Source organism: Ananas comosus, linkage group 11, assembly GCF_001540865.1.
Source record: "Ananas comosus cultivar F153 linkage group 11, ASM154086v1, whole genome shotgun sequence".
In the NCBI taxonomy this organism is placed as follows: Eukaryota; Viridiplantae; Streptophyta; class Magnoliopsida; order Poales; family Bromeliaceae; genus Ananas; species Ananas comosus.
Window position 1 is genome coordinate 11,624,638 of NC_033631.1, and position 70,357 is coordinate 11,694,994.

The 70,357-nt window shown below is 36.5% G+C and overlaps 9 protein-coding genes across 12 annotated transcripts in view; 7 read left to right on the forward strand and 2 right to left on the reverse strand.

The window, feature by feature from the left end:
- LOC109717349 (alpha,alpha-trehalose-phosphate synthase [UDP-forming] 1) lies at window positions 1,683-10,760 on the forward strand. Its single transcript, XM_020243092.1, has 18 exons — window positions 1,683-2,014; window positions 2,670-3,272; window positions 4,141-4,238; window positions 4,344-4,732; window positions 5,124-5,238; window positions 5,513-5,614; window positions 7,143-7,293; window positions 7,499-7,587; window positions 7,792-7,840; window positions 7,935-8,035; window positions 8,358-8,545; window positions 8,709-8,826; window positions 8,932-9,111; window positions 9,190-9,312; window positions 9,392-9,479; window positions 9,571-9,701; window positions 9,840-9,938; window positions 10,112-10,760. Exons 2-18 carry the CDS (start codon window positions 2,711-2,713, stop codon window positions 10,529-10,531), a joined length of 3,003 nt encoding a protein of 1,000 aa, XP_020098681.1. The 5' UTR covers window positions 1,683-2,014; window positions 2,670-2,710; the 3' UTR covers window positions 10,532-10,760.
- LOC109716981 (subtilisin-like protease SBT5.6) lies at window positions 14,350-22,427 on the forward strand. Of its 2 annotated transcripts, XM_020242615.1 has the most exons (10): window positions 14,350-14,509; window positions 14,636-14,730; window positions 14,834-14,931; window positions 15,609-15,779; window positions 16,567-16,678; window positions 19,422-19,989; window positions 20,417-20,517; window positions 20,787-21,144; window positions 21,230-21,443; window positions 21,716-22,423. In XM_020242615.1, exons 1-10 carry the CDS (start codon window positions 14,417-14,419, stop codon window positions 22,234-22,236), a joined length of 2,331 nt encoding a protein of 776 aa, XP_020098204.1. In that variant the 5' UTR covers window positions 14,350-14,416; the 3' UTR covers window positions 22,237-22,423. The 2 variants fall into 2 exon arrangements, with proteins under 2 accessions (XP_020098204.1, XP_020098205.1); XM_020242616.1 differs by lacking the exon at window positions 14,350-14,509 and having other exon boundaries at window positions 14,834-14,947; window positions 21,716-22,427.
- On the forward strand, window positions 22,985-25,497 carry LOC109717707. 2 transcript variants are annotated; one of them, XM_020243581.1, is made up of 2 exons: window positions 22,985-23,356; window positions 24,854-25,497. In XM_020243581.1, exon 2 carries the CDS (start codon window positions 24,927-24,929, stop codon window positions 25,293-25,295), a length of 369 nt encoding a protein of 122 aa, XP_020099170.1. In that variant the 5' UTR covers window positions 22,985-23,356; window positions 24,854-24,926; the 3' UTR covers window positions 25,296-25,497. The 2 variants fall into 2 exon arrangements, with proteins under 2 accessions (XP_020099170.1, XP_020099171.1); XM_020243582.1 differs by lacking the exon at window positions 22,985-23,356 and adding an exon at window positions 24,307-24,624.
- On the forward strand, window positions 35,516-36,371 carry LOC109717739. The gene has a single exon (XM_020243627.1). The coding sequence runs from the start codon at window positions 35,657-35,659 to the stop codon at window positions 36,041-36,043; it is 387 nt and encodes a 128-aa protein (XP_020099216.1). The 5' UTR covers window positions 35,516-35,656; the 3' UTR covers window positions 36,044-36,371.
- LOC109717755 (probable galacturonosyltransferase 15) lies at window positions 38,083-42,821 on the reverse strand. Of its 2 annotated transcripts, none has more exons than XM_020243650.1 (6): window positions 42,466-42,817; window positions 42,345-42,391; window positions 40,900-41,079; window positions 39,842-40,405; window positions 38,814-39,122; window positions 38,083-38,718 (listed from the first exon to the last, which is right to left on the reverse strand). In XM_020243650.1, exons 1-6 carry the CDS (start codon window positions 42,611-42,613, stop codon window positions 38,440-38,442), a joined length of 1,527 nt encoding a protein of 508 aa, XP_020099239.1. In that variant the 5' UTR covers window positions 42,614-42,817; the 3' UTR covers window positions 38,083-38,439. The 2 variants fall into 2 exon arrangements, with proteins under 2 accessions (XP_020099239.1, XP_020099240.1); XM_020243651.1 differs by having other exon boundaries at window positions 38,579-38,718; window positions 38,810-39,122; window positions 42,466-42,821.
- LOC109717184 (early nodulin-like protein 1) lies at window positions 51,684-52,768 on the forward strand. The gene is made up of 3 exons (XM_020242857.1): window positions 51,684-51,933; window positions 52,016-52,300; window positions 52,375-52,768. Exons 1-3 carry the CDS (start codon window positions 51,747-51,749, stop codon window positions 52,629-52,631), a joined length of 729 nt encoding a protein of 242 aa, XP_020098446.1. The 5' UTR covers window positions 51,684-51,746; the 3' UTR covers window positions 52,632-52,768.
- Window positions 55,680-56,063, forward strand: LOC109717185 (protein RALF-like 22). Its single transcript, XM_020242858.1, has one exon. The coding sequence runs from the start codon at window positions 55,680-55,682 to the stop codon at window positions 56,061-56,063; it is 384 nt and encodes a 127-aa protein (XP_020098447.1).
- LOC109717009 (VQ motif-containing protein 4-like) lies at window positions 62,019-63,412 on the forward strand. The gene has a single exon (XM_020242650.1). It carries the CDS (start codon window positions 62,433-62,435, stop codon window positions 63,192-63,194), a length of 762 nt encoding a protein of 253 aa, XP_020098239.1. The 5' UTR covers window positions 62,019-62,432; the 3' UTR covers window positions 63,195-63,412.
- The window catches only part of LOC109716899 (putative RNA-binding protein YlmH), a 4,484-nt gene continuing 830 nt past the window's right edge, over window positions 66,704-70,357 (reverse strand). The window contains exons 3-10 of the mRNA XM_020242511.1: window positions 70,180-70,311; window positions 70,008-70,081; window positions 69,833-69,938; window positions 69,650-69,718; window positions 68,492-68,556; window positions 68,286-68,384; window positions 67,395-67,494; window positions 66,704-67,066 (exon numbers count right to left, since the gene is read on the reverse strand). Coding sequence (XP_020098100.1) covers window positions 67,004-67,066; window positions 67,395-67,494; window positions 68,286-68,384; window positions 68,492-68,556; window positions 69,650-69,718; window positions 69,833-69,938; window positions 70,008-70,081; window positions 70,180-70,311 — 708 coding nt within the window. The 3' untranslated portion in view covers window positions 66,704-67,003. The remainder of the gene's footprint in view (window positions 67,067-67,394; window positions 67,495-68,285; window positions 68,385-68,491; window positions 68,557-69,649; window positions 69,719-69,832; window positions 69,939-70,007; window positions 70,082-70,179; window positions 70,312-70,357) is intronic.

Genomic DNA, 70,357 nt, shown 5'->3' on the forward strand with positions numbered 1-70,357 from the left:
AGTGGATGTAAAATATTAAAAATTTTATTTACTGATAGTTTAAATTATATGTTGCTTATTCATGATAAGAGAGAACTTAACAAGTACTATGGAACCTACATTATATATGCGTCGAACACTCGATATCCGAAAAGGAAAATGGCCCGAGAGAGCTCATCATATATAATGGAGAATAATGGGTAATGGTGTGCACAATCATTCAAAATAAGTAAGAATAGAATCTAAATAATGGGAATTTGTGTCATTAAGAGCCCGTTTGAATGAGAATATATTAATGTATCAATTTATCCGGTAATAATTTGTACGAAATAAGAATTTTTCTTTTTGTGATTACTATTTAAAATTATTTCTATTATCTGTTCAAAGTTTTGGCAGCTTTCAATGATTAGAATATATATAATGTATCCTACCTTGACTCTAAGAAATTTATATAAATTAAGAAACAGCTACAACACTCTAAATTCTTGGTAATACATATTACATTCAGCAAATAACATTCCATCCATCCATTATAAGATGAGCAAACACAAAAAGAAAAAAGAAAAAAGAAAAATATTTACATTGTTCTCAGTCATGACTAAATCTTTCATTATCCTACTCAGTAAGATTAGCTTATACAAACACTATACGACAGCATGTCCGCTAAAAAGAAAAAACCTTTGCTTCTGAAAATGGACATAGTATTATTTGCGTAGCAACAAAATGTTAATGAAACAAGCAAGACCCTCGTGTTTACTCACCTCTTTTTTTTTATATTTATTAATACATCGATTGAGCAGTCCAAGATTGTTACCAGCCCCCACGAGGATCTCATGGAATGGGCCCACTCACTCTCCCCCCGCATAGAAATTTCTATGCGGTAAATCTCGCATAGAAATCGACCCCTATTGAAAAACCAAGTGCACTCGTATTATTATTATCATTTTCAAATTTAAATTTAATTTTAGATAATTGTATGATTTATAATTAACTAACGGAATTGGGGTCGCACCCAAACGGGCTCGAGAGAGCACGATTGGGTGCCTATTTAGGGCTACAAATCACAGCATCCCATTAGATTAAGTTGCCTTTTATGGTGCGCTCGGCCCGTTCGCTGAACCACGCCACTGAGCCTCTTTTGCATTCTATTTTCAGGTGGTTTATTTTGGAGTACAGCTAATATCACTTTCTTTTCTTCAAAAAAAAAAAAAATATATAATATATCAAATTTAATTATCAAAACAGTACAGCTTAAGTTTTAGTGTACACAGGGGGGAGAGAGAAGAGCCTTATTCCCACCGACTTGCCTTATCCTCACGCCAAAAGTCGAGAGCGGGACAGTGTCGCGGCCTCGGTGCGCTGTGGAGTGAATAACAAAGAAATGTTCGATGGAGGGCTTGGGACTAAGCAGCGCCTAATATATCAGGCGGTTGGCACCTGCATGTGGACTGTAGTGACTCCTGATGAGAGAGCTATAAGAGAAGACGACAGCATGGGAGAGGGAAGCGCTTTTGAAGAAGCACTTTAGCGCAACCGGAGGAGGGCGACGGGGAAGAAGAAATGCAGAAGCGGTAAGGCTTCTTCTTCTTCTTCTTCTCTTCTTCTCTTCTTCATCACTTCGCGGATTATCTACGACTGATTATTTTCAATTATTCTTGTTTTATTTTTTTTTTTGGGGGGGGGGGGGGGTTAATTCTATATTTCTATCCGTTACGGAACTCCCGAAAAAATCGGTTGCGGGGGCCAGAGCGGTGGGGGCGCTAACGTGCGCCGTCCCCACCATCACCGCGACCCGAGCTCACCCCGGAGAGGGAAAAAAAACGGAGAAGAGGGGCGCTCTCTCTCTCGCGCGCGCGCTTCTCCCGAGTGTTCTAGAATTTCTACATATATTTATACGAGATTATAAATTTAGTTATTATTATTTCCATTATATTTATTAATATTATATATTTATATATCTGGAGATAAATGTGGCCATAAATGTGTGGATGGATCCGTACACTTCTTGCATGGCCGACCATCGATCCGAATTTAGGTGATCACCCATCTCCTTCTCCATTCCAACCCTAATCATTTTTTTTTTCTTAATTTTTTTTTTCTTTTTTTACGTTCTACTATTTTATCTTCTTCTTTTCTCTCTCTCTCTCTTTTTTTTTTTTTTTTTTTTTTTTNTTTTTTTTTTTTTTTTTATTTGATGATTCCTTGGGTTCTTTAATGGGAAATTGGTGGTGTGGGGCGATCGATGGTGGTCTCGGGTGGTCCGAGCGGCGAATCCGTATGGCGTTTGTGTGATCGCCGTTCGTGCATGTCGCCTGGAGATCGCCTCGGAAACGCACTTTTTCCTCATAACTCTTCTTCTTATTATCATCATCATCATCATCATCATCATTCATGCGAGAGAAAAAAGCGCAAGAGAGAGAGAGAGAGAGAGAGAGAGAGAGAGAGAGAGAGAGAGAGGGACCACTCCTTATTTATTTATTTATTTATTTATTTTTACCTCTTTCATGTTTTCTTTTTTCTTTTCTTTTTTTTAAATCTCGCCCCCACCACCACTCCCTCAGTAACCAACCCCATCCTCTTCCTCGTTTCTTACAAAATCTACTCCACACCACTCCGCTCCGCAGAGCGGAATGCATTTGCTGCTTCCAATTATTCTTATTTTTTCTTTCGCTGTCTCTGGCTGAGCGCAGAGTGGCTTTTGCCGCGGCGGGTCGGGTAATCCGTCGAACACATGAGCTTCAGCGAGAATCACAAATACAACGGCGGCCGCAGCGCGTCGTCGCGGTTGGAGCGGCTGTTGTGGGATAGAGAGCTCCGGAGGTCCAGCAGGCCTTCTCATCAGCAAGAAGAACCCAATTATACCAGCACTGCTGACAATAATAATATCAGCAGCAGCAGCAGCAGCAGCAGCAACAGCAACAGCAACAACAACTACAACAATAATCATGGTAACAGCAATGGCAGCGTTTGTTGCGATGACGGTGGCACTAATGCCGATATAGATGCCGGCGTAGAAATCGGCCCCGCCGAGTTTGCGATGCCGAGCGGATGCGGCGCGAGTAGGGGAGCAGGCTCCGACAGCGCCGCGGTCGCCGGTGAGGTTACGATCGGAATGCCGTCCTCCTCGGGCGCGGCGCGGAGCTGGAGGGACGGTTTCAGGATGGGCGGCTCGCGAGGCATGAAGCAGCGGCTGCTCGTGGTGGCCAATAGGCTGCCGGTTTCTGCGGTGAGGCGCGGCGAGGACTCGTGGTCTCTGGAGATCAGTGCAGGTGGATTGGTCAGCGCCCTTCTTGGTACGTGCCTTTCTTTCTTTCCTTCTTTCTTTGGGAGAACTTTTTTTCCAGTTTCCTCTGCTTTTAATTTAATGTAAAAAATGTGGTGTTGTTTGTTAAGTGACTGGCTCTCTAGGTGATGTTCACGTAGATTCGGGTTAGCGTCGTATCCGGATGCTTGCCTGGTGCCTTACTGTCGGAGATCGGGCCACCGGTTGTCGTTGTTCGCTCTCGAATTTGTTTTGAGATCGGGAAATTCTAGTGTAAGAGTGGTATTCATTGGATTCTGAGATGAGTCTGATCGGAGAAAAGAAAAAGGTTGAATTGCTGGATTTAATCGGCGTTTGGGGTATCTTTGCATGCTTGTATAGTAGAAGGATTTTAAACAAATTAAATTAGGTGAAGGTGCCTATTTTTTATGTTATTGTCGTCACACGTATCATGGTCTTCTTGAGCTCCAAGTGCATCAATCTGCTTCGAGACCACGTTTCACGGTCTTCTTGAGCTCCAAGTGCATCAATCTGCTTCAGTCCCGCACCATTATTTTAGTAGCTGGTGATGTAGAACGGTGCATTTTGCGTGTCCCGGAAGCTTCGTAAGTGATCTGGTTGAACCATTCCACATGAAAAGGACACATGCTTCTAATAATTTATCCACATAACCAGAATATCTGATGGACAAAAGTGGTTTATGATTTACAAAATTTAAGATATTTTTTCTATTGAAGCTATAGAATTCTTAGATCTATATTTGTTATTTTCACATGCTGAGTAGAGGGACTCTCTGTACTGCCACCGATCACTGCTGTCGACAAGTGCTTGTGAAGTTAAAAGCAGCAAATGCATAAGATTGTTTTTATTTTGATTTGATTATTTGTTTTTTGTCACAGGTGTGAAAGATGTAGATGCTAAATGGATAGGATGGGCCGGTGTAAATGTACCAGATGAAGTTGGGCAGAGAGCGCTGACAAGGGCACTAGCTGAGAAGGTATGTCGAAATTTCAGTGCTTTTCTCTTGTATTATTACCTCATTTCCATACTTAGTTCACGTAGCTCTATAGAGTCCTAAAATTTTCTTCCTCTGTGAAAACAGAGATGCATTCCAGTTTTTCTTGACGAGGAGATTGTACACCAATACTACAATGGCTACTGCAACAATATCTTGTGGCCACTTTTTCACTATCTCGGCCTCCCACAAGAAGACCGGCTTGCTACTACTCGAAGCTTTCAATCTCAGTTCGATGCATATAAGCGTGCGAACCAGATGTTTGCTGACGTCGTGAGCCAGCACTATCAAGAGGGTGATGTCGTATGGTGCCACGATTATCACCTCATGTTTCTTCCCAAATGCCTCAAGGAGTATAACAGCAAGATGAAAGTCGGCTGGTTTCTGCACACACCATTCCCTTCATCGGAAATTCATAGAACCCTTCCTTCTCGATCGGAGTTACTTAGATCTGTCCTTGCCGCTGATTTAGTTGGGTGAGAACTCTAATTTTCATCTGTCAGGCCGCATTGTGGATATAGCATATTACATCTGAATATAATGCATATAGAAAGTTTCATTTGTCAAAGTATTGTTGTGAAATTCTCCTCATACTATGCATGTTGCTGATATCTCTGGCTCTGATGCCTTCCCCAAGATTTGCCCACAATTGTTCAGAACGTTTGCTGGTGATATGATTTTCTCTATTGGTTGAATAAACTTCTACTTAACTAATTTTAAAACATTCTGCTTAGATTCAATCTGGGCATCTACTTTGAATGCTTTGTTTTTTTTTTTTTTTTTCTCTGAGGGAAAAATATAGTTTTATCTCTTTCTAGTTGTCTTTCTATCAGTTGCTTTACTATGACTAGTAATTTCATGCATCAGTTTCCATACATATGATTATGCAAGGCACTTTGTTAGTGCCTGCACCAGAATTCTTGGGCTTGAGGGCACACCAGAAGGGGTAGAAGATCAAGGAAAACTGACGAGGGTGGCAGCGGTATGACGTATCTTGTCGTTCTTATTATTTTATTGCATCGTATGGATCGACACTTCTGTATGTATGCATTGTATCACGTTAGTTTCCAAAATTGCGTAATCTATATCAGTAAGTCTTCAAAAAATGTATCACAATGGTTTTCAACATTGGCCATGCGAGCATTTGTGTAATTACCTAATCTGTTCATATATCAAATCATTCTCCTTTTTGGGTAATCCTTTTCTGGTCTTTATGTCGATGGTTCTTACACACTTTGCCCTCCTAAACTTTCCAGTTTCCTATTGGAATAGACTCAGAGAGGTTTAAGCGAGCGCTTGATCATCCAACAGTTAAAGAGCGCATCAAAGAACTGAAGCAGCGGTTTGAGGGCCGAAAGGTAAAAAGAAAAAAATCATCTTAAGCAAGCTCCTTGTTTTTGTGCTGTTCACTGTAGATGTTAAATTTCTTAGTTTCTCATAGATATATTTTTCATTCTTAGAAGAGTAACCTGAGGCTTTGGCTCTGTTTTACCATTTCAGCCTTTTACTCCTTACTCCATCTGTTCTAACCATAAATAACCCCTCTCTTTCAATTGCGGCTAACCCAAATTACATCTCTTTTCTTAATCATAATTGATATTCTATACTTGTTTACTATCTTCCTTGGATCCAGATATATTTTTTTAGACAGCATTCATGCTATTATAATCATAACTGATTTGGCAATTTGTATGATATATACCTAGTATTGCCAAACTTATTTAATTTCTATTACTTGATCTTGTTGCCATTCGTCTTCATGAAGTTGAAAGGATACTTTCTTATTACTAGTCATAGACAGCTCTGAATTATATAGAAAATGTCAAATATCATTTACGTTGTACTATCTTGGTATATGACAACCATGAGTACACCTTATCATATACTTCTATTTATTATTGTTATGTTTCTCTTCTGATAACATCCACGATCTGAGGGTGCTTTTTTTTTTTTTTTGCTTGTTGTTGATTCTAAAACTTCTGGACTTCACTCATTTGATTTGTATAATCTCCGTGGCAAGAAGATAAAGGAAAATGAATTCTTACCGTCTCCAGTCCTTTTAACTAAATTGGTGGTAACATTCAAACAAGCTGTACTGATGAATTGGTTTGTCAGCTATGGAGTTTTTAGATTGTGTAGATCACTAACAACAACCTAGAGTTGGATCCTCTGTTTAGGAGCAGGATTATTTATATTGTAATGTGCACTGAGAGTTGTGATTCCTGTCAAGAGAATATGAAATTAATATGTAAGTATGTGCACATATAATCATACTTGTGCTTATATCATTAAGATATTGACTAAGAATTGCATACTTGGCGCTAAAAAGATCTTCGTGCACTTTTTACGTGTTTGTTGATTATCAAGACCGTTGTTGTACTTGTAGGAGGAAGGAAAAGGAAGAGGCAATTGACTTCCGTGTTTGTACAATTGACATAACTGTATTCGTCACAGATTTCGGCTATGATTATGCTAACATCAATAACCTGGTAGGCAAGGCATATATCATTTCAACTATGATGATATCTGCTACTGTTATGATTGTTTAAAGCCTTACAGTACTCTTCTGTTCTGGTGAATACAATGATAGATTGTTTTGGGTGGAGATTATGCCTTTTATAGCTTCTCTCTCTCTTATGGGGAATTTATGAAGAAAAATCCTTGGAGGGTCTATCTTTCTTGAACATTTCACAATTATAATTCTATTTGGAGAGTTTCTGGTCTTTTCTAGACGTCGCGACATTAATTAATTTCTAGTTAATTCACTTTACTTTGACATACTTTGGGAGCAGGTGTTTTTTTTACTAGTGGTCCTTGCACTATTTCTACAGAGTGCTGCTTACTATTTTTCTTGCATTCTTGTTAATTTCTTTTTCTGAATGGTAGGTAATGCTGGGTGTCGATCGTCTTGATATGATTAAAGGGATACCACAAAAAATTTTGGCCTTTGAGAAGTTCCTCGAGGAAAACCCATTGTGGCGTGATAAAGTAGTCTTGCTTCAGATTGCCGTGCCAACAAGAACTGATGTACCTGAATGTATGCTTCCTTGTTCTATTGTTATGCTAAGTAGTCTTCCTTAGTTAAGGTTGTCTAACTAGCTGTTTTTTTCTTTTGAGTACAAAATATGTCTATCACTGTGACAGTATTAACTAAACTTTTCCTGTTGTTTACTTTATCAAAAAAAGCAGAATGTCAAAGAAATCTTCATTTTATTCTTATTTTCCTCCTTTTTGGTGAACAGATCAAAAGCTTACCAGTCAGGTGCATGAGATTGTTGGACGTATTAATGGCCGGTTTGGAACATTAACAGCAGTTCCCATACATCATCTGGTATGTCTTGATGGCAATCTCCATATTTTTGCTACTGTTGGCCTCAATATAGCTTGACTTTAGTACTGCTTGTTTGTTGTGTCTTTGACTAGATCTTTCTCTTTTCCTGCGCGTGGAACATTCTTTGTATTTCATGGTCTGCTCTTGAGTTTTTGTATTTATAGTAGATGTAAATTTTCTCAAAGTATGTTAAATGTGTCACAGGATCGATCACTGGATTTTTATGGTTTATGTGCTCTCTATGCTGTAACCGGTGATTTGCTTTTCTCCAAACTTCTGCTTCTTTCTTCTTCTTCACTATGATACATTTTGGTAGAACATAATTTTAATACTCTTTTCTTATGTAGATGTGGCTCTTGTAACATCGCTGAGAGATGGGATGAATCTTGTCAGCTATGAGTTTGTGGCTTGCCAAGGTGAAAAGAAAGGGGTTCTTATTTTAAGTGAGGTAATTACATCAGACCATTGTTTATTTGCTCTGTTTCTTTCATATACTTGTGTACTTATTTTATTCCCTGCGAAACCTAGTCAAAGGTTTTCAAGCTATGCGAGTGTCATTAGGTATAACAATCGACTCGACATTTGTGTTGAAAAAGCCATTCGAGGCTTGCCCTCTGTGCCCTATGGGCGTTGGCGGGAGACTTGTTCATCGGAATACCCTTTTATATCTTTTAATAGTAGCCGAAGAGGGCTATCCAACCTTAAATTATTCTATTCCACGGCAAACTTCGTAAGATTTGATTCGATCTTATTGTTGCTTTTATTTCTAGTTTGCTGGAGCTGCACAATCTCTTGGAGCTGGTGCCCTCCTAGTAAACCCTTGGAATATAACCGAAGTTGCTGCCTCTATCTGCTATGCTTTGGAAATGTCTTCTGATGAGAGAGAAAAACGGCATAGACATAACTATGCTCATGTGACTACGCACACCGCCCAAGATTGGGCTGAAACTTTTGTAAGGTAAGAAATCTCATTCCATAACTTTTGTAAGGTAAGAAATCTATTTGCTGTTTGATCTGATGGTGGTCGTCGGTTCATTAAACTTCTAGGGCTTTGTTAATTCTTATCACAACGAGTAAGATCAAACTTAAAATTACTCTTGCCATATTCTCCTTTTGTGTAGCGAACTAAATGACACTGTCGTCGAAGCTCAGCTTAGGACAAGACAAGTTCCGCCTTTGCTTCACACTGACACGGCAATAGAACGATATCTGCGGTCCAAGAACCGACTGCTCATATTGGTAATTGTCCACACCATGTTGTAACTCTTTGTATTCTGGTAGAAGACAACTGCAAATTATAATATCTTTGTTTGTTTGATACTTTTTTATTTTACCATCCTGTAGGGTTTCAATGCAACATTGACTGAACCGGTTGAATCATCTGGAATAAGAGGTGGTGACCAAATTAAGGAGATGGAGCTCAAACTGCATCCCGAATTGAAAGGACCTTTGGCGACTCTTTGTGATGATCCACAGACAACTGTTGTTGTACTTAGTGGAAGTGACAGAAGTGTCCTGGATGATGTACTGTTCCTTCAAACTGTTCTCTGTTTTCCTTTCTGAAGTGATACCACTAATTGCATTAATTTTCTACTTCTGCAGAATTTTGGAGAATTCAATATGTGGTTGGCTGCAGAAAATGGGATGTTTTTACGCCTGACTAGCGGAGAATGGATGACAACAATGCCAGAGCATCTAAACATGGACTGGGTTGACAGTGTAAAGGTACTTAAAATGGTTGATTTTTGAATCTAATACCTTATTTTGATGTACTAACTTTGTGATTTCAACTGAACTTTTCCAGCATGTTTTTGAGTATTTTACTGAGAGAACACCCAGGTCCCATTTTGAACACCGTGAAACCTCACTTGTATGGAACTACAAGTACGCAGGTAAGGTTTTTTGTTCACGTATCTTTTTTATTGCCTTTAGTTAACGCCTTTGCCTGCCACCATCTTTTACGAATTTTTTTTTCCACTGCAGACGTTGAATTTGGTAGACTTCAAGCAAGAGATATGCTACAGCACTTATGGACAGGTCCAATATCCAATGCAGCCGTTGATGTCGTCCAAGGTAGCCGGTCAGTCGAGGTTCGATCTGTGGGGGTTACCAAGGTTTGTGATATGTTTTCCATTTTTTCTTTTTTTTTTTTTGCAGAAGATGAATAAATGCGTCAGATCTTTGTAGCGGACAAGGCTGCAAATGCAATTTATTAAGGTCTTTTAATTTATACTGTTTGTTTATCTCCGCAGGGTGCTGCAATTGATCGTATTTTGGGAGAAATTGTCCATAGTAAAAGCATGATCACCCCAATTGACTATGTTTTATGTGTTGGTCACTTCCTGGCAAAGGTAATAAGTTTGTGTTCTTATTTGCTTGCTATTTTTGAGATTAGTAGCAAGTAACATGAAACAGATGGACCAACTCTTGCATGTCGCAATCATGGTAACGGTTCCCAGATTGTTTTCCTGGCAAAGGTGATGATTCTATGTCCTTCATCTAATAGCGGTATTGATGGTTTCAGGATGAAGATATCTACACCTTCTTCGAGCCGGAGCTCCCATCTGAGCCGTTAAATGCTGCAAAAGCAAAAGCATCCGACGGTTGCAGGCCGACTCTCGACCGCAGGACCTCAGGGAGATCATCAAACAGTCGGAACAACTCGAGAAATTCGCAGTCGCGAACTCAGAGGTCGCAGTCCGGGTCGGAAAGGCGGAACTCGTTCAATCATAACTCTCAGCGATCTCCTCAGGAAACCGTGTCGTGGCGCGAGGGTTCTTCCGTGCTGGATCTCAAGGGCGAGAATTATTTCTCCTGCGCTGTGGGGAGGAAACGTTCCAATGCGAGGCACCTGCTCAACTCGTCGGACGAAGTTGTTTGCTTTCTCAAGAAACTGGCAGAGGTGGCGGGCCATTGCTACGGTGCCGGTAATCAGCCTGGTTAGAGTTCTGTTTCTGGTGAAAGGTGGGTTAGATTTATTCCGCTCGAATTCCTGCTCGGCGTTGTAAAAATGTGTATAATTCTACCCCGTGAAAATGCTATCCCCCGTGTGAGCACTCAGTGGTAGCTAAAGAAGTATTATTTGGGACAGTATATATTTCGGTTTGCGATTCGATCTTTGCTGTTTCTTGTTCTATTTAAATTTGTTCTATTTATTGAAATTTGTTTTGTTCTGTGTGTTCTTCTGTTGAGACGCTTTGCATGTGTCAATGTTTATCAGTCTATGCGCCGCTTCCTGGGGAGTGCTGGTGCATTTGGATTTTGTTCATGTGGGCCTGAATTGTAGCTGATCTATGCAAAGCCCTCAACCCAAAGCACAACCGCATGTCTGCCATTAATTAACTACAAATACGTAAGACTAAAAAAAAATAATAATACCAAATTTAAATTGTTCATAAAAATTCAAAATCTATAATTCTGTAACACTCATGTCGGATGAAAAAAGGATTTTGATTGAAAATGTATAAGGTCTAATTAATTAAAAACAAATAATGTCAAATTTAAATTATTCACAAAAAATCAGAATTCATAACTCTGTAGCACGCATTCTAGCAATAATACATTGTTGGACCCTTAACCACCGATACAAAATTTTTAAGCTCAGTTGTTATTATTATTGTTATTATTATGTCCTATCTTGAGTTTGGTTTGATATAATTGGTGTTAGATTTCTATAAAGGGCGTGTTATAAAAGGTGATAAGTTTGGTTGATGTAACTGGTGTTAAATTTTTTATAAAGAGTGGAAACATCACTTTATTAAGTCAAGGATAACGATTATTTTTTGTGTAAGTAGTAATAGGCTTGATGGTTGGTATTCGAGATTTCAAATTCTAAAATTAATTATTTTATATTTTTAGCTAAGTTTAAAAAAAGAAATTAAGTCAAATTATCCACATGCAATCGGTGATCTCAAATTCGAACATTTTTATTTTCCTCGGAATGTCCCCAAGAGTCGTCTCTTGTGTAAGGATCCAAACAATCAATGTCAAATTAATGTCAAATTATTTAAATCAAATTTAAATTATTTCCAATGGAAGTGTTGCTTCGGGCTTCGGGCATAGCACACTCTTTTATTGAAAATTCCTCTTATAATTTGCTTTTGCAGAAACTGAAACTTCAAATTGATGTACCAGACTGTTAAAACTATTAACGTTGAGTAACTTAGATTTTCAACGTAGAAGAGTTTTAAATTTTATGATCTTATTTTTAGGGATTTCACGTTTTTCGTCAATTGAAAAATTGAGCGCTTTCATAGAAAAAGGACTACATCTTTCATACCAAATTTTCTGGGCACGAGCAATCCTGCTGCTACTGCTGATGAGTGGTGAGAGCAATCCCATAGACGCAAACCAACCTTGGTTTTGCATCAATCTATGACGACCTAATCCGCTAGTGCCCAAACCACCGGCCCAGAATATTTAAGTCCAATTATTATACAGACTATCTAAATTCAGATCACAGATGACTCCCACCAAATCCATAGTGTAGTACTTTGTCCCGTATAGCATTTAGCTCTAACACTTCTAGCAGGTATTCAGCTCTAACACCAATTGTAACGACCTGACCGCTAGCGATAATAACTTGTTGAATCCAAATCCCTAGCGCAAAATACTTAAGTCTAGTTAGTATTATTAGTGTGTGAGGTCTCATGTATTCTAAGTGAAATTATTTTTCTATCAGATATGAGACTATTGGGGTGTTACAGATTGAAGCTTTAAAAGCGTGCACAATGCAGGACAAAAAGCCAAAGCAAATCAAGATAGCAACAACAGGAGTTGAATGTGGGATGCTTTAAGAGACGTGCGAAGAGGTGAGCTTGGTGGTGCTGCAAATGTTTCCTTGCCTCGAAGGGCACTGCCAAATTGGATGATGGTCCATATATATATATGCACACAATCAAGCACTCAACTCCAAAAAAAAAAAAGAAAAAAAAGAAAGAAAAAAAAGAAAACAAGAAAGAGAGATCGGTGAAAACGGTAGTATAACGAGTTCATCATCATGAACTTTATATATATATATATATAATTAACCTAACTGACCCATATCATCTATTTTATGAGCGCGTCGAATGTTGTGAGTATAGCAGTATAAATGACCTCACAATCATAACAACCAAGAGATTCGAGTGAAAGGTTTGTTGTCACATTTATACTAATTAATTATAGTAATATTCCATGCTTTACAGTATTTCGAGTCATATATGATTAGCTTTATTCGTGCGCAAAGTTTTAATACTATTGACCTAGTTAGATTTTATATGTAGGCATGTAGCAATGAAAAGTGAGATGTGTCATGCATAAGATGGTCTTCAACCATATTAGTTATTTAGGGCTACATGGCCAAACGTCCGTTTGGTATCGATGACGATATAACATTCTATTAGACAGAAAATATCGAAGGTAAAAATATATTATATCGTAACAAGATCACTGTAATTTACACAATTTGGTAACATAATTTCACGAAAACAGATGGAATATTTTATCATTGTACTTTCACACATGCGTAAAGCATGATTCCCACAATTTCAAACTGATCTTTATTCACGGTGAATTTATAAATGAGCTCTTGCTAGTTGATTCAGAACAACTTTGTCTTCTTCTTCTTCTTTTGTACATGAATAAGAAGTTGTTGCTGTAGACGTGAATTTCTTTTCACAATCAAATTGGATATAAATTTGACATATAAGCGTAGTGGGAGTCACCATCAGGTCTAAAATGAAACATTGTGCGTAACTTCAGCGTGCGCCTCTTTGGTCCTATGTGTATGTTCACCTCCTAGTAGTATGGATTTATGAGAAGGACCAATTAATTTCCTATGTTTTTTTTTAATTTTATTCTAGTTTTATTTTAATTTATTTTATTTGAAATGAGGTTATACCACATTCAGAGGGCATAGTAAGATTCCCTAGAAGTTATTGCAGCATTTCTTTACCAATTTTAGAACGGAATATTACCCCATTTTAAGGGAATGGTTGCTAAGTAAATATAGAGAAAGAGAGTTCCATGAATCTCACGAATTAATTCTTTCATTTAGTGACATACTGAATATGTATTTGATCAATCTGCTGTTCAACTTTTACATAAAAAGAATCCATTGGAAAATTTGCTTGATTATCAACTGTCTCTAACGCGAGCGACAAAAGGTATATCTGAGGTTCCGAATTCGAAACCTAATTACTTCACATTTTCAGATAAATTCATTCCTAAAAAAAGAAATGGAGAAAACAAATAGCATTGTACCTTTCTCTCCCCAAAAAAGTAAAATGTTTGGTTTGAACTCATTGCCAAAGAAAAGAGACTTCTAATATTAGATGTATTATAGAATTCTAATTTTTAGTCAGTATGAAATTAATATTCTTAATAATAAGATATACTATAAAAAAAAATAAAATATAATAAATGAATCAGTATTAATTGTATGCATGATAGAAACTAGATAATTCAATGTTCTTAAAGTGCATATTCATATGGAATATCATTTACTACAAGGTGAACAATATTAGTGACTTATCAACTGTACAATTTTATAAAAATAGCAATCCTAGCTAACTTATTACTCTAATTACATCCTAAAAAAAAAAAATCTTCAAGCATGAACAAAAAAAGATTCTCTTCCTCATTTGATGGAAAAAGAAAACTATGTACAAAGGCAATCTCATCAAACTGTGCACACCTTTCAACTTCTACTGTACTTTTCGGTCCCCACTAGCTATGTATATATATGTGTGTGTGTGTGTGTGTGTGTGTGTGTGTGTGTGTATGTATGTATATATAATAGTAGCATAGCAAAGAGGAGCAAAGAGGAGTAACAAGCACACAATAGAAGATGAGAAAAGCATCACCATTAACACCCACTCTTCTTCTTTTCTTTCTCCTCCGACTCATCCCAAGTTCTCTCTCTCACAACAAACAAGGACAGGTTTGTTAATTACATACCCTTTTAATTGTTACTTTAAACTATTCATTCATTTTCTAAGTTATCTTATTAATTGTTTAAAAGAGAACAAAAAGTTATTCATTAGGAGTTAAGTTTTTGATCGAGCAGGTTTATATAGTATACTTGGGAGAACACAGTGGAGCCAAAAACACTGAAGAAATCCTGGAGGACCACCATTCACTTCTCTTCTCTGTCAAAAACAGGTGCATATTAATTAATTGTATCATCTATAATTAATATTTTTTATGATTTTTTTAGTTCCTAGCTAAATTAATTAAGTTCTTAATGGATCTGTTTATTATTTAGTGAGGAGGAAGCACGGCAATCTCTTTTATATAGCTACAAGAACAGCATCAATGGATTCGCCGCAGTGCTCTCTGATGAAGAAGCTGCGGCGCTATCGGGTACAGTTCAGATTAAGTAAACTCTCACCACTAAAAATTCATACTTTTTAAATAACAAATATTATTGTAATTGATAACTATTAGTTGCAATAATATTTTTTTTACAAAAATCATAGCTACAAATCTGGTGGTAATAAATGAACAAATATATAATATAATTTCTATTACTACAGCAAGTAGGAGTATGGTAATTATGGTTCGAACTTGAAGACTTGTGTTTGGACATCGCGTGAAACAACCGTTTTTACTCTAAAAGCTTTAATTACAATAAAGAATGTTTTAATCATTTATATACAACTCATTGGAATTATAGCCTACTGGTGGGTTATTTGGGAGACTAGAAACGGAGCGATTTTTCAGATGGTTCAGAAGGACTCACTACGTGGAATTCACAAGATCAAATAGCTGATGACTCAGTGGGGGAATCTCTAACCAGTAGAGAGACCTTGCTTACAGTAGATTAAATAGAACAAGGGTTTTTTTTTTTTAACCCTGTCTTGGTTTTCCGCCACCCTTGAGGTCTTGCTGTCTCATCCATGTAGCTTAATTCACCTTCTGAATGAATAAACCGAGTAGCGTGCTACCTTTCTCCTAAAAAGAAAACAAATATATCATTTACATTTGTGTTTTTTGGGCAATTTTTTATTATTATTATTATTATTTTTTTGATGGAATAGCTATGGGGGAAGTGGTGTCTACATTTCCAAGCAAAGGGAGGTGGTCACCACACACTACAAGGTCATGGGAGTTCATCGGGCACGAAGAAGGATTGAAAGGTCAAGAGATTGATTCGCTACGATCCAAAGCAAAGGATGGGAAAGATGTTATCATTGGCATGTTGGATTCTGGTTAGAGTACTCCCATTGCCAATATCTTTTTCACATGTTGCAATCTCAGTTAATTATCTTGTTTTCTACTACTGATGTTCTATTAATTTTTGGGTTAATTAATTGCATTATTTGTAGCTCCCAACCTTCTATAAAAATTTCAATTTCCAGCAGCTTCTTTCAAAACAAGTCGTAATGGCTGCTAAACTTTTTTTTTTTCTTTTTTTTCTCTTTTTTTTTTTCCTTTGAGAAAATGATGGCGAACTGTCTGTTTCGTTTACTAAGCGTTATGAACTTAGCAATAAGGATGAGACAGCCTGGGCGGCTAAACTTTTATAATTATAATAGATTGATTGATTTGTTATTTAACATTAATTTTTTAAAAGAAGGGTCATTTTAATAGAAAATATATTTTGAGATGAGAAAAAATTTTCTGACATCAACTTTCTTACCAAAAAAATGTTTAATTACTTTATACATCACTATTTCTATCAATAAACTAAACATCAAATAATGGGACAGATAAATTAATTTGACACATTAGCAAGAGTTTAGAAAACATGAATTAGTTCACTTTTAAAGAATAGAGGCTAAAGTAAAACTTTGATAACTTTTTTTTTTCCCCCTGAACATGTAGTGTTAGGCTTAGTTCCCAACAGTTTATTGAACAAAGAATTAAGGTAAAAGAGTCCAGGTACAAAAATGTAGTGAAATCAACTCTTTTTATTATGTTTTAAGCAAAATAATATAGTTGTCTATTATATTAAATTCGTTAATTTTGTTTGGTTAATTTTGTTTGCTTTCATAGGTATTTGGCCCGAGTCCAAAAGCTTTAGTGATGAAGGAATGGGACCAATTCCTAAACAATGGAAAGGGATTTGTCAAGAAGGAGACTCATTTAACTCTTCAAATTGCAACAAGTTAGTAAATATAACCCCATTTCTTTAATTTTCTCTCTCACTATATATTCTATGCTTTTTATTTGAAAAGTCCCTTACTATATATTCTATCTCATTATCATGAAAAGTATGATTGTTTGTGGTCTCAATTTTTAGCTCTGGGATGCTTTAGTCAGGAGGTTGGTTTCATATATAGATTCATTATGCTGTTATTGGTCACTCAAAAAATCGATCTGATAGAAAATAATTGAGAAATCACATAATATGATGGATTTGCATTTAAGCCACGCAAAATAATGGTCAAACGCAATAAACAAAATCAACCAGAGGTCAGCTAGTTACTAACCGGCATATATAAGAATATATAGCTTTTTGGAACGAACTTATTCTAGATTGGAAAAACTTCAAAAAACCCTCCTGTGGTTTCGTAGTTTCTCACTTTGCCCCCCTGTGGTTTAAAATATATCAATTTGTTCCCCTGCGGTTTCCTTTTTCTCTTTTTCTTATCAATTTCATTATATTTTTTTTTAAAATCAGTGATAAAGTTAATTTAAAGGGTACTAAAGTGAATATTTGATAAATCTAGATGGGTATCTGAAATTTTTTTTATATAATTTAATGAAATATTAACGAAAAAGCTACCGAAAAGATAAAAACGAAACCACAGAGGGGCAATTTGATATATTTTAAACCACAGAGGGGCAAAGTGAGAAACTACGAAACCACAGGTGGGTTTTTTGAAGTTTTTCCTTCCAAATTTAAGCCTGCGTGTATGATTAGAAATAAAAAAATTTAATGATATATACTAGTATCTTACTTTTATACATATCTTTGACATCCGAAAATATTTTTTTTTTCGTTTTTTTTTTTTTTGAGAAATAGGTAGCAAGCTAAATATACTTTTTTTTATTATATATTGTTGGAATTCTTGTAGAGGATGCATATGCAAAACCATTTCTAATTGATAACTACTAAAATATCTTCTTCTTGATATAGTCCCAAGAACATTCAAGAGCAATACAATGACTTGATGTACATGAGACCTTGTTTCTTGGCCCTCATTTAAGAGAGGCTCATGTACTCGAAGCCCCACATCTCACTGTTNTTTTTTTTTTTTTTTTTTGTCCCTGTCCTCTGAATTTTGCAGCCTCCAAAATATTCTTTCTTGCACCAATCGTATTTGCGCATTCATGCACCATACATCTATCTAATCTCTATCTCGCAATCTCATCTAACGTATTAGCGTCAGCAACCGTAAATACAGTAGTATCATAGCAGGTTACTGATTCGGCTCTCTGCGTGTCTATACACTTAGAGAAGTAAAGTGACATACAGCTCCTTAATTTTCTATCGATCTAGAGTGCAAGTATGAAATGCGATGAACGACAGATGCGCCGGGTGCGGGCAACAACTTAACAATGTTGCTGGGACTGTCCTGCAACTTGGCACGTCCAAACAAAGTCGACTGACTCAGCTCGACCTGTTGTGATGTCTGGCTCGGCTTCTTCACCCGGTGGGTGACAAAAACCCATGCACGGGATCTCGTGACCTCCTCCTCACATTACTGCTACCCATGCTGCAAACGTAATTTGTCTGCTTCTCAAAGAGCTAGGCTTTGTTCTTCAAAATAAATAAATATTATCTCAAATTAACCCTATTGTATATATATTTTGACATGCCCCACTTTTTATTTTTTTGAGAGAGAAAAATAGCACCCTACCTATTTCATTCATTCAGCAAATAAAATTAACTATATAGACGTGTCCCACTCTTGAAACATATATATTATATAAATGAGTATAAAACAATATACATTGAATTCTAGCTGGCTTTTAAATTCTAACTCAGTTGGACTCGGGAACCAAACCTAACCCATATGAACGGTTTTCGGATTTTGTGCAACATAAATGCGGACTCGAACTTGAAATCGAACTCGAACTCGAACTCAAATCTTGCTGGGCCCTAGCCCGGAAATGTTATGTAGGCCCGGATGTGGCCTGGACTTCTACAGGTTGCTAAAGTTGAGTCCGGGGCAGGCCTTGGACCTATTGTTGAATCTCACGTCAACAATCTGAATCTGGTCCCAAACCTGGCCCTGATCAATCTTATTGACACCCTATAACCGCTTCATCTTTTTCTTTTCTTTTTTTTTTTTACGAAATAAACTCACTTAGAAATATCAGATAATTATACTTTAAATTTGAGATCTCGAGTGTCAATCATTAAATTCTTGACCAGATGGGCTGTGTATGGTTGGTTTTAGAAAGATTTTTTTGTGAATAGTTATGAAAGTTTCAGACAGTAAAAAATATATAAATCGATCGTATTTAGCTAGCACAGTTGACTAATAATATAATATTTGATGTCCGACCTCCTAAGTTAGAAATCTGGTTGCTTCACATGCTTAATTAGGCGTATTTCTAGAAAAATGGACAAACTGTTCCATCTTAAAATTAAAAATAAATACAAAAAAATTTATTTGCTATTAATAAAAAAAAAATTATATTTATAATATATAAAAAAGCTCTTAAAAGAGAGAAGGGCTCAAGATTTGGTTTTACTACTGTGCTATCCAAATGGTCAACTTGATAGGAAATGAGTTTGAAAAAATATACATTTGACATTGAGGTTGGTGCCGAGCGTTTATTTTATAAACGTTTATTTTATATTTTCTATCTAGTATCACGGCAGAAGGTTCTAATTTCGAATCACGTATGGTGCTTCATGTGACACGAGGAACAACTAACAGCTAACAATGAAACAGGAAGCTGATCGGAGCGCGATACTACCTGAAGGCATACGAGGCCTACTACGGCGCGCTGAACACCACGTACGCCTACCGCTCGCCCCGCGACCACGACGGCCACGGCACTCACACCGCCTCCACCGCCGCCGGCCGCCCCGTCCCAGGCGCTGCAGCCCTCGGTGGCTTTGCAGGCGGCACCCCCGCGTCCGGCGGCGCCCCCCTCGCCCGCCTCGCCGCCTACAAGGTCTGCTGGCCCATCCCCGGGCCCAACCCCAACATCGAGAACACCTGCTTCGAGGCCGACATGCTCGCCGCCATCGACGACGCCGTCGGAGACGGCGTCGGTGTGCTCAGCATCTCCATCGGGTCCGTCGGCGCCAAGCCCCGCCTTGACAAGGACGGCATAGCCATCGGAGCGCTGCATGCGGCGCGCCGCGGCGTCGTCGTCGCCTGCAGCGCCGGGAACAACGGGCCCGCGCCGGCCACCGCTTCCAACCTCGCCCCGTGGGTGATCACCGTCGGCGCCAGCAGCATCGACCGGGCCTTCCGTTCGCCGATCACGCTCGGCAGTGGGATGACGATCACGGTAACTAACCTCTCCGTGCACGTTACGAAAAACAATGCGACGTTATACTATATCATTTATAAGAGTAGATGAGAATAGTATATATGATGTAAAATAACTCGTAAAAATTATTTGATTATAATATAATTTCAATCATGCACTTTCTACTTATATCTCTATCTATTATAAAGAATCGGTATAACAATTATTAATTTTTTTATTTTTATAAATAATAAATACAATAATGCAGTCAGGTTACGGCATATGGTCACCAAAACACTAATAATTTAGTCGCAATTCATAAAATTTAGGGTGGCTTTTATCACGATGATAGTATTTCTCAAATTTTTATGTAGAATTGGAGATAATATCAATGCTTCCACTATAACATCTCTCTCTCCTTTTCTTTTCTTTTCTTTTTTTTTTGTTTCTACTGAACATTGATCAGGGTCAAACAGTTACACCGTACCAGTTGAAGAAAAAGAAACTCTATCCTTTAATCTATGCTGGGGATGCTGTGGTTCCTGGGACTCCCACCAATGTTTCAGGGTATAGATTATCTTTCAACTTAATCCATAATAAAAGTTTAATACTTTAGATAGAGATTACAGGAAGGGTTTAATTGAAATGCCAAAGAGGTGGTAGGAATCAAACTCTGCATGCTAAATTTTGTAATTTAATCCTTGCAAAAACACTATATATTCAATCATGTAACATTCTTTTCAGACAAAAAAAAAATTGTAGCTAGCACTGCAACATGTTTAGCTACTAGTATATATATATATGGTGTGTTTCTAAATCTGAGAAGCTATTTGCAGGCAGTGTCTACCCAATTCTCTGTCCCCCGAAAAGGCGAGGGGCAAGATAGTCGTGTGCCTGCGAGGAAGCGGTCTGCGGGTGGCCAAGGCACTGGAGGTGAAAAGGGCCGGCGGGTCGGCCATTATACTAGGCAATCCTTTGGCTTACGCGAATGAGGTCCCCGTCGACGCCCTCCTACTACCCGGAACGGCCGTGTCAGCGAACGGTACCATCGCCATTCTCAACTACATCAACTCAAGCCGGAGACCGACCGCCACCATCGGTCGGGCTCATACTGTTTTAGATGTTAGGCCTTCGCCGGTCATGGCCCAGTTCTCCTCTCGCGGGCCCAACGTTCTCGAGCCCAATCTTCTCAAGGTAACTATGATCACTTCGCGGCAAAATATTCTCATTGAAACTTTTTGAAATTTTGATACTTAGACACTTGTTGGTAATGTCGTAGCCCGACATTACGGCACCGGGGTTGAATATATTGGCAGCTTGGAGCGAAGCATCCTCGCCTACGAAGCTCGATGACGATCACCGGAGAGTAAAATTTAACATTTTGTCGGGGACATCGATGTCGTGCCCTCATGTATCTGCTACTGCAGCTCTTCTCAAATCCTTGTACCCTCATTGGAGCTCCGCCGCTATTAGATCTGCTATGATGACCACTGGTAGTGTACTTTCTCCGGAAGAATAAGTCTAGTACTTGTGCCGAATTTGGCACAACGAATCGATGTTCCGAATCACAGTGGTTGTCGGATTGCGGAGCAATACTATAGGATATAGTGCAGGCCCTTGATCCAACAATCACTGCAATTCAGTGTACAGAATTTTACATGAATCTCACTATATTTCCCCGAAATTATCTAGCTACATATATATGTACCTTAAAAATTTATAGTTTCATAATGCAATTTCGGGCTTTCACCAAAATCCTTTGCAGCTACCGTAAATGATGCCAACGGAGGCCCAATAATTAACGCGGCCGGACAAGTGGCCGGGCCCATGGAGTATGGATCGGGCCACATTCGGCCCAATCATGCGGCGGACTCGGGCCTCATTTACGATGCTTCGTACGAAGACTACCTCCTCTTCGGATGCGCAACCGCAGGCCTCCAATTTGACCCGTCGTTCGAGTGCCCAAAATGCCCGCCATCCCCGTCCAATCTCAACCATCCGTCCGTCACCGTCGCCAACCTCAGCGGGACCATCACCGTCCGTAGGACGGTCACCAACGTGGGCCAAAGCAAGGCCCAATACCGTGTGACCGTCCTCGAACCCGTCAGTGTTTCAGTTAAAATTAGGCCCAAAACTTTGGGCTTTAAAGCGGCGGGCCAAAGGAAGAGCTTTTTTATCACATTTAAAGCCCATGGTAAGGGTAATGGGGAATACGTGGCAGGGTCGTACACGTGGAGCGATGGGGTCCACTTTGTCAGGAGCCCTGTTGTAGTTTCTCTTGCCTGATTTTTTTTTTTTTTTTTTTTTTTGCTAGTATTTTATTTGCTTTTATTTTCTTTAGCCCACTGAACCTAAATAAAATGTAGAGCCGGTGCAGGAGTGTCAAATTTATGAAAACAATGTAACTGGAAATCGGGTTATTTTTAAGATAATGGAGATGAACAACAATTCTAATTTCCAAAAATGCATGATATTCACAGGAAATACTAATGAAATTCTGTCATGGCTCCTCATGGTTTCAGAAAAATTCCAAAACCGTAGCAAACGTTACTATCTATGGTGAAGTATTTAGCATCTACTATTTTGTCAAAGCTTGAAAAGTTCTCTACCGCTCGTAATCCAATCATTGTAACACATCAAAAATGAAAGAAAAATATCTTAGGCGCGTTGGATTCTATTTTACTGATTTTCAACAAGGTAGACGTGACTTGCGCGTGAGCGAGTGTGTGTGTGTGTGTGAGAGAGAGAGACAGAGAGAGACAAAGATGTCAATTATTGATGGTTTCATCATTTGGCTCTGCTTTTGAGACATCAAAGGGCGTGCTTTAGTTCAGTGCTAAACAGCTTTTAGTCGTCTTCACACGTAAGTTATGGATATATAGTTTAGTCTTTTTCTTTATAAAAAAATCATTAGTTTTAAAATTTTGTAAAAAATTGGTCATCATTTTAGATTTTACATATTCAAATTGAATTTTTAGAAAATTGATCAAAAAATTTTTATTTCCTTTTATTTCTTTTATTTCTTATTTTATTTTTCTCTCCGGCTCTCATCCCTCCACCAACTTCGTGGTGCTCGGTGACGGCAATGAGGGCGGCGCCACCTCCTCTTCTTTTTCTTCGGCCTACGCCTCCAACGCCATCGATATCGATGCCGGCGCTCGGTGACAATAATAAGGGCGGCGCCGGCTCTTTTTCCTCTTCTTCCGCCTAGCTGGCCTCCATCGCCACCGATATCAACACCCACGCTGAAGGAGGAGAATTCGGAGCAAGCGCGGGTGAGGAGAAAGCTGACGACGGTAATGGGGTCGCGACCAAGGCAATGCTCGCTGTCACCATAAGGGTGAGGATGAAGGCGCATCGGTGCTTCTCCAAAGAGCAAGAAAAAAGATGCAGATTCAATCAAACAGTATAATTTTCGTCCAAAAATTATAACTTTTTATTTTAATAGTATAATTTTCATTTAAAAGAATCCAACATTCGTTTTTAACTGTATATTTTTTTAAAAATAGTACAATTTTATCTTAACGGTGTAACTTCATCTTTTTCTTCCTTCTTCTTTAGTTATTGATTTTTTTATTAGCAACGACGATACATAATGATTTTTCAATGAAAAAAATATTTTTTTATTTTTATTTTTCCTACCATTCATATTTTTTTTTGCTCTTTAGAGAAGTATGAGCGCGTTTTTGTCCTTACCCTCACAGGCAATAATGAGCATCGCTTTAGCCACGACCTCATCATCACCACCCGCTCCGCCCTTGCTTGCGTCGGCTCCAAATCCTCCTCCTTCGACCCTAGAACTGGTGCTGGCACGGGCGAAGGTGAAGGAAGAGGAGGCGGTGCCGCTCTCATTACCATCAGCGAGAACTGCGGAGGCGGTGGAGAAGGTGATGAAAATAGGAAAGAAAAAACTAGAAAAAAAAAGAGAGAAAAATGAATAAGAATATTTTGATCAGTTTTCTAAAAATTCGGATTGAATCTTCAAAATCTAAAATAGTAACCGACTTTTCCAAAAATTCAAAACTAGTGAATTTTTTATGCAAATTGGCTAATATTTTATTTGATATGTTCTCTTAATTTATTCAAAAAATTATATACTTTTACAATGTTAAGTATAATCTAATGTTTAAAATGAAATATTATATTTACTCTTTAAATTACTTTTTTCAGATAAATCGGTTTGTTGGTAAAATATACTATTCTATCAAAATATAAATAGTAAGACGTTTCAAGAAGTAAAAAATTAAATTTAATACTGGCAATTATATAAATTTTTGTAATGAAAAGTTATTTTTTAATAACTTATTCTAACATCTAAATAGAATTGTAATATGGTAGTGTTACGCAAATGCAAAGTACCGTGCGACCAAACAAGCGCAACACTAAGAACTTAAGAAAACTATAGGATAAGTTTTATGATCATTAGGTGATCCCATTAAGCAATGAAGCAAAAGTCCTAATCATCCAAAGTTTGCAACTATGAATGCGACCCAGCTTAAGTTTCTTTTGCTTCTTCCTTTTTCTGATTTTCTTTCTTAAGAACCATTTTTAAAAGTGCTTCTTCTGCACGACACGTGTGGCTTCTTCATTGCTCAGCAAGTGAACCTGACCCTCACGGTTCTCCCTGTTGACATTTGTACCAACCACAAAATACCCCACAAATTTCCGTACTTGGTAATTAATTCCAAATCCATAAGTTATTCCATTTGTTGATTACTAAATCATTAAGTCATTATCTACATATATGCCACATGATTAAACTAATTCTAGGTGACTATTTAATTATTTTAGCAACCGTTGAGTTTCACTGTGCTCCATTTCCCTCAACTATGGATTAGAGGACGCGTGACAGGCAAAGATTGGACCAACTAATTTATTCAATATTTTGTGCTTTATGTCACAGCTTTTTGGGCTATAAAACCTACCTCATAGCAAACGTTTCTCCACTTCTCAAATAGAAGCTAAGTAGCTTTACAATGGAAGAGCTAGCGGAGTCCGAAGTGATGTGGCCGAACGACGAGGACCACCCGATCGGTGAGCCCAGCGATTCGATGTCGTCAGACGTGCGAGGCACGGGTTATTGCCAATGCACGCGTCCGATGGACATACAGTGCGGCACAGCGGAGCGGACCGCCCGGGGATCAGGACATAAGGATGAGGAAGGGGTGGCCGATGAGATGGTGCCCCCGCACGTGCTGATCGAGCTGCGCGGAAGGGCGGCGGGGAACGCGGCCTTCTCGGTGTGCTACGGCCAGGGGAGGACGCTCAAGGGGCGCGATCTTGCGCACATGCGAGATTCCGTGCTCCGCATGACCGGATTCCTCGAGGGACAGGGACAGAGCTGAGAAATAAACCAAAAATTATATGAGGACTGACCTACCGCAATATGAGACTGCGTGACTCGAATTTTAAAACAGTGTGAATAATTTATATGTATATATGTATATATATTTGATTTTGTGTTCTCGAAAAGATTATTTGTTTATGAGTTGAAAATTCAACTACATTACAAAGAAAGATATGGAGCACCAGTAATGTTTCGCAAAACAATTAATCAACAAAACCATTAAATTTCTTGTTTTTTTTTTTTTTGGAGAAAAATGTAGCACGCTACCCGCTTCATTCATTGGAGAGGTGAATTAAGCTACAAGTGTGAGGCAACCAGGCCCCGAAAAAAAAAAAAAAAAAAAAAAAAAAAACTCACACACACACACACAATTACTTATAGATGTTTATGGCCCAAGAAGAAGGTCCCAATCCATCACAAGAAGTTTGAGCCTGTGAACCGCAATCCCAGGGTTCGGAAGAATATTACGAAAGATTGAGTCGTTTCTGATCTTCCAAATAATCCACCAGCAGGCGACTAGATCGGCAAGCCGAGATCGCTTCTTATGTTTATCCTTCCTGACCTTCCACCTATCCCACACGAGACTGACTTCCCCCCCGAGGTCTTGGGCCTGAATATCGTCCACCCTTGTCGCTATAATGAATTTACAGAAAACGCAGCTGGTAAATAGATGGTCCACAGTTTCCTCCTCCGACCCGCATAGTACACAGGTAGGGTCGTCTAACCACCCTCACTTAGCAAGCTTATCACGTGTAAGGATCTTTTTCTTGAGAATCAACCAGCAAAACACTTTCACTTTTAGAGGGATTTTAAGGTTCCATAGAACAGGGGCATGTGCATCTCTCGTTCCACCGTCCGTCAAAGCCAAGTAGGTTGATTTGACCGAAAAGTGTCCATAATTTCTTGTTAAATTTTAGTATAAATATATATTAAGTTGTAGTAGCTATAAAATTTTCGGGCCGACCCGCTATTTAAATTTAATCCGGCCCAAAAGCGCTCAGGTCCGGCCCACAAATTTTTTTTTTTTTGGCTAATTAACGCGTGTACGTACGCTTGCGTATTCTGTGTACAACTTTAGTTCCCCAGTTGCTTGAGAAACCGATTAATTGAAACTTTTGGGGGAAAAAGGCTTATGCGTCGCAAGAGCCGTTGGACACGGCAGGTTCTGCGGCACTCCCGCCAAGTGTCACAAAGTTTCTCATTTAAGAACAAACTTGTTTCGGAGAGAAGCGTCGAACAGCTGTTTCAAAGTTATATCGGATTATATCAACTTATTCCAGAGACAGAAAAACTATTATTTTTGAATGCTAAAAATAATGTTTGGAAATAAAAAGAAAGACGAGTATTTATTTCTTCCTTGTTTCTGAATCAAACACTATTTTAGAAACTTGTTGCCCAATCCTTGGACAGTGAGGAATCTACGGATGAGATTGCGTGGGCCATGGTGTTCATGTACACATTATTTGAACGCATTATATTATATTTGATATATCTTTTTAATTTACTTAAAATTTTGCAATATTTGATAGATAAGAATATGATGGAATATCTAGAATGAAATAGTATATTCGGTTCCTAGGTTGATTTTTTATAGTAAGATAAATTATCTGATAGAGAAAATATTATATCATACTAAATCGTAAAGACCAAGAGCTTTGAAAGAACAATAATCGATTTAATCATATAAAAAGAAATTCTCGCAGCATCGAATGAGTTTTTATTGAGTTTATTATTCTGATATGCAAACAAAGACCTTGAAGTTCCAAACATACAGCCTCTAACATTCATTAGAATTTAACTTTTTATATTCATCGTTTAGACATAAATTTTTGGGGCAATTTCATCACTAGCCCTCTTAAACATGTAAATATCACAAATACTCCTATAAAATTAAAAATATCATATATACCCCTTCAAAGGTAGAAAAATATCACAATTACCTTTTATTCTAACTGACGTTAGGGTAAAGTTATAAAATGACTAATTTACCCCTTAAAAGTTGTTTGGGTTATTCTTTTGATAACAAATAATAGAGGAGTAATTTCATGAATACCCTTCTAATTTCTAATACTAATTATTGGTGGATAAAATAAGTGGAAACCCCTCACCTATAGGTCATTTTGAAATATACCCCCTTAACTTCAATTTTTTAACATTTAGAGAGCCCTTTAACTTTTAGTTTTTTTTTTGTTTTTGCGTTTTACTTAGTTAAAAGTTTTTCAATTGAGATCACTCATACATGAATTTGATAAAATTTTTAACTTAGTTGGAAAAAAAAAACACTCAATTGCAAAAGTAAAGAATCACTACACTTGAGAGGATGTATATATATAGAGAGAGAGAGTCAGGCTACTATACTCTTATGAGTGTGATCGCCTTCTTACTCATAAGTCGTTTTCAATAATAAAGCTTCCGAATTGACGATCCATAATGTTAAATATTATCTAGAATATTCAAAACTTCAAGAAATCAAATTTTATAATTTTTTTATATCATTACGATCAAAAGATCTCAAAATTGACAATTTTTAATGGTCAGTATGGGATACTTGCTAGTTTAATGGTGAAAAAAAATCGGAATCAATTGAATTTTTGATAGAAAATTTTATTTACTATCTAGATAAAGNAAATTTTCATCGTATTTTGATTGTTTTACACCGTTAAACTCAAAAACACACCACATCAGCCATTAAAATTGTCGATTTTGAGATTTTTTGATCACTGGTCAAATGATGTCAAAAAAATCTGAAATTTAGTTTCCAAATATTTTCAATAGTGTAGATCAAGTCTAACGAAGCCGATCGTCGATTTGGGAGCCGCATCATCAAAAACAACTTGGTAGCACGGAGCGCTCCGTGCTACCGATAGCATAGTAGCCGGACTATATATATATATATATATATATATATATATAGTCCGGCTACTATGCTATCGGTAGCACGGAGCGCTCCGTGCTACCAAGTTGTTTTTGATGATGCGGCTCCCAAATCGACGATCGGCTTCGTTAGACTTGATCTACACTATTGAAAATATTTGGAAACTAAATTTCAGATTTTTTTGACATCATTTGACCAGTGATCAAAAAATCTCAAAATCGACAATTTTAATGGCTGATGTGGTGTGTTTTTGAGTTTAACGGTGTAAAACAATCAAAATACGATGAAAATTTTATAGAAAATTCTTTTCACTATTTATATAAGATCAGTATATCTGATCTTGAATTTAAATCTTTTATCATCATTTTTTATGAGATTTTTATTTTCAGCCGTTCAATTTTAAACTACTTGTTTGATAGGTAAATGATATCGAAAAATTATGAAATTTAGTTTCTAAATACTTTCAATAGTGTAGATCAAGTCTAACGGAGCTGATCGTCGATTTAGAAACCGCATCATCGAAAACAACTTGGTAGCACGGAGCGCTCCATGCTACCAATAATATAGTAGCCTAGTTCTATATATATATAGAGAGAGAGAGAGAGAGAGAGAGAGTTGAGCTGGAATACTATCGGTAGCAAACGGGCTCCGTTGTCACCCATTCATTTTCGATGATGGAGCTTCCATATCGACGATCGGTACTGTTGAACATGATTTATACCACTTGAAGTACCTAGAAATCAAATTTCATGCTTTTCCGATATTGTTTTCTTGTCCATCAAGTGGGCGTAAAAATAAACAGTTGAAAATGAATATTCTCTAAAAAGTGATGATACGAATTTTGTAATTAAGATCGAGAGTATAGATCTTGTTCTAAATAGTTTAAAGAATTTTTTAACCAAAATTCAATTGATTTGGATAGCTTTACGCGGTTAAACGAGAAAACACCTCATATCTACCATTAAAATTACAAATTTTGAAACCCTTTGATCAATAGGTCAACGATATCGAAAAGATTTGAAATTTGGTTTCTAGATACTTCAAGTGGTATAGATCACATTCAACGGTGCCGATCAACGATTTGAAGGCTCCATCATGAAAAACAAATGGGTGGCAACGGAACCTGTTTGCTACCTATAGTATTCCAGCTCAACTCTATATATATATATAGTTCGGCTGGGATACTATTGATAACACCGAGCGTTTGGTGCTATCAAGTTTTCCGCCGTTAGATTTAACCCTTTGACTATTTTCACCCATTGGATTATACTATTAAGCTAATAACTCACTCAACTCTAGAGGGCCCACATCATCCTAGCCATATATTTCTTCTTCTAAGAGCTGAAAACCTAATAGCGTCAATAGCTTGGTGCTATTGATAGTATTCCAGCTTATATATATATATATATAGAGAGAGAGAGAGAGAGAGAGAGAGTAGAGCAGAGCTACTATATTATTGGAAGTATAGAGGATTTGATGCTTCCGATTTTTTGCCCTTAGATCAACCTCTTTAATTATTTCTAACATTTGAATTAATACTATTACCTTGTGAGGACCACTCAACCCTAGTGGTACTACTCAACCCTAGAGGGGCCGCAATCATCCCAACCGTACAATTTCTTGATCAAAGGGTCAAAAAATCGAAAACACCAAATCTTTTATGCTTTCAATAATATTGTTACTCTACCCTATATATATATAAAAAAAAAGAGAGTTGGGTTAGAATACTATTAATAGTATTTGTCCTTTTTTGCTATTAAGTTTTTAGTCTTTAATAAATCAATTTCTTTGATCATTTGTAACCATTGGATTAAATATTATAATCCAGTGGAAACCACTCAATTCTAGAGGAACCACTTAACCATAAGGTACTAATATCATTCTAACTATATAATTTTTTATCCAAGTGTTAAAAACTTGATAGCAAAAGGAGCAAAATATTATCAATAGTATTCCAGCCCAACTCTCTCTCTCTCTCTCTCTCTCTCTCTCTCTCTCTCTCTATATATATATATATATATAAAGAGAGAGAATATATATATATATAGAGAGAGAGAGAGAGAGAGAGAGAGAGAGTTAGACTGTTATACTATCGGTAGCACGGAGCCCTTCGTGCTACCAAGTTGTTTTCAATGATGTGGTTTCCAAATCGATGATCGGCTCCATTAGTCTTGATCTACAGTTTCAAAAGTATTTGGAAACTAAATTTAAAATTTAAAAATATAAATTTAAAATTTAAAAGTTAACAATTCAAAATTTTAAATTATATTTTTTAAAATGACATATTGAAAGAGTTTCGAGAGTTAGAGAAGTAAAATTGTCATTTTACATAATATGCAGTATTACTGGCTTTCAGTAATTCAAGATACACGTCCCCCCTCTCATTAATATTTTTGGTGTAATTCTGTACCATTTTTAATACTACATTACCGACCCGATTACATACCGGATGAACCAAACACGGTAATCCTGACAGGATTGCTCGTAATCCTGTCAGAATAACCTGAACCAAATGCACTCTTATGAGTATAAAGCCCATGAGTTGTTTTCAATGATGGAGCTTCTGAATCAATGATTCACTCCGTTAAATATAATCTAGAGTATTTGAAAGTTCTAAAAAATAAATTTTGTAATTTTTTGAAATTATAATAAAGTCTATCAAGCAGGTAAAAAATGAACAATTAAAATCGAACGGCGTTCTAAAAATAGATGATCAGATCCTTCAATTTCATATTAGAGTTATTAATCTTTATCTAGATAGTGATTAATCAAAAATTCAATCGATTTCGATTCTTTTACACTGTTAAACTAGCAAGTATCTCATATTGGCTTTTAAAATTATTAATTTTGAGATTTTTTAATCGTAAGGTAAATAATGTTAAAAAAATATAAAATTTGATTTCTACAAGTTTTAAATACTCTAGAAAATATTTAACGGCATGGATTATCGTTTCGAAAATTTTATTATTGAAAACAAGAATGTGATAGTAAGACTAAAAATATCGGGTGCCAAAAAACAAAAAATCACAGCCGTCCGCTACGGCTCACTCTCATCAGAGAATCAAAACCGTTCATAACCCTCGCCTCACCAGGAAAAAAGAAACCCTAATTCCACTCCGCCTCCACGCTCTCCCCCTTATATAAACCCTAAACTCCACGTCGATTCACAGGCCCTCAGTTCCCTTATTAATGCTTCGCACAGGGTAATGTAACTCTTTCTAGGGTTTTTCTTTTCCTTCTTTGTATTATTATTATTTTTTTATTTTTATATATATCTCTCGTTCGGGGTTCTAAATGATGTGGATTTATCAAAAGGGAACATCCCAAAAACCAAAAAAATAAAAAATTGGGGTGTGATGATATTCCCCTTTAATTGAATAGGAAGATCTGATAGATCCCCTTATTATCCCATCTTCTTGTTTTCAGGTTTGTAGCTTTTGTTGTTGGTTTTTTTTAAAAAAAATATATATATTTGGGTTTTTTTTTTTTTGAATTTATAGCAGCAGTGTGAATGATGAGAACATGTAAAATATACAGTTATCCCTGTCTGATAAATTCACATGAATGGGTGCTGAGAAAAATACTCAATCTGACACTTCTCTGCTGTTTAATTTTTTTATATAAACTAATTTGTTTATGCTCTGTTGATTATGGTGATTCTTCAAATATAATTAAAATTTTATATTAGTTTTTTTAAGTTTTTTAGAACATTTTTATGAATTTTTTTTTATAATAAATTGCCGATGATGACATTGCGAGTGGCTGAACAGCAGGTTTATTTTATCTGCTGCATCTTGTTGAAACAAAATGCAAGAACTAGGACGGTCTGAGGCATTGATCTCATTTTTTTTGTTATAGAGAATAATAATATATCAAACATAAATCGTAAAGACCAAGAACTTATGAAAGAACAAAAATCGAGGTTTTAGGCATCGATATAGAAAAGAAATTATCACTAACATCGTAATTGCACTGTTTATTGAGTATATAATTCTGATATGCAAACAAAGACCTTGAAGTTCAAAACAGAGAAGCATCTAACATTCATATAGGAATAATAACTTAATATATTCATCGAACAGAAACATCATAAAAACTAGGGGCAATTTCATCACTAGCCCTCTTAAACATGTAAATATCACAAATACTCCTATAAAATTAAAAATATCATATATACCTCTTCAAAGGTAGAAAAATATCACAATTACCTTTTATTCTAACTGACGGTAGGGTAAAGTTATAAAATGACTAATTTACCCCTTAAAAGTTGTTTGGGTTATTCTTTTGATAACAAATAATAGAGGAGTAATTTCATAAATACCCTTCTAATTTCTAATACTAATTATTGGTGGATAAAATAAGTGGAAACCCCTCACCTATAGGTCATTTTGAAATATACCTCCTTAACTTCAATTTTTTAACATTTAGAGAGCCCTTTAACTTTTAGTTTTTTTTTGTTTTTGCGTTTTACTTAGTTAAAAGTTTTTCAATTGAGATCACTCATACATGAATTTGATAAAATTTTTAACTTAGTTGGAAAAAAAAAAACACTCAATTGCAAAAGTAAAGAATCACTACAGTTGAGAGGATGTATATATATAGAGAGAGAGAGTCAGGCTACTATACTCTTATGAGTGTGATCGCCTTCTTACTCATAAGTCGTTTTCAATAATAAAGCTTCCGAATCGACGATCCATAACGTTAAATATTATCTAGAATATTCAAAATTTCAAGAAATCAAATTTTATAATTTTTTTATATCATTACGATCAAAAGATATCAAAATTGACAATTTTTAACGGTCAGTATGGGATACTTGCTAGTTTAATGGTGAAAAAAAATCGGAATCAATTGAATTTTTGATAGAAAATTTTATTTACTATCTAGATAAAGATCAATATAGAAATTTTGACAGCTCATTTTATGCCCACTTGATGGACGTTATTATGATTTCAAAAAATCACAAAATTTATTTTTTAAAAATTGCAAACACTCTAGATCATATTTAACATAGTAAATCGTCGATTCGGAAGCTCCATTATCGAAAAAACTTATGAGTACATAGGGCTCTATACTTATAAAAGTATTGTAGCCCTACTTTTATATATATATATATATATATATATATATATATATACCGTAAGATTTACCCTTTGATCATTTCCATCCGTTAGATTATACTATTAAACCAACCACCCACTCAACCTTAGGGGATCACTATTAATTTAACCGGAGACCACTATCATCCTAACCTCACATCCTTTCATCCAACGGCTGAAAACTCAATAGCACCAAGCTATTGGTGCTATTAATTTTTTAGCCATTGGATTGAGAAATATGCGGTTAGGATGATGTGGGTCCCCTAGGGTTGAGTAAGTGGTTGGTTGAATAGTATAATCTAATGGGTAAAAATAATCAAAGAGTTAAATCTAACGGTGGAAAACTAGATAGCACCAAATCCTTGGTGATATATATATATATATATATATATATATATATATAGAGTAGAGCTACTATACTATTATGAGTAATAGGCCCTTCGTACTCATAAGTTGTTTTCGATGATGGAGCTTCCGAATCGACGATACACTCCGTTAAATATGATTTAGAGTATTTGAAATTTCTAGAAAATAAATTTCGTAATTTTTCAAAATCATAATAAAGTCCATCAAGCGGGCATAAAATGAACGGTCAAAATCGAACGATGTCTTAAAAATGGATAATCGGATCCTTCAATTTAAGATCGGAGTTATTGATCTTTATCTAGGTAGTGAATAGAATTTTCTATCAAAAATTCAACCTATTCGGATTCTTTTGCATCGTTAAACTAGCAAGTATTTCATACCGGCCGTTAAAAATTATCAATTTTGTGAGCTTTTGATCGTAAGGTAAATGATGTCGAAAAATTATGAAATTTGATTTCTAGATGTTTCAAATGTTCTAGATAACATTTAACGGTGTGGATCGACGATTCGGAAGCTCTATCATCAAAAACAACTTATAAGTACGAGGGCGATCGTACTCATAATAGTATAGTAGCCGGACTATATATATATATATATATATATATATATATATATATATATATATATATATAGAGAGAGAGAGAGAGAGAGAGAGNACTTATGTGAGTTATTTAAATAAAATTCAAAAAAAAAATCTTGAAATAATTAATGTTAAATACTACAATGGATAATTGCATTACAACTATTATATAATTTAAAAGCGAAAATCATAACAAGATTTAATTATTACACTTAATAGATTGTAGATTTTTAATTGTAAAATTTTAAAGAGAATGTTGAATTATTATGTGATTGAAAGGTTAAGAATTAATCATATAATTAATCTTAAATTATTACACTTAGTTAAATTAGTAATAAGGGTAAAATTGGTATTTAAAGAATTTTAGATGACTTTTTTAACGGAATGTTAGTCTTAAGGGTATTTGTGAATATTTTTGCTTTTTAGAGGGGTATTCTTGATATTTTCTAATTTAGAGGGGTATTTATGAAATTACTGTCTCCTAGAGGGGTATTGATGAAATTATCCCTAAATTTTTATTTGCTTGATCACTGCAAAATATGTAAGCATGCAGTGATACTGCAGCTATTTCAGAGCCATAGTTCTATTAAGAGACCGTTTGGTTCAAAATTTATAATATTTCAAAAATATTATAAATTTTATATCTGGAATGACAAATTTATTATTAACTTATCAAGTTATTTGAATTAAAAAGTTGTTGATATATAGCTAATATATTTTTATTAATGAACTACGCGTGATTCTCATTAAGTGTGAAATAAGAAAACCTCCTAACTACAGTCTAGAAATTTACAATGATTTTACTACTTCACTAATACATCCAACAACTAACCAGCTTGAATTAAATAGTAATAATTTAAATATTTTTGATAAAACAATTATTGAAATATTATAAATTGTAAATCAAACGGGCCTCTAAATCAATCTAGTTGACTTGACCTCCACCATACGTGTGCAAAAGCGGTAAGACTAGTTCCGACATTTTTAGCATCTTCAAGAATTTAACCTCATAATTACGACAAACATTACCAATTTCGTTTGAGGATCTACAAGTCCAAATTAATTATCCTCCACTAAATCCAGCAAGATGCCCACTTTCCAAGCAACCTCCTTAAAGAGAAGTTCATATTTTTTTATTTTTTTGGTATTTGGGAATCAACTATAAAAAAATCCGCCCCACTTAAACAATTCTCTAATAAAAAAGTCCACACGCTTATTTGGGGCCATGAGATTCCACGTGGCACCACATGACTGGCTGCGCACAAACCTCAGCTCCACTTTTTGCCCCGTTGTTTGGTTTCTAATAACGAGATGATGACGCTACGTTGGCTTCGGAGTGTGCTCACTACGATTCGTGTGGATCCGTACATTTGACAAGTCTTCGTAAACCACAACTCCATATAAATTCCCCTCCAAACCTCACCTCTCAAATCCTTTCAATGGAAGAGTTCGCGGAGGCCGACGTTTTGTGGCCCGACCGTGTCGGCGACGACGAAGATCGCATCGTCGACGTTGCACCGACGCAGCCGCACGAAGCTCGACGCACCGCATCGGCCCCCATCGCAGTATTTCCTTCCAAAGAACGTAGCGATTCAGTCGCTGCGTCATTTTCTGAGGCCTTTACTTGCCATGTAATCGGTTTCGGTAGAGACGAGGGTGAAGACGGAGAAGAGTCGACGGTCCCGCCGCACATTGTCGTCTCGCGGAGGTTCTCCGATAAGGTCGCGTGCTCGGTGTGCACCGGAAATGGGAGGACGCTCAAGGGGCGCGACCTCTTTCGGTTTAGGAATTGTGTTCTTCGGATGACCGGATTCATTGAGAGATAGCATTGGGATAAGAAAATTGATCGAAGGATTTAATTATTTTGTTTTTGAGGTTAGTTTTTTTTTTTTTTTTTTTTTTTTTTGAAGTTCGTAGGTGTTTGGAATATTGATGCCACTCATTGTGGCTAATTGATTGATTAGTCTAATTGCTTTTGAGCATGTATGTATTGTAGGATGATGCGTGAAGGAATTGGTAACATGTACATAAATATATATATATATATATATATATCTCTTCAAAGAAAAATAAGAGATGAGTGAAACAGTTGAATACTCCAATAAATATGGAACCTTTGTGATTTTTTAACTCAGTAGTTTCTCCCAAGATTAATTTGTTCAAAATTAAATTTTGTTCTTTATGGGTTGATTTGTAGGGCTAATGCTTACATAGGTAAATTAGAAGCTATTTTAGAACTTTATACGTTATAATTAGTTTCAAGCAAAATGATTTTGGAAGAGAAATATTCCAGCAAACCCACTTAAAATTTGAGTTGTACAGATTCTGGTAAATATGCATGTCACACCGTCATATTCATAAGGGTTGAGACTTCAAATTATTCTGTCACAAAAACTTACTGTGTGTTTAGAAAGGGGATAGTCGAAGTGCGAGCTGGGTGAGTCCGAAAAAAATTATGCCACTGCTCGAGATAAGGAATTCGTAATGCAGCACATGAATATTGCATGTTATATGAAAACTCGCGAAATTGACCTCTCACCCATCCGATGTCGAAATCCAATTAATGTCTACAAAATGAAGGGGCCCGGCCCATACAAAGTTTGAAACTGCCCCTTACCAGTGGGGCCAGCATGGGAAACATTGGCCAAACAGTTCGTACTTTGCCTTCTTAGCTTGCCATTTTATGGACTAGATTAGATGTTAGGTGAAGTGAAGAGTTAACCACATGTGAAAATTAGTTATCTAATGCCAAGATTACACAAAACAGATAGAATTAAATGCCAAGATTACACGAAAGAAAGAATTAACCACGTGGGCAAAATTAAAATAAAAAAACGTGGAACAAGCACAAAGTTGTTTTAAGTGAAGCCGCATTAATTGATTGAGTAGACACCCTATTTATGGGTATCTTATCCTTGACTACATCACCTAGGCTGAGAAAATTCGAAAACAAGAAAAATATTGTATTTGTGTCCAATTAATGCTATAATATAATTTTTACGGTGCCGTCGCTGCAACAATTAGGCCTTTAATCTATGAGCCGCACACACAGATCAAATTGCACTAGAAATTTATAGTTGCCATTTTACGGAGCGTTGGGAACGTATTTATCCAGGCCTTATTTTCTTCGTGATAAGATAATTTTGGCATCTTGGGACATAAGAGAGAGGTACATTAATTGGACCTAGTCATTGTGTATCACATGTCTAACAAATTTTTTTTTTTTTTTGAGAAATTGGTAGCATGCTATCGCTTCATTCAATTAGATAAAAACTTGGCTACATAATGAGGCAACTAAATCTCTAGTAACTGAGTAGAAAAGGAAAAACACAAAAAGAAAAAAAGAAAAAGGGGAGCAGCATAGATCCTTCACATAAGACAAGAAAAAATAACAGAAATAAACGCACCGTCGGAGACTCGTAAGAGAAGGTGTTACAATACCCAAAGTTTAGCAGACTGATTCCGAACTATATGGATGTTTGCTAACATCTAATTTTGCCAGTGCCTTTTCTTTTGAAAAATACGCCTGTTCCGTTCGAGTCAGATAACCCACCATGCCTAACAATGGTGAGAATAAATTAGTCCACAAAATAAACATTCTTTAAACACAACAACCAAAGCTTTCGCATGAATGGAAGGATTCAAACTACACATTTGACTGGAATTGATTTATGCATCATTAACTTCTTTAAAGATGTGGCGTTTTAATTTATCATCATATGATTCACAACACAGCAAACTAAATTAATCAAATGACAGGAGACAAACGGAAATCACATCTTAACTCAGTCCAAAAAGCAATGAAAGGCAAAAGTAAAATAAGATCAGAAACTTGATTGTTTTATTCATTTTTAAGAGTAATATATATAAGTATGAAAGTACATAACATATATATATAGACAAGTACAACAGAATGCCATATATGCAGATTTTAATATGGCAAAACCCTAAGAAAGGTACAATTGACATTCTAGTATGTATACTAACCGAATGAAGGTCATATAGGCCCTCTCCTCTTATGTACAACACCAATCAAGTTATCATCTAACAACAGAATAAGTATGGAGAGCTAGTTTGAGCAGAGACTGCAGGCTATTACCTACTTCCCTCTCCTCAATTTCCTAGATCTACCTACCACAAATAAGTAACACGATGCTCGGCGCGCTAAATAGCTAAGTACCGAAAGAACCTTTCGCCTACTGGTCTCTTATCTCTTCAACCTTCATTCCACAATTCTACAGCTTCTTAGGAACTCGTCGGAGCTGTTAAGGTAGGCTCGCCATATTTGGCGTAGCTCCGGACTTCCGATCTCAAGCCACGGCTTCCCTGGCCCGCTAAAGTGTAGGACTGCAGAGGATTCTATGAGATCAGGGTCTGGTTTATGCCACCCTAACCCGGACAAATGCCAAGAAGGTTCAATATGATGCACGCGGCCATTGAAAGCGATTAACGCAGGTGGTAGAGATCCCATTTGCCACAGCATAAATTCTGATTCACGGTTCTGCATGAAGAAGAAGAAAAATTAGTAAAGACTAATCTTGAATTTAGAAACTGTTTGGACTCATAAACAGATTGTTGTGGGGAAGAACAACTTGCTTTTCTGAGCCAGAACTGATAGGTTTGTGTAATGTCAGTCCTTCTCCACGCTTTGAGATCGAAGACATTCACACCCCATGACCATGCACATTGGTTTCTATGTATACCTAATGATGGCGATGATAAAATAGGATTTGAGTAGTTCAAGTAGTCACCAAGTTCCCTCTCACCGCAAAAACCATCACTCTCTTGTAGGCCAACTGCGCCAACGACATTCCCTTTGAGATTTAGATCCCACAGCCCATTCAATTCTTTTCGCACGACAACATCATCATCAAGGACGATCACTCGATCAAGCTTTGGAAATAGCTACATACATGAAAAGTTGGCAGCTTATCAGCTCTAAAGTTTACCATAAACTAAGGGCCTGTTTAGCCATATTGGAACTTTTGCAAAAGTGATGTTTGACTAGCGCTTATCAAAAGCATCAACACCTAGTTTGGTAATGCGTTTATAGAAGTACCCAATTTATACCTTAGAAGGTCCAAAAAAGTCCAAAAGTGCTTTCAATCTTCCCTATGTTTATGCTACAAAATTGCGACGGTTGTCAACTTATACTTTAGAAAATCCAAAAAGTCCAAAAGCACTTTCAATCTTCCAATGTTTATGCTTTGAAATTGCGACGTCAACCGCCATCGGAGAAACATGTGATTACACTGAAATTTCATAGCATAAATGAAGGGAAGTTTGAAAGTGCTATTGAACTTTGGGACCTTTCAAATATAAAATTGGATGCATTTGGAAATGCATTACCAAACTAGGCCTAAGACATTTTTTCACTTAAGTTTTGTAAAGAAAAAGTCTCAAGTGGGCACAGTCGGCACAATGGGCACTGTCAACATTTCTCTACTTTTAAGATCCAAAAGCTCTCTTTTCAACTTTGTGCCATAGCAAAAGTTTTAAATTTTTATTTATCAAATTCCTAGTTTCTAAAAACTATTGCTCTTTGGAGTAGACTAATCAAGAAGCCAGCCCAGGTCAAACAAGCACTAAGCATGATATGCGTCAACACGACCCGACTGCTTTACCTGTGGGAGATGGATCTTCATATAATTCAAGATTGAAAGTGTGCTTGGTTTTAAAGCTTCCAGTCTTCTATACTCTTTATCAATTCCATTGTAGACATCAAAATTGAATGAGCTCTTATGAATCTCATCTACAGTTCTCATGATCAATGCATTCACGCGTGGGGGCCAATCGAACTGGTGAAGGCCCTTGACCTCCAAAATGCCAGGAAAGGTCGGGTGAAGGGCGAACCACGCGTGCATCGAGTTGTAGGTCTTCTTGTCTGTGACAATGTGGAAGACTATCTTACTAGGATTTGCAGAACTTTTCAAGGTGGAAGATACGGCAACAGCAGCTGCGAGGACATTGTCTGTTATGAGGGCAATATGAAGGTACAGGGAATTGGTCAGGCGAGAGGCGTACTCGGGCGGCGGAAGTGAGGATCTGCCAGCTGCATTCACAGAGTATTCTTCTGCCATTCTAAGGTTGAGGCAGTGCATGCTTTTCGGGATCCCAATTGAAGCCAATCTTCGGTAGTACAGAGCACGAAGTTTAGCTGTTTGTACCTTCTGGTCCATCTTCAGAAGCTGTGTAGAATACATTTCATTAAGATAGATATGATAAAATTTCAAACATAATCACGTGATATTGAAACACGCAAATTTAGTAATTGAAATGAGATCAATCACTTGATAGAGTAAAAGTTTCACTGTACATTAATTTGATAACATTTCCATTGAATATAAGGAGAAGTCAGAAGAGACAATTGTTATGTAAAAGGACCTTATGATAATGTACTTCAGAAACAATTATATTTCAGTTTCTTTACATCAGAAAACAAACTAATCATCACCCAACAAACAAAGTTACCTTAAGCAAGAAGTTCATGGCCTAATCAACGACAATAATAGATCTAAGTTGAACATTAGCAAGCTAATGACTTACAGGATAACATTTGATTTTCAAATAATTTTTATTATTTCCGCAATAGGCAGAGATTAACTTAAACGTCAAAATTAAATTTTCGAACATCAAAGTTCATAGAAAATTCCAGTAATAGGATGTTTCCAAGTTAAGGTACCATGGCCTTGGTCTTCAGCACAAACATTTTGATATCGAAATGCTCATAGGAGGATGAGGACCCCATCTCCACAATCAGGTCATCCAATGATTCAGGTGCAGCCTCCAAATTTGCAGGATCTATATGACTTCCTCCCATTGTTTCATCCATGTAAGCTCTCCTCAACTCCTTCATAAGATCCTGCGCCGGGGTTCATAATTTCAAAGTTATTGACTTATCCAGCAATTTAATTCCCGTGACAATTTTTTTTTTCAAGTTTCATAATGAATTGCCGATCAACACTCAAAGTTGCGATGCAGCACAAGTTCAAGGACGAGAGCAACAACGGAGAAAGGGTAAAATGATGCTGTAACTCAACAAGGAAAATTATTTACTCACAAATGTTTTACATGTTCATAAAAATTCGTGCATCTGACCAGATGACTTCATGTGTGGCGCCCCCACGACGAGTTATAGATTATTAGACTTACAGGCACATAAAAAATTGCACCGAGTATAGATTTACAGAGTTAATTACAGATGGAGTTCTGTAAGGCGTGGTCGGACAAATGGTCATTAGTTTTACGATCATGATAGTTCGGAAACGGCACACGCATTTTCGTTCTGGAAATTGGTAGTGCCGACCGTTTATTATATGGCTTAATATCTGCGAAACAACTGCATAAATGCTTCCATATAATTTTGGCAAACACGATCCATCAAACCATGCCGAAATTTTGGGGTCAATGTCACATAATTCAAAGTATGTGGTAATCTCATAATATGGGAGTAAATAACATATATATATTATACAAAATATCACAAAAAATGAAGAATGTATATGGTGAATTCAATTGGCAGGATAAAATGGGAAACGGAGGAATTGTCGCTTGGACCTGGTCCACCACATTACCTGTGGACCACCAAGCAAACAGTCCATTATTGACGTGGTGAACCCGGTCCACATATAATAATGTCTTATAGCAGAGTAAAATCTCACAGACACTACTTCTGGTAGCCACCCAAAATTAGCTACAAAAGCAAACTATTGCCTACACCCGGTGCATCCGATGCACGGCATCTTATAGTTTAAATATAAATATAAATATAAATATAAATATAAATAACCCAGCTAAGCGGGTGCACGAACTGTTATGATGAACCTGGTGTAGGCAACAATTCCTGAGCTAGCGAGAGTGGAAAGGGAACGAACAATTTCCCGTGAGTCACTCCCCTTGGATTGTAGTTCTCTTCGGAGAAAGTGGAATAATTGCGCCATGAACTTCTCTTATTTATTTTATATATATATATATATAACACCCTTTATTAAAACCATTATTACTCTGTAGCATCTATCGCCAAAGAATGTATTTGTAAAATTATACCACGCGAAACTATTTAGTAAACTGCTGTAAAATTCGTAAATATATATATATACATATATATATTGAATTAAAGCAACTCACCAGAGACGGATCACTTCCCCATAAGAACCGAGTCCATTGCACGCAACCTAAATTAAATCTAAGTTATAACCAAATTCAAAATCACACAAATGAGAATTGAAAAGGGGGGGAATGAACTTACTAATAGATGGGCAAAGAGTGGCCCCAGCTTCGAGGGCGAGAAAAGCGCTTCTGATGAAGACGAAGGGCAAGAGAATCCCCAGCAGGAGTGCGGTGGGAATAAGCGAGCGGTAAGGGTACCTCCGATTCGTCCCCTTCACCACCTTCATCTCTCTCTCTCGTTCTCACAATGCGATCTCCACAATTTTCCGCTTCTTCTTCTTCCCCAGCATGATATTTAGGGTTTCGATCGGGGTTTCGAACCGCGCGACTTGGCGAAGCGCTTTTGAGGAGAGATAAGGGGGAGAGAGAGAGAGAGAGAGAGAGAGAGAAGCCGCGTTCGAAAACGCGGGGGATGGGATGGTTCGGGAGGGGCGAGGAGGGGAGAGATGAAGAGGTGGAGTGGAGTGGACGGAGTTCCGAAAATGCCCCTAGAGAATTTGGTTTATTACTGGCGAGACCACCGACAGATGGGGGCGAAAGTGACAGGTTTCCCTCACTATTATGGGAAAACTTCAAATACCATCCTCGTGCATTTTTTCGCTTTACTACTCTATAATTTAAAATGTATCAATTTAGTACCATATGATTTGGCACTTTCTCACTTTATTGTGATTTAAAGTGTATCAATTTAGTACCTGCGGTTTTTTTTTTCTTTTCATCGGCTCCTCTGTTAATATTTCGTTAAATTATATACAAAAAATTTCAGACACCCTACCTAGTTAAATTAATATTTCACACTTTTTCACTTTAGTACTCTGTAGTTTAAAGTGTATCAATTTAGTACCCTGTGATTTCGCACTTTCTCACTTTCACACTTTTTCACTTTAGTACTCTGTAGTTTAAAGTGTATCAATTTAGTACCCTGTGATTTCGCACTTTCTCACTTTAGTATCATGTGGTTTAAAATGCATCAACTTAGTACCCTGTGGTTTTATTTTTCTCTTTTCGTCAGCTCCTCTGTTAATATTTCGTTAAATTATATACAAAAAACTTCAGATACCTTATATATGTTTATTGAATATTTACTTTAATACCCTTTAATTTTAACTTTGTCATTTTTTTTCCTTCGTTAATATTTTATTAAACTATATACAAAAAAACCTTCAGATATCCTATCTGGGTTTATTGAATATTCACTTTAGTATCTTTTAATTTTAACGCTGTCACTGATTTAACGAAAGAAAATTAGTGAAATGGATAATAAATAGAGAAAAATAAAACCACAGGATACTAAAGTGAGAAAGAGCAAAATCACATGGACTAACTTGATACATTTTAAATTATAGAGTACTAAAGTGAAAAAATGTGAAACCACACGGTGGTATTTGAAGTTTACCCAACTATTATTGCTCTTGGGCTCAACACTTTTAGATTTTGGGCTTATAGGAATCGCACCAAATTTCCCCCAATAATCATTCCTTAGACCCCGTCCACCTTTTCATCTGTGAACCACTCTCTGCGCTAGTACTAGTAACTCAGGCTTAAGTATTTAGTGTAAATAATTTGGGCTCCACCACAAATTACTAATAATATTACTGAAACGGAATATATTATATGATATCACCATAAAGAATATAATTATATTTTAAATTTTGAACCAACGGTAATTTTATAGACGGTGGTGATTGGAACTAAAAAAATAAAAATATATAAAATTTAATTTTATTATATAATCTTTCATTTTTTTTTAATTTGAATCAGTTAATAATTTTTAAATTTTCAAATTCAAATACGTTATTTATCTTTACCATACAATTCAGCAAAATAAATAATCAATTTAAATTTGTATTAGAAGAGTCATCAATTAAATTTAAAAATATAAATTAAATGGTCAACTATTAAAACTAAAATTTTGTAAAATGATCTATCGTTCAAATAAGTTCGATACATTTTTAATAATAAATAAAAGGACATAGTGGACCAGGTCCAGGCAACAGTTTCTCCAATTTTGGTACCCAGCTAATGCTGACGAATCAGACAACGTCAGCATGCTGTACTGGGTGGAGTGAGAGCTTGCATAATAAAAAGCAGCTAGAAAAAACAAATTATCTTTTGTATTTTTGTTTTTTCTTTCCCTTTCTCATAACTCATCCTAAATTTACGCTATTCTAATTCGAAAAAGCGAAAAAATAAAATGTTCATGCTTGCTTTATGTTTAGTTGAGAGATCGAAAATTCCATTTCAAAAACAGGAACACAATAACAATTATTGAGTAGCTCGAAAAATAAATTATCATTCGCTGTCATTTATTTATATATAAACGAGTAGTATGAGTGTTAATTAACATCTATGTTGTTGTCAATTACTAAAAATGTAGTGTGGAAAATGTTAGTAGCTAGTGTAGCGATCTACCAAATACGTATCAAACCTATCATAATCACAGTGCAACCTAAAGCCGTATTTAACCTGTGCACATCAGTCCTTTCCCTATTAATTTGGAGCTCAAAGTGTGACAACAAGTTTTGGTACCTCATTTTATAGTACGTAAAGAGCTATCTAACTATCTCATCGTCCGCTGCTTCGTTGCATATAGCGGTAATTAAAAAGATTCTTTCAAACCGGTCTCATTCTCTGAGTGAAAGGTATCTGATAATTTTTTTTTTATTTAATTTTCTACTTTCCAAATTGTCTCATACTTCTAAAGTAGAAATCCCAAAACATTGCATTATAAATAAAGAAAGGCTATAGTCTTAATTCGATGTCTGAATAAATTATCCGGTAACACCTTTTTTGGTATAAAAATAATTTTATTGTGGCCAAATGTTTAAAATAAAATAGCATATTTAATCTTCAAATTATTTTTTTGTAATAAAATAAATTATCTCATAAGTAAAATAGAGGAACAATTGCTTATATATTTTTGAAAAATTTTCGACTTTCTGATTTCTTTCTCTTAGAAGACTAATATTAAAAATATCCTTTTACCGTTCCAAGTTATTTCAAATATACCCCTGGAGTTAAATTAGGTTAGTGAACTGTTAGCAACAACCGTTATCTTTGTGAAATTACTATTTTGCCTTTTTAAATATACTCTTCTACCGTCAACTATTTTTCCTATTTGCCTTTAATATAAGGGCAAAAGATGTATTTTAATTTTTTATCTTTTCAAATATATCCTTCTATCATCATCGGCTTTTCTTATTTGCCACTAAGTTAAGGATAAAAGAGGTATTTGTATTTTTTTAAAAAAAATTCAGGTAAAAATTTAATCCGAATTTAATTTGAGATAACTTAATAGATACTAACAGCGGAGATATTTTTGAATAATATAAACTATACAAAGAGCAGGTTTCAAACAAAAAGAAAAGTAAGAATAAATTAGATATTTTAAAAATTTTCAAGAGCATATTGGATATTATTTCTAAAATATAATATTCTATCGAGTTATAGATCCAAGAGCTTTCAAAAGAGCGAAATTAACAAAACCTGAACATGGGATGTCACAACCTGAACATGGGATGTCACAACTTGGTCTTTTTTTCTCTCTTTCCTACAGTTCACACATGCATGCGTGTTTTAGGGATATTATCGCGATATAAAACGGTCATTAATCATAGTGATAGCATTGGCTCTCTCTAATCAATTAATACAAGGAATATGCTAACCTCTGCGTGTGGAATCTGTGGATATATAGCTATTAGGGATCTACTTTTCATTCGCAATGCAAGTGAGTTATAAGTGATTTATATGTTATTGAAACAATGCAATCAATTTAAAAACATATAAAAATGAATTAAATGCCTTCATGTGTATGTTTTTTAAATTGAGTTAATAACAGACAAGAGCAACCTTTTTTACAGCATGTGGCAATGCTCTTTATAGTATATGGTGACTATAAGCCCCCGTTTGGTTCGGGGTTAAGAAAAAGTAGCTATTCCAGGGATAGGGTTAAGTTCAGGGTTAAAATGGTGTTAAAATTTTTTTGTGTTTGGTTGGAGGTTGGAGTTAGTCTAGGATAGTGAAAAAAAGTGTTTGGTTGGAGTAGGTAGGATAAGAAAATAATGATTGATAAAGAAGAAAAAGATGAGAGCTCGGGATGCGTGCGGGGTTAAAGTTGGGAGGGGGAGTGGGGTTAATGATTGATAAAGAAGAAAAAGGTGAGGGCTCGGGATGCGTGCGGGGTTAAAGTTGGGAGGGGGAGTGGGGTTAATGATTGATAAAGAAGAAAAATGTGAGGGCTCGGGATGCTTGCGGGGTTAAAGTTGGGAGGGGGAGTGGGATTAGTAAATCCCACTAACCCGGTTTGGGGTGGAGTTTACTAATCCCATCCCAAAAGAGTGATGTTTGGATATAAATTAGGGGTTAAGGGGTTATTCCACCTCTTAATCCTCAACCAAACGGTGGCTTAAAGTGATAAAATACTAGACTACTGGTGTTAAGTTATGTTCGGGGGTAAGATTAGAAAGTCCCTGCATTAATTATTTACTGCAGTGGATTGGATGCACGGAAATTGAAGGTTGAGGTGGCAGGAAGGCATTGGCAGTTGGGAGGTAGAAGGAATTAATTTAAGGCTTCATAAATGATGTTGGAGATCGTGGAGTACGAGTCGCTTTTCGCAATCGGATCGGTTAGTTGAGGCTCGCGTTTCGGGTCCCAGCTTATTATGTGCGACTATGTTAATAAACACGTGGAACAAACCACAACCTCGCAGAGCAAAAATTTTTTTTTTTTTTTTTAGAGAGATAGGTAGCACGTTATCCGTTTCGTTTATTTTATTTAGAAATAAATTTAGCTGGAAATGTGAATCAAATAGGATTCGAACTTGAATCTCGGATACCAACTACCAAATCCTTTGCCAATTGCTCTAAGGACGGTCGGTCGCAGAGCAAAAATATTAAAAACTAACTTTGCTACTATATTATCCAGCAGATTAATCTATTGGAATAAATATTAATTAACATAGTCAATGATACGGCATGGCACTTGCCATGAACAAATTTTAAAACAGTGATGAACCACGATTAATTGAATCGCCTCTCTACAGAGAGACTTTTCGTACAGATTTTATTTGTGTAGAAGCTGTAGAAGAATTGTGCTGCTCAAAAAAGCAAAGAATTGGAGATCAAAATGTCAAATGATTACAACCAACGCATTTGAAACCACAAGTATAATAGAAAAAATTTTATTTTACTAAAAGGGTTTCCATGTTCAATCCATGAAGCCTCGTATATAAAAAAAAATAAATTTAAGACAACATTAGCGCGAGGGCCCAATGGGTCGCACTCGGACTACCTTGCAAATGGGCCTACTATTTTTACTATTCTTCCTAGGATGGGCCAAATGGGCCCATAGTGTCCTAGACATCATATGCAGATAATTAATTACATTCTTAGTCAATAATTACATTCTTAGTCAACTATGCTAATGAACCTTTATGTTTGTTAATGTTAGGGACAGCACTACCATACTGATGGAAAATTAAAACTTCCGACAGCGCATAATGCAAGATATATATATTTTTTTTCACACACCAGCTTAAATTTTTCGCTTTAATTCTAGATGTTTCAGAGATATTAGAGCTTAGTTCGCACCTCCTTCCTGGCCTAACTTATTTCGACTCGGTTGCATCTTAATCTAATTTCTTCCTGTTCTTAACCGAGATGGCATCATTTTCCATCAATGGTGACCCTCCTACAAAATTAAATAAGGGGAAGAGAAGTTTCATTTAAGTTGCTTCATGTGATAAGTACTTTCCACGTGAAGCAATACATGTTTCTCCAAATGTCTTCTCTTAAGTTAATCAAAGCATTCATATAATATTATATTTTATCCCTTAAAACCTTACTCATTCACACGTGTCCTCTATCAGAAGTTTTGATGCAAAATTTAAAGCTATCTACACTTCGCCAAAACGACTATATATATATATATATGTGCAATTAAAAATCCTATCACTTTGATGTTGAAGGTCCAAGTGAAGTGTACATTAAGAGTTTATTTCTTTTATTTATTTATTTCCTGGTCCAACTCATTAAAATTTTGTGTCGATCGCTTCTAAGTTAGAGCACAATGTGCCATGTGTCTCGAGTCGATTGACATTGTAACCGAGTCATCGAACCCATCGCTTTTATAATGACAGCAACTGGTTCGACCCTGACCACATAATTAGTCTCCAATTATTTATATCACGTCCCTATCCAGTGCTATAATTTGCTATGAAATTGTACGTAAATATCAACCGTCCGATCCCCATCAGGCACCAGGGGCACAATGTGAACTTTGGACACATCACTCGCTGCACATTGAATAGTACACGGACACGCTTCTCGCGTTGCCCTGTTCACTACGTACGTGTACGTACTTGACTACGAAGTTAAAGTAGAGGAGTACTATGCTTTTGAAAGTACAGATACATTCGTAATTACAAGTTATTTTTAATAATGAGATATTCAATTCGACGATCAGTTTCGTTAGACACAATATATATTATTAAAATTATCTAGAAATTAAATTTTATAATTTTTTAACTCTATTTGTCTAGTAAGCAAATGGTCTCAAAATAAACGGTTGAAAATAAAAATTTTATAGAAAATAGTGATAAAAAATTTACAGTTCAAATCAGAAATGTTGATCTTGCTACTAATGTTAAGTAAAATTTTTTATTAAAATTTCATGTTATTTGAATTGTTTTACCGTTGAACTTAAAAATGTATTACATCGACTGTTAAAATAACTATTTTTTAGACTTTTTGATCACTTAGTAAATAATTTCGAAAAATTATAAAATCTTGTTTCTAAATAGTTTTAATAGTGTAGATTATCCCTAATAGAGCCGATTGTCGAATCGGATGTCTTATCATCGAAAATAATTTATAAGTACAGAGGTATTGATACTTTTGAAAGCAGAAGATATATATATATATTCTGATTGATGGAGAGGCACTCCACTATTGCAACTTAAGAGAGAGAGAGAGAGACCAACAACTTATTTACTATGCAATAATATAAAAACGTTATGCAAATTCAAATCAAATAAACCATAGAATCAATAATAAAGTGGAATAAAAAAAATAACAATAAATGATAGGAAAATGCTACCTATCTGGACTCTTATGCATAGGTATAAATTTTACACCCCACGCATCCTAGAGTTTACAAAATAAGTTGATAAAACAAGTGAAAAATAAGAATCTTTGGATGAATAGAATGTGAGATGAACACGTAATCTAAAAGTGTACGGATAGCATGCTCCGAATGATATTCACTTGAAATAAAAGCTACAGAATACCCTGAATGCAACAAAAGCTACAGAATACTCTGAATGCTGAAACAAAATAAGCCATGCAGCAGTAAACTATTTAACAGGAAAAACAAATAACTCCTCCATATGTGAAATTGAAGTATCACGGGTAACATCGTTAATCTCCCTCATATTATTCAACAACAATTCACAGTAAATTACTAGCCCTAATTAACCCGTCGAATGCTTAAAGCAAGCATATAACATCTAATATTTTACTGTTACAAACAAGAAACATAAGCAATGGCTACANCTTTGTACTCATAAGTTTTCGATCATTTAGAGGAAAAAAATGTGCGGTTAGAATGAAAATGGTTACGATTAAGTTGATAGTGAGCCCCCTAGAGTTGAGTGGGTGATTGGTTGAATAGTATAATCTAACATGTGAAAATGATTATAGGGTAGATCTAATGATCAAAAACTTATGAGTACAATAGGCTCTATACTCATAAAAGTATAGTAGCCGGACTCTATATATATATATATATATATATATATATAAAGAGAGAGAGAGAGAGAGAGAGATAGGCTGGAATACTATTGATAATAAAAGATATTTTTTACTATCAAGTTTTTAACCCTTAAATAAAAAATTATAGAATTAGAATAATATTAGTCTCTTAGAGTTGAATGGTTTTTCTAGAATTGAGTGGTTCCTACTGAGTTATAATATTTAATTCAATAATTAGAAATAATTAAAGGAATTGATCTAAAAGCTAAAAATTTGATAGCAAAACAGACTTTTTTATTACCAATAATATTCTAGCCCAACTAGCTCAACTCTGTCTCTGTCTCTGTCTCTCTCTCTCTACAATGACTCTTCTACACTTCGTAGATTAGCAAGTTCAATATGTCTAAAAGATTAGTGTGTATTAAAAAATTAGGGACTAAATTACAATAATAAATATTGTAATACTACAAGGACTAACCAAACAGTAAATTAACATGGCCCCACATGTCATGGTGATCTAAGCAAGTGCACAGAGGCGTTGCACTGTGAGGACACCTCCGTTTGCGTCCGCACCAAAATTTCCACGCGGGAGTCCATATCGCACAAGTGGTGCGTTACGAGAAGTTCTACACTGTCACACTTACACCACATCATTAAAAATAAATTAATTATTTTTTTTTTAAAATACAATAAAAATATTTTTTTATTATTATAATGGGATATATATTTTTAAAAAATTTTATTTGATTAATTTGTGACGCGTGTTACTAGTATATCCCGCGATACGCGATGCTGTAACTTTACGCGCTATTTGGCTCGCCCGCATAGCCACACGTGTCCGCATGCGGACGGGGTTAGCATCTGTGTAACGTACCCGTTGGGCTCAATCACCTACCACGGGAGTTTAACGACTCCTATCCGTGACGTAGAAACTATTAGATGCACCCGGTGCACACACGCGGCACCCCAAAAATATAAGCTGGAGGTCTAGTTCAATGATACTTAAAATTTTATGTCAAAAATAAAATTTTAATTAATCTTTGTTCATAATTATTTGTGTCGATAATATATTACTTGATTTTTAGATGAGAAATTTCAATACATATAATTATTTTTTTTCAACTTTAACAAATTGAGTAAACTTGCTCAATGTATACAAAATATAAAGACTCTTGAATTCAAGGGCGTTGTGACTTAGATAATATTATTTGACTCACCAAAATTGAAATAAATAATGTGACTTTAAAATTAAACGCCCCAATTAAGTATTTTAGATTTTTGCAGTAGAATAAAATTTTTAAGAATATTTTGTTTAATGTTTCTTTTAAAAGCCCCTCTTAAGTGTTTTATGTCTCATATCTCATGATGTACTACTGCTGTGCATGACATATACTAATACACCCGGTGCAACTACGTTTCCACGTTCCGTACGACTCAGAGGAGCACCGAGTGGTCCTGCTTACCGCCACCAACGAACGGTAACCCTACGACACTCCCCTGCCCCTTTGTATTTATATCCCTCCGCCTCCCCCCAACCTCCTCTAAACCCCTCCCTCTCTCTCTCTTTCTCTCTCTCTCTCTCTCTCTCTCTCTCTCTCTTCCGCTACCAATGGAGCCTTCTAGAAGCTGCAGCGTCCCCGCTCTTCTCCTCTCGCTCTTAACCCTAGCGACATTAATGGCGTCTCCGAGCGCCTACGTCTTCTACGTCGGCGGGAGAGACGGGTGGGTTCCGAACCCCTCCGAGAGCTACGCCGCCTGGTCCTCCAGAAACCGCTTCCAAGTCAACGACACCCTCGGTATCAAAAACCCTAATCCCCCTTAATCTCATCTCTTTTTGCCTTCCCCCACACCTCCCTAATTTGCAATGGGCTTTTGTAGTGTTCAAGTACAACAAAAGCGTGGACTCGGTGTTGGTGGTGGGCGCGGCGGCGTACGGCGCGTGCAACGTGAGCGGCCCGGTTCAGCGGATGGACACCGGCGACGACGCTTTCCGGCTCGACCGGTCCGGCCCGTTTTACTTCATCAGCGGTTCATCGGACCGGTGCGCGAACGGGGAGAAGCTCCTGGTGGTGGTGTTGGCCGTTCGAAACAAACCGCCGCCGCCGTCAACCCCCGCCGCCCCCGTTACGTCCCGCCCGAGCCCCATCCGTTATCTCCACCGCCGTTTACTCCCTTCCCTTCCCTCCCATCCCCATCCCCATCCCCGTCCCCGTCCTCTCCACTCCCACATCGTCCCCACAACTTCCCAGGAACTCGCCCGCCTGCTCAGCTCCGTCGCCGCCGGTCCCCGCGACGACTCCGACCTCTCCGTCGCAGGGCCGAATGCGGCGGGACTCCGACCGCGCCGTCCTCCGGCGGCGGAGGGGCTTCTCCTCCGGCGTCGTCTTCTCCGCCCTCGCCGCCCTCCTCCTCCGCTTCCCCTGGTTTGAAAGCATCTGGGATCGAGATTGCATCCGTGGTCTCGTTGCTTAGTATGGTAATCTTTTTGAGCTGATTTGATTCCTGCAATAATAGATCCTAGTCTTATGAGATTGTTCGTTTTGGTTCGTATCGGATTATGAGATTACCTGTTTCTTTTCGTTTTGTTTGTGAATAAAATGATGCACAATAGGATTGATTTTTTTTTTTTTTATAAATACCTAGATTACTTTTTCCCCTGCAAACATGGTGTGTAGATAAATGAATGGTAAGGTTAATGTATAGTACTTATCTAAACTATATTCCATTTTGATCCAAATATTTAATATTTTAAAAATAATAATTCTGTTAATTATCTAATCTTTTATTTCATTTGATTTTAGTCTTTTATTAGTGATTCTTAATTTTATATAATTTATGCAACAATAGAATAGCATTAGAATAGCCATTTAATGATTTATATCAGGTAAACTGAAATGTTGGATATCAAAATCAAACTTTTCAAAAGCTGTATAGCTGAATCGCAATGGGCGAAAATTGAGATAAGTTTTATACGTTTTTATCTAAATAAATTTTTAGTGTGCAAAAAAATTCTGCACATCTAGTGATAAGAACCAAGTTTTTCTTATTAAACCACGAGAGTTACATGTTTGTGTTGTCATTTTTATTTGAGAGCGTTCTTGTACAAGTATTGACTTTTATTTTGGCCGGTATTTCTTATGGTCTTTAATTGCCTCCACTTTTCCGCGGCATTACTTTTGTGTGGTATTAGATGTTGATGCATTTGACCATGAAAAATACGTTTCTTTTACTCTGCAAGATTATATATATATATATATATATATATATATATATATATTATATATATATAATTATATATATATATATTATATATATATGCTTGGAGTGTAAATTTCGGCATGATCAGTTATTTAATTTATCATAAAATTTTAGTAAAATCAGTAGATTTAATTTATTTTATTTAGTTTCTGAACTTCAATTGCCGACTCTGTTGAGGCATTATTTTGCATGTTTATAAGCCTCACATTTGATATAAAATTTACTTTTTTAATTTGGCATTTATTATATGATGTCTAGTGTGTATGGGTAAGGGCTTACATATACCGAACATTGAGAAAGTGAATTAATAATGTCTAATTAATTCTAACTTTGATTGTTCCTGGTCCTCACAAATGAAGGTCAGATTTTTTTAAAAAAATTTTATTTCACTCTTTGTGTTTTAAACTTTATTTCCACACAGGAGTTATTATTATTATTATTACAATTATTTTTGTACACACACCCTACAAATATTTTAAATTATGCAATTTCCTTTAAAAAGTAGTTCCATTTTTTGTGTCTTCTTGATACTAGGGTATTTGCAGAAATGAATAAGGCTGTTTCTCAATTACGTAGGGGCATGAACATAATTCACATCAATTGTTATAGTGTTATTATGTAAGCGAAAAAAAATAAAAAAAAAAGGGAGCCCTTTTCAATCAAGAAAGAAGAGGCTTCATGAATAGCTGTGTGAAATGGTTTTGAGCCGGAAAAGTCTAAAATGTATCATAATTAGATTATTTCTTTGGATTCTTCGATTCCATTATAATTATTAAAATAATATTTTATTATATTTTTTTAAAAAATATAATTAATTGCTTATTAATAATGTAGTATACTAAGTGTTACGTGACAGACATTTTCGATCTGATCTAATGGTATAGTACATGGAAAATAGGATACTTTGAAATGATTCGATTCGAACATGGATCGAGCGCCATGCAGACCACACCAGAGTTAAAACATGGCATGTATTGTTTACGCGCTTTTTTCCGGATAATTGCAGCACCCATGAGTTGTACGAAATATTTTTTTTAAGAGATAGGTAGTATGTTATTCGTTTCGTTTTTCTTATTTAGAAATAAACTTAGCTGAAAATATAAATCAATTAGGATTCGAACCGGATACTTTAAGTATTAGCTATTAAATTTTTTATCATTTACGCTAGAAACGATGGATGAGTTGTACGGAATGTTGATAGAGAAATGTGCCTGTTCCTTCAAACAATGCATCGATCAATCCGTCGTTTAGTACTATTTATGATAGAATTGGTGATGTATACATAATGTTGCATTTCCTCTCCTTTTCCTACCTCCGTACTGCTTCAATAATACAATCCAGCGCTTGTATTTAGGGTACCTCATTTGCGGCTCATGTATAGTGGGGCACATGCATGAATCTACCGATCTCGCATCATATATTTTTTTGGAGAGATAAATAGTATGCTATCCGCTTCGGTTTATTTTTTATTTCATCAAAATTTCTATGTAAATGAGGTGGTAAAATAAAAATTTTGTAAAAAAATCACAACAGAGTAAGTTAAAAATATGCATATCCACAGAAAGGTAAAGTGAAAATATTTAAGCCACATGATGGTGAAGTGAAAAGGGAATATACCATAAAAGAGGTAATTTGAAGCCTATTCTAAAATAAATAATGAGACATGCGAGGTTTGTTGATTTAAATTCACAATCTTTCACTATATGCAAAATCTAACCCTTTTTGGTTAAAAGTATGATGTATTTTTCTACACACACACACACACAAAAGGAACATACATTTTAAATGCAGGAAGAAGATCTTATTACAACACCTAATTTAACGCAACTTGGTGAGGAATATGATCATATGATAATTCCACCATGATGTTTTCAAATTACGCAATGCTCATCCTGCATTCCAAACACAATCGGGTAAAATTCAGAATATTCTCTCCGATCCGTAACCTTGAAGAGATCATAAATTCATAATACACCCGATTCTCTCCGACCCGTAACCTTTAAAGAGATCCGGATATATACACCCGAATCCGACTGAGTCCCACGCGCGCACAAACCACAACTCTATAGCCGTTCACTCAATCGCAACAATCTCCAACAACTCTTAACAAACTTATAACATTCCATCCCCGTGAGCTTCGCCCGTTTAAGCAACTAACTCCTCCCCCCTTCTTACATACAACGATCAAAACGCATTACAAATTACAAAATAATAATAATAATAATAATAATAATAATAATAATAATAAGAAACCCCCTCTAATCCCAGAAAGCACCCAGTCCCAATGGCTCTTCGCTTCTGCTTCCTCTTTCTCCTCCTATCAGCTTTAGCTTTTGTCCCGTCCCAGCCGAAGCTGACGGACGCGACCTCCGTAGTCCAATGGACCCTTTCGCGGGGGTCGAAGGGATGCGACGGTTTTGTCGCTGGACAATGCGCGGACGAGGACGAGGATGAGCAAATAGGCGCAGAGGCGGCGGCGGCAGCAATGGTAAGAAGGGTTCTTTATGGGAACGGGCAACGGTACATAAGCTACGGTGCGCTTAAACGAGACCAGATACCGTGCTCGAGGCGCGGGCAATCGTACTACAATTGCAAACGCCACGGTAAGGCCAATCCTTACAGGCGCGGGTGCAGTATGATCACCCATTGCGCGCGGATTCTGCACTAGCTTATCATCTTTTTTATGTTGCTGCTATTATTATTACGAGCTTTTGCATATGCTTTTGCGTATGATATGATGTTTAATAATAGATACAGTATTATTATTATTTTTTGTACTTATCTACTAATGTACGTCGCAATGTGAATTACGTTAATAAATGTATTTTATGTTCTAATTTATATTTATCCGTTTGATTTTGAATAATAGGATGAGATTAAGGTTTTGAACAGTAAATATATTGAGACTCAAAGATGTAGCAAGAGCATTGTTTAGAAGTATACATATTGATAATTAAAAGTTCATAGAGAATGATTAGTTAGAGCTTCTGTAAATTGAAAACCAACAAAAAAAAAAAAAGAAAGAAAACAAATTAAAATTTAGGGTAGATATTAAGATTGTAAATTGAGATCAAGTCCTCCGAAAAAAGAAAAATGCGAAAAAGAGGAAAAAATTGTTTAACAATAATATATATTTTTGATAACTACTCCAGTAATCAAATAAGAAACATAGAAGGAAAAACTGGGAAAAGAAAAGGGATCAAAATAACCATTATTAAGAATAAAAAGGGGACTCAGAAAGAACGTAGCAAATTAGAAGATTAATCATCTTCAAATATGAATCATTGTAATTAAGATTATCTCATCCTCGTCCCCTTAATTTGAAATATTTTCTCTTCATTTCGAAAAAAAAAACAAAAAAATCAGAGAGAGAACGATAATGGAACATAGGGAGCTTCCACGCCGAGTGCGGCTGCTTTAATATGTGCGAAGTGAATGCCTCGAAAAACCCTAGACTCTGCTACATGGATTGTGAACCGTGTGATCCGAAATCGACGATCGAGAATGAAGGGCTTATATCAAAATGGACTTATATCAAATGGACCGGCCCAAGATCGGCCCATTAGTGCAATTACTTAATGGGTCGTTGTAGTTGAGGCCTTTTTTGTTGGCAATGGGTCCATTAGGCCACATCCGAATTGTTGAGTGCAATATATGAATTTGTTGATTAACACACACAAGAAATTTGCTTTAGCATTATCAAAATCCTAAGATGCAGGTTGAGATATTGATTCAATTACTTCAATACATTAAGGCTCCATTCGGACTTACGAAAAGATTACGTAACGAATGGTGAAAAGGTATAATGATAAAATGGCATGTTTGTTTCCACAAGAAATACCACATTCTGTATCTCGTGAATCAGTTCTGATATATTTTATATATTCTCACCAAAAAGTGAAAAAAAATATATTTCTATGTGCTTTTGTTCCGACTCCGTTTTATTTATTAGATAGGCTTTAGTACCAAACAGATCCTAAGATAACCGTAGAACCAAATCGTGCTTGGCTTTAAACGACTTGAGCCTGATATGTTACTGAACGGAGGCCGGCCCGAGTGCTAGAACTACAAAAATATGGTGTATAAAGAAGTTTCAAATTTGAGTTTCTACCTCTTCAATGAGCTACACGTTTAGTAATATCTTCAAATATGCGGTCTTCAACATTTGCTCCCTTTGTTTTTGACATGCGTACTGAATGAAAAGAACACTAGAAAGTCCCACGCACTTCTCATTTTTGTGATCAAAGAAACTCCTGTATTTTTCGTGACATGTTTCGGATCCTTTCGAAATTGTCAACATCAACTTTCCATTGAAGAATCTCATTCTCCACTTCTTGCTTTGCTACTCTTATGTTTACACACATTTTTTGTGATATGATTGCAGGGAATGTGTGACCTGTGGGTTTGAGCTCCATATATTTAAGAATGAGTACCTAGTGTGAGAATATGTGTGGTGACAGAGAATAACATAGGAAGGTATATTAGGTGCTTTTGTCTCAGTAGAGTTTTCTACTATATATCTATGAATAGAGCCATTGACAAGGATGATGCTCATATAAAGATGAGTTTATGACATGAAATGGATAAAGAGATACAAGCTTATCCAAAAGGTTCTATCTAGGATTGCGATTGTAGATGATGCGATGTACTCTTATTCATCGAAATGCTCTTTTGTTTTTTGTTTTTTAAACAACTTTTAGTAAGTCGTATTTCAATATTAAGTACGTTAAGCAAGACTACTCTCGAGCTACTTTTCATTAAAATTAGCTTATGGGTTATTAGCATTTACCATTACAAAGCACAAACTTTTACCTGTCGTCCTTTTTATTATGTCTTCAATTTGTCTAGTGCACATATATTGTGATTCAGTTAGTCTCTAGTATTGTAAATATGGTATTATATCGATCTTTTTGAGTAATATAGCGAACAAAGGTTCTGTAGCTTTACTAGAGATTAAGATCAACTCCTTGATTTACTTCCGCAAAGAAGCCTAGCACATAGGATTCTCCCAATTTGTCTATATTATAAGAGGAGGCATATCTTTAAGTGAGACAAAGTAGAGCATAAAGAGGTGACAAATGGTGGGTGTCTCCACCATTTCTGAGAACCAAAATGCATCATCTATTTGCATGGTCCCAGCCACTGCACTAAATACATATGAGGGGAATTAAGCCACAATCTATTTATTATGAGTTGGCCTCTTTCATAGAGTACTCTTGAGAGAGAGAGAGAGAGAGAGATCTAGAGAGAGCTGTACAAATTAAAAATGAATTACGAATTTTCTTATATTGAGGGCTTTTTTATGTAGGAAAAAGCAAAATTAAAGAAAAACTTTACTAGTGTATACGTCAAGTTAGGTAAGAACACGAGAGACATAGTCTAAGCAAGCGTGAATTACCGGTATATGACTTTACTGTAATACAATATTGAACAATCATGTATTTTCTAATAAGTTTATGTTACAAGTGAATGGTGTTTCAGAAACGAGGGACATATGACAAACTCCCGTAAGCTATTTGACTCGTTGGCTGATATATATTGTTAACGTACTCCGTGCACCAGATCATGGGTTCAATTCACGCTTTAAGCCCGAACATATGTATTCATACGTGGTTGCTTACAAACTTTGTTAATACAGAGAAAAACTAAATAAATAAAAGAAAAACCAGCAAATGGAGAAATGAAGAATACGTGGTCCAACCCTGAGCTATTGTTTTTGGAAGAGTAGTAAATCATGGTTTGGGTGGGTTTGTTATTATGCACTTAATTGCTGAGTCAAAGAAGACTTGTTAGTTGAGAGACTAGTCAAATTGAAACATGATTGGTACCATTGATAGTACCATTAATTGGGCACTATTGTAGATAGAGAGATTTCCAGAGAGAGAGAGGGGAATAACAAGTGAAGTATATACATTGACTAGGAAATTCAAGTAGAAAAGAACATGTGAGGCTCCAACTCAAATGGGGGCTTTTGGTTACAGGGTCCAAACAGTGGTTGGGAAAAGTTGTTCAAAGGAGCACAACCTGACAAGTAGTGGGTGACCCTAAAAACAAGCCAAGGTCTCTCTCTTTTGGAAAATTATATTTACTTGCACCAGGTGCATCCTCTTGGTCCTTGCACTGCTCCCTCTCAGCTACCCATTACATCTCATATTAATATAATTATCATTACTTATTACTATTATTATCTAAAACATCGTTCTAGTATGAATTGGTGATGTGCATGGCAGATATTATTAGGTAATCAAACTCTTGAACCTTTGGAATAAAGAGGGCTCAATAGATTTGGCTCTAAAACTATGTAGCCCAAAAGGTCGATCTAATACAAAAATNTTTTTTTTTTTGATTAAACAGGGGTTCGCCTGTTTGGTAGGGGAATACAAGCAGAGGGGACAAAGGGAGGCTTGTTCAGAGGAGAACGAGCAGAGTACAAGAGGTAGAGTGGGAGAAGCAAATTAGTCTAGCAATATTGATCGCACAAGTTTCCAAACTCGGCCACGATCTGTTGGTTGGTTACCTCCTCCACACGTACATCCAGAGCTTGACTAAGCAGGTGACGGTCTTGCCCAGTTCTTCGCTAGAAGTGCGGCGATTGGTAAAGAGTCTCGAGTTTCGCTCTTTCCATATTTCCCAGCAAGCTGCCACAAAGCATAAGTCAAACCAAGATTTTGCAGCTCCCGACAACACGTTCCTGCAGCTCTTCCATCTCGTGGGAATGTCTCCGGCTGCTGTCCGCAGTTGAACGGCGATGTTCTGTAAACCTGAAAGTATCGCGTTCCACGTAGCTCGCGCAAAAATGTCGAATATTAATCTTAACAATTGCATGGCTGAGTTTTTTCCTTATTCAAGAATAAGGTGATTTGGATGATTGGATATGTAGTATGTTCTGAGTTAAGCGAATGATGAATCCAATGCACATTTCTGATATCGTGTGCACGGTGTACACAATGTCTTGTCACTCTCTTGTTAGCTGCACAGTCACCCCCAATTGTTGACTGGTTGGCCATACTCGTTGAATTACAGGTTAATACGAGCTCCTCTGTAATGCCGCTTTTATAAATTATATATATATATATATATATATATATATATACTAATATACTATATATATATATATATATATGTATGTACATAACTTATAGATACCGAAGGAAAAGTTCAATATACGCTCTCACAAAAATCCATTCTAATTTATGCTTCAAAGGAGAGAGAGTTATAAAATTCGTTGCTACTTGGAAATTGCTGCTCTACAATCTGAGTTCGAATTAGGTCTCTTGTGGTTGGTTATACAGCTGCGTACAAAAAAATAATAATAAAAAAAAAGGAAAAAAAAAAAGATTGACCCACTTGAGCCACCCACAAGTTTTTCAAAGTTAGGCCTACTAATCATGACTAAGTCCACTATTAGAGGGTGGAATAAGATTACTACACAAAGCAACCATGAAGAATACACACATTTGATGACCCCAGTTGGCTGTACGTCTATGTCCGCGTATCAATTCCTTTTCTTTCGTGTGCTTTCGCTTTAATTTCTTACTTTTAATACTACAATCCCATTCGTACGCAAATTAGTCCTGTAATATCATTTGAGTATAATCGAGACCGAGCCGGAAATACGTGATTTATCATCTAAGCTAACGTGGTTTGATTCTGTACGTGAGTGATCTTCAGAGAGAATCGTCGCCGCTAGCTGGTGGGGCTCCTTCCAATTGTGGCAAACAGTGCCTTACTGAGCAAACTGCTGCACCTAAGAAGTGGTGGGTCATTTAGAATAGTTGAAACGTTGAATTGAGTGGAGAGGTGAGAGATAGATGTTGCTCTCAAGGCCGGCCCTTAATGGGAATGAGATAAGATGCTACCTTTCTCTTCTTCCTTTGTAGTGGAACTAATTTTAGTATGCTCCCCACTGGGCCTTTGCTTTGCATCTTATTAGAGAGAGAGAGAGAGAGAGAGAGAGAGATTGGTGGAAGAATAAAAAGTTGACTAAAGTAGTAAAGATATATATGCATGCAATTTGAACTTCTTTTGGAGTTCAAATACACAGTCATTTAATTTGGGAGGTTAAAACTCTTATAAACCGACTCAAGATTAATCCAAGAATGTTTTGTGGCTATTTCATATGACTTCTAGAGTAGCTATTTTAGTTAGGAAACAAAGATGGGGCATATGACAATTTTAAAAGTCTAATAAAGCTCCTACCTATGCAAAAGTGCTGAATGGTCCCTTTATTAATAATTAATACCAAGCGATGCTCCCTCTTACTGCTAATTAAAAAATACTAAAAAATTCAAAAAACTATTGGTTAGCAAACATGTTTATTTGCTTTTGTTTTCTTCCTTTTTTGGCTAAGCTGGTAGAAACTGCAGAGTAATTATAAAGTTTAATATATTTACCGTTTACATTGACTGTAAATACATAGCTTTTATACCGCTGAAACTTTTATAAATAAATAAATAATTCTTTTAATCAAAATGCAAACTTATTCCACCTCTCTCTATCGTTTAATTTAAATTTTAAATATTTTAAATTTATCAAAACTATTTGGAGTCCGTACACACACAGATAGCGTATAGTAAAAGTTTGGTAAAACGAAGTGCGACACATTCGTATCGAGCTTTGGTCATGGAGACGTGCATGTACATTCATGTACCACCGCAACGACTACATCAAATCAAAGGAGAAAGAGGAATAAGAATAAGCGCAGGAGAAGAAGAAGAAGCAGGAGAAGAAGAAGAAGAAGAGGGGAGAAGAGGGGAGAAGGGCAAAACAGTAATTTCAAAGGGCTTCACATTGAAGGGGTCCCTGAAGTCAATGGCTCCAGCCTTTTTCTCCACGGACATCCTTGTCTACTTCCTCCCATAAATTTCCCGGAATTAATTATTTGGCCGGAAACCGTTGTGCATTTTCCCATGAAAATTAACACTTCCCCAAAAATCTCTTCCCCCATTCCCCCCCACCTCCTCCTCCTCCTCTTCTTCCTCTCAATAGAGACTCTCTGACAGAGAGAGAGAGAGAGAGAGAAAAAGAAAAAGAGAGAATGGAAACTCACCCCTCTCCCCAACCCACTTCCCCGAACTCCACTTCCTCCTCCTCCTCCTCCTGCAACAACAACAACAACAACAACAACAAGAACAACAATGCCACAACACCATTAGCATCAAAGACACCCACAACCCCGATTTCCGCAGCTGCTCCTGTAATCTTACCCAGATTACCAAATATGAATTCGAAATCCGTCGATTCGAATCCGTATCCGACGACCTTCATCCAGGCCGACACCGCGTCCTTCAAACAAGTCGTCCAGATGCTCACCGGCTCCGCCGCGGCCGCCGGGAAGCACGCCGTGGCCCCGTCGTCGCTCCCCAGAAACGCCGTCCTGCCGCCGAAGAGGCCGGCTTTCAAGCTCTACGAGCGCCGCAGCGGACTCAGGAACCTCAAAACCATCAGCCCGCTCGCGCCCGCCTCCCGCAACTCCGCCTCCGGCTTCTCCCCCCGCCGCCGGCAGCAGCAGCAGCAGCAGCAGCAGCCGGAGATTTTGTCGCCCAGCGTGCTCGACTTCCCGGCCCTGGCGCTCAGCCCCGTCACGCCGCTGAATCCCGATCCGTTCAATCGGTCGCCGCAGCCCAATTCGGCGGCGGCGGTGGCCGACGAGGAGAGGGCGATCGCGGAGAAGGGCTTTTACTTGCACCCCTCCCCACGGAGCGCGGAGCCGCCGCGGCTGCTGCCGCTGTTCCCGGTGACCTCGCCGAGGGCCTGCCCGGCCTCCGCCGCGGCTACCGCTACAGGATCTTTTCCCTGAAGCCACCGCCACGTAAAAAAAAATTATACAGTACTTTTCTGTTTGTAGCGACGGACGGATGATGTATTTTCAGAGATGCGGTGTTTCAATTTGAACCGCTTCAATTGTTGTTATAATGCAATCTCTCTTTGAATTCTCTCTTGTGGCTCCGTCAGGAGAAGTTAATTGTAAGTGATGATTAATTTTAACATGCATGATTTGCCTAAGATTTAGATAAATATTAGCTTAATTTCTCTTGATTAGGAAAATTAGCAGATGAGTTTGACGGATTGAGAGATTGATTGGTTTGGTAACAAGAGAAAAGAAACTCTTCTCCATATTAAGAACATTCCGTTCTAACTTGTCAATACCTTTTTTTTCGAAAAAAATAGATAAAAAGAGGAAAAAGAGAGAAATTGTGAAGTGTGAACTTGTTTACATGATTAAAATTGACGTGTGAAACCCCCCCATGTCTAGTGACCTCGCATGTGAGTTTAATTTGCTATCTATGTACATAACAGTAACACTAAACAAACTATACAACTCAGTAAGTATAACTTTATACTTACAAGTTATGCTTTATCTTCTCCTGATTTATATGTCGTCACCAAACAAATATCGTCACGTATGTTAGTTTGTAAAAAATTATAATATTTATTTTAACTATAGTACTAATTTTTTTTTTCTAAAACACTATCTCTAGATTCGATATATATTAAACCTAAAGTTGGGGACTCGAGTTTCAAATTTACGGACGCAAAAAAAACTCGAATCCTGTGTCTTTAAAATAGACTATTAGGAACATTATTACTAGGCTAGACTATTAGTGATTTGGTCTCTCTCTGCTAAATTAAAAGCAAGAAATAAGAGCCTAGTAGTTCCTAACCTATGCCTATTTAAATAGCAAAAGATTGTTGTTGGCTAAGAAATGGAAAATTTCGTCCTAAGTTAAATAGGAATTGTAGCTACAAGCTACAATTTTCACTACAAATCTTCTGGAATTAATACTTATCTTATAAATTATTAATTTATTTGTGTACATATATATATATGATATAAAAATTTTGATTAGTTTATATACATAACAAAATAAAATTCATATAAATTTATCGATAAATTATCAGTTCATAGATTACTTTCCGCTTCTTAATTACTTTCCACTTCTCGTCTCTCAACTGCTAACTTAAATTTTATTTTAGTCACAAAACTTCTAATTTTTTCACATTTCAAACTTCAAAAGTTTAGCAATGTTTTAAATGATTTCCTAAAATTTTAATAGTGTTTTCTTTTAATTCTTATTTTGGAGTGGTATTTAATGTTCATATATGTCATGAATGCGTGGGTCATTCATTTATTTTATGTTTTTAATTAGTTTAATGGCCCAATTTTTAAATAGACAAAAAAAATTATAATTTAATAGATGATAGGATTTAAATATGAGATGATAATTAATATGTACAAGAACTGAAGTAAAACTATGAAAAAAGTTAATAATTTGTTGAGTATGAAAACTAAAAATAGCATTTTTTTAGAAGCTCATATTTTTTGAAAACAACGGTTGTTTTATATAATTTAACACGATATCAGTACATGAGGTTCTGAGTTTAAGTCACGCTAGACTCATAACATTATAGAATTTTTTTCATCGTCTCGCGTTTATCAAAATGCCTCGAGTCCAGATATTTTCTCTAAAAGTTCAAGCATTGAAGAACAAACTTTCACTATACACATGAGACTTAGACGAGCACTTTAGGCCAGGCTGGTCTCGCCGGCTTTTGTTTGGGCTCAGAGAACTTTTGGATGCTAATGCTTCTCATCACACAAACTCCAAAGAGTGACAACAACTAGAAAAGATCATGATATTATCCAAAAAAAGTTTGTTACTTATCGAAAAAACATTATTGAATTTAATCGGAGTTTATATGATAATTTTGACCAGATTCAATATTAATTATGTAACGATGTAGGTGCAGGCAAAATGATCGAGGGTTCGAAGTTCCGACCTTTTAAAAGCCTCTCGGGAGGGTTTAGTGCTACCTCACTTTTTAGGTAATTAATTTCTCCTTGTATATTTGACAATGTAGCTAGAGCGAGTTGGGACCATGGGCGATAGAGAATCTATTGATTAGTCTCAGGTTAGATGAACTTCTTCGCTACTAGTGTGAAGTGTGAACCAAGTGAGACAAATGTAACGTGACTGTGCCGACACAATAATTCACTACTCTTCTAAATATTTATGATTGTCACTTTGACTTATAGGAATCGTTATATGGACTCTTGTACTATCATTCATTCATTTTATATTTTTTTTGCATTTTTTTGTTCGGAGAAAAATGTTATTTACGTGGATGAGGAGTTAGGCAAAGCACCATTAAAATTTGGTACTTCACTATAAAAGTTAAAAATAAGAGGAATAATTTTCGTTGTACATCTTCTTTTCTTCTTTTTTTCTTTTTTCTTTTTTTTCTTTTTTTGACCTTTGATTACAAATTCGCGGCATTCAAAGACAAAGTCCATATCATATTAATTAATAAGATGAGACATTACAAAGTTATTAGTCTAATCGATTAAAAAAAATAATAATAAGCCCTCAATAAGTGTGAGAACATCATGCAAAAAATATTTCAACTTAGAAATAATGAGATGGCGATTGCACTCATTTAACAACATCTTCGCCTGATTGTATTTAATTAGCATCTGCCTCTGACATTCATTGTCTACCAAAAACGGCCATTTCATTTCAGAGTGTCACATGATATAATTGAATAATAATTGACTTATACTAGGGGTCTAGTTGAAGCGTTATGATCGCAACGAGACATGTCGAACCATTGAGCCTGATGGATTATGTTTCTATTTTATTCGATCATGTTGTGTATCAAACTCTGCAAATGAATTTTGCCTCACGCGCGACTTGGATTAGGAAAAGAAAAAAGAAAATAAGCCTAAAGGATAGTCATGTTCGTATAGTACAAATGTAAACAAAGTCCAACGGTTACTTATAATTGATTAGTCTTTCATTATTATTATAAATATAAATTAAAGGCCGAAAAATAAGGGCGAATGAGTCCATTCTGAGGTAAAGAATCCAATTAAAAACAAAATAAAAAAACTAATATCTAATCTTCGAGGAAGCTCACTCGCGGGATCACGCGATCCCTCGGTCAATCAATGGGAAAGCATTGCACAGACCGGGTGTACCACGTCATCCATGAGCCTTTTATTTCTTTTTTAATGTTTATTAGATATTAGATTATAAAGCCGTAGTTGTATTAACTCCGCCACTGATCTTAGCACGTCCCAAACGCACGAGTTGACTCCATTTTTAGCTTTTCTTTTGTTATTTAAGTCTCCTTGAAAACAAGAAAAGGTGATACATTATTCTATGGTTCTGTGTTGATATCTTCTTTGGCACATTGTAAGAGTGTATAAGAGTTTTAATTGATTTAGAGCACGAATAAACCGAGGTCAGCGAATATTAATACCTCCAGACGTACATAAATTTTAAAGAGATAAATGACTACAGCTCATCTAAAAAGAAATTACTAAAGTAACGAAGATATAAAAATGGCCATAGAAACTGTTATTCGCAGTTCTACGAAAGAGCTTACCAATCATGCAATTACCAAGGGAGAAAAGCACAATGAAGACGACGCTAAAAATACAAACTTTGGTATCGAAAGTTCTTATGCGTCAATTTTTTTTTTTTTTTTTTCCGACAGAAAAATCTAATGTTTTACGCCATCTCTTGTTGCATCATCCCCGAGAATTAAGTGTCTTCAAGCAAGGGACCACCTAGAGATGATAGAGACCTTCATGAAAAATAAAGCTCACAAATACCGAATCAACTCGACTGCATATTTTCCTTTCCTCGTCGTTGCGATCTCTCCAATCTGTAAAAATCACCCAAAAGAGCATAAACTTGCAATAAAAAGGGGAAGAGATGAAGAGTACAAAGCGAAAGACTGCAGTAGTGGATACACAAAGCACAGTAATTTTGAGTATTAATTCTTCATATAGTAACCTCATCTCTAAAAATGGCTCCTAAATTAATTTTGGTTCAACATTTTTTTTTTTTTTGGGGAGAAGTTCAGCATTTTTTTTGTTGAGGTTTTCGGTGTGCATTCCAAGTGTCTGATTGGTGTTGCTGCTTGAAGTCCAATTAACTTTACGAACACAGTTAACAGAGTAATATGCAAGATGATAAAAATTGTGATTTACCTTCAGCCTCCCCTTTCCACTAACAGAGACGACATCCCCCGTCTTAAGTGTAGCTCCATTTTTCATCACAGGTGACCAATTCACTCGCACACCACCATTACTGGAGGAAAGACAGCGAGAGAGGATGCATTAGTAAAACTATGCAATACGCAGCGGGCATTAACAATAGCTAGCAAATCCTTGCAATCTTAACTAATTAAACAGAACAATAAATCATGCCAGAGAGAGCCGAGCAAGCAAGCAATTGCCCAAACCCGTTAACCCGTGTTGCAAATCATGACAAACATTACGCATAACATAACAGCAAATACTTGTCATTTGAAGTAAGTTGCTGCATCAATTCCAAATAATAAGTCGTTAAATGTAGATTCCTTTTTTCCCATTCAACGAATGGCTGAGTAGTAGCATCATAGTCAGGTTGATACTGCAGGAAGTTAACTGGCTAAACAAAGAGCATAACTAGCTCTCGTAGAGGATAGTCCTTCTAACCAAACACTAGCTCTCATAGAGGATAGTCATTCTAACCAAACAGATTCATGTCATCCAACATATATGGTGAAAAAGATTGAGAGTCCTCTAATAGATGAAGTTGATGGAAACTTGAAACGGTTATGGAAACTTGCAATGATTAAATAGATTTAGCTGATGAATATCTTGAATACTTTCAACAAGATTATAAAGTAGGGTTATTCAAAGAGAGCGAAATCCTTGTACTACATTGCCACGACCAATTCAAGGTTTCCTCATTGAAAATTAGCAGATATTTCATGAGAAAAAAAGCTGGTTGATACTTGCTTAAGCAAGTCAGTAGGCATAGGACGACATCATTCATAAGCAACATAGAACCAACTGAAGCCCCATGCATCACAAAAATTAGAGGCCATAACTTACCTGATCATATCAACAAGCTTCGAGCGTGATATTTTAAATCCTGCACTAGCTAACGCATCAACCCTTAACGATGCTTCCACCGTTCTAAATGATTTAGTCCTAGTGTTGGACAGGAAATAAAATGTCAGATTTATCAGGAACAAGCAAAGACAAAGTCACCCAGAATTTAGTAAGAAAAAAGTCGGAAAAAATATACTTATCACAACCTTGGTGGCTCATATTCTAAGGCAAGCAAAGGTATCTTATTGCAAGAAACAGGGACATTCCCAACCTACAGAAATAACAAAAAAAGATCCATGTCAAATTTTTAGATTCTTAGGGAGAGAAGCACAAACAAAGTATGCAAGTTACATGAATGCCATGTTAATAGTAATGGAACTGCGATCTCTTCCTGAGATTTTCTACACATAAAACATGGTTGATTAAATCAACCAAAAAAGCCCAGAGAATGTTCATTCCTTGAGGGTGCGTTTGGTTCGAGTTATCCTGACAGGATTACAGACAATCCTGTCAGGATAACTGTGTTTGGTTAATCCGCTATGTAATCTAGTCGTTAATGTAGCATTACAAATCGAGCAAGATTACATCGAAAATATTAACGGGAGGGGGGTCGTGTATCTTGCATTACTGAAACCCGTTAATACTACATATTATGTAAAATGACAATTTTACCCTCCAACAACCCAAAATCTAATTAACAGTATTATTTTCATCTCTCTATCGCCGTCCCCAGGCCCTCTCTCTCGCACGCCGCTTTCTCTCGCTCTCTCTCTCGACGTCTCTCTCTCTCTCTCTCTCTCTCGCACGAACATCTATAATCTTCTATTGCGTCGTCCTCCCAAGTAATCATCACGATCTCCTTCCCTCCATTTGTCATTTCCGTAAAAAATAATATTCAAATGACCACAACAAGGGCAATTTTGGAAAAAACTATACTTTTATGTCAGGATTACTAAATTTTATAAACTGAACCAAACATATTAATGCTATAAATACTGTAATCTAGTATTATATTACTGTATTAAACCAAACGCTCTAATGCAGCATTAGTAGTAATCTCACGCCGAAATCCAAAATACCTAGATATATCGAGATACTTTGTAATATTACATAACTCGAACCAAACGGGCCCTGAGAGTAAAGTTACATCAATGAGCCAGTTTCTTCAGTCCTCTATCTTAATAAACTTTCATTTTTCCTTCTAAAACCAATCTTTACACACTCTGTAGCTATTAAAATCTATCCTTTTTGCTTCCAAGTATAGAAATTTGCCGCCATTTCCAATCAGTACTAAATGATTATTCCCTCATACATATTTCCTACTGCATTTAAATACAACACTAGAAAAATGGAAGGGCATTCACCTTCTCCAATGCAGAAGTGAGGAATTCAACGAGCTCGGGAACAACAAGGATCTGGGCACCCTTGTCTCCCTGAAGAGTAGTTAATGAGATATACATGAAAAATTTTCAAGATAAAAATTGCGGGTACATAATAATTATGAATATTTAAGAACACGCAACCTTAGACACACGGTTATGATGTACCTGCAATAATATATCTCCAACCTTGTCTCTCACAATGCCAGTTCCAAGAATTGCACCGAGGAAGTCACCATGTGAACAGGATTCAAACCCGAAATTCCCTGAGATACTGAAAATGTATTATTTCAGCCAATCTAATTAAAAGACACATGCATTTATGCGGTAATTTTTATAACACCTCAATGCAGCCACTATATCAGTGTTATCCATCATAGCGTCGGGATGTCCAACTGATAAGCGGCATCGCTCAGCCTGAAAAGAAAAACAACAGAATAAAATTCAGATTTATAAAAATGGATTGACAAAAACAAACCAATATCTTCGAGTAAAGCATAGTCAAAGAGTGGAACCTGCGGATAGCCACCCTGTGATACTGCTTTAATATCAGCCAGTTTTTCTAGGGCCGACATAGTCTCTCTCACTACAGGTGGTGTTAGAAAATCAGTGTGCAGAACCTCTCTTCTCGACGAAGCCCTTCGCGCCTTGTTACGAACAAAATAAATAAATAACTAAATAAATCAGCAGCCG

What these genes read in the sequence shown, in the direction of transcription:
- LOC109717349 (XM_020243092.1), top strand. Translation starts at nt 2,711, where the DNA reads ATGAGCTTCAGCGAGAATCACAAATACAACGGCGGCCGCAGCGCGTCG. An exon ending in GATCTGTGGGGGTTACCAAG is followed by an intron (nt 9,702 to 9,839) that starts GTTTGTGATATG and finishes TTATCTCCGCAG; the next exon opens with GGTGCTGCAATTGATCGTAT. An exon ending in TTGGTCACTTCCTGGCAAAG is followed by an intron (nt 9,939 to 10,111) that starts GTAATAAGTTTG and finishes TGATGGTTTCAG; the next exon opens with GATGAAGATATCTACACCTT.
- LOC109716981 (XM_020242615.1), top strand. Translation starts at nt 14,417, where the DNA reads ATGAGAAAAGCATCACCATTAACACCCACTCTTCTTCTTTTCTTTCTC. An exon ending in CTCACAACAAACAAGGACAG is followed by an intron (nt 14,510 to 14,635) that starts GTTTGTTAATTA and finishes TTGATCGAGCAG; the next exon opens with GTTTATATAGTATACTTGGG. An exon ending in ACTCCCACCAATGTTTCAGG is followed by an intron (nt 20,518 to 20,786) that starts GTATAGATTATC and finishes AGCTATTTGCAG; the next exon opens with GCAGTGTCTACCCAATTCTC.
- LOC109717707 (XM_020243581.1), top strand. Translation starts at nt 24,927, where the DNA reads ATGGAAGAGCTAGCGGAGTCCGAAGTGATGTGGCCGAACGACGAGGAC.
- LOC109717739 (XM_020243627.1), top strand. Translation starts at nt 35,657, where the DNA reads ATGGAAGAGTTCGCGGAGGCCGACGTTTTGTGGCCCGACCGTGTCGGC.
- LOC109717755 (XM_020243650.1), bottom strand. Translation starts at nt 42,613, where the DNA reads ATGAAGGTGGTGAAGGGGACGAATCGGAGGTACCCTTACCGCTCGCTT. An exon ending in TGCTGAAGACCAAGGCCATG is followed by an intron (nt 40,406 to 40,899) that starts GTACCTTAACTT and finishes TATTCTACACAG; the next exon opens with CTTCTGAAGATGGACCAGAA. An exon ending in ATCAGTTCTGGCTCAGAAAA is followed by an intron (nt 38,719 to 38,813) that starts GCAAGTTGTTCT and finishes TTCTTCATGCAG; the next exon opens with AACCGTGAATCAGAATTTAT.
- LOC109717184 (XM_020242857.1), top strand. Translation starts at nt 51,747, where the DNA reads ATGGAGCCTTCTAGAAGCTGCAGCGTCCCCGCTCTTCTCCTCTCGCTC. An exon ending in CCAAGTCAACGACACCCTCG is followed by an intron (nt 51,934 to 52,015) that starts GTATCAAAAACC and finishes GGGCTTTTGTAG; the next exon opens with TGTTCAAGTACAACAAAAGC. An exon ending in CATCCGTTATCTCCACCGCC is followed by an intron (nt 52,301 to 52,374) that starts GTTTACTCCCTT and finishes CACATCGTCCCC; the next exon opens with ACAACTTCCCAGGAACTCGC.
- LOC109717185 (XM_020242858.1), top strand. Translation starts at nt 55,680, where the DNA reads ATGGCTCTTCGCTTCTGCTTCCTCTTTCTCCTCCTATCAGCTTTAGCT.
- LOC109717009 (XM_020242650.1), top strand. Translation starts at nt 62,433, where the DNA reads ATGGAAACTCACCCCTCTCCCCAACCCACTTCCCCGAACTCCACTTCC.